At 40.0% G+C, this 60,948-nt stretch overlaps 4 protein-coding genes across 7 annotated transcripts in view; 1 reads left to right on the top strand and 3 right to left on the bottom strand.

The window, feature by feature from the left end:
* Nucleotides 1–8,258: 8,258 nt before the first annotated feature.
* On the bottom strand, nt 8,259–9,993 carry LOC101167532 (interleukin-20-like). 2 transcript variants are annotated; one of them, XM_011475516.3, is made up of 6 exons: nt 9,283–9,993; nt 8,984–9,153; nt 8,811–8,873; nt 8,579–8,731; nt 8,440–8,502; nt 8,259–8,352 (listed from the first exon to the last, which is right to left on the bottom strand). In XM_011475516.3, the coding sequence occupies exons 2-6, from the start codon at nt 9,134–9,136 to the stop codon at nt 8,266–8,268; spliced, it is 519 nt and encodes a 172-aa protein (XP_011473818.1). In that variant the 5' UTR covers nt 9,137–9,153; nt 9,283–9,993; the 3' UTR covers nt 8,259–8,265. The 2 variants fall into 2 exon arrangements, with proteins under 2 accessions (XP_011473818.1, XP_004069311.2); XM_004069263.4 differs by having other exon boundaries at nt 8,984–9,993.
* Nucleotides 9,994–15,176: 5,183 nt separating this feature from the next.
* On the bottom strand, nt 15,177–23,657 carry prelp (proline and arginine rich end leucine rich repeat protein). 3 transcript variants are annotated; one of them, XM_004069143.3, is made up of 7 exons: nt 23,532–23,657; nt 18,169–18,604; nt 17,898–18,083; nt 17,656–17,813; nt 17,339–17,535; nt 16,331–16,406; nt 15,177–16,211 (listed from the first exon to the last, which is right to left on the bottom strand). In XM_004069143.3, the coding sequence occupies exons 2-7, from the start codon at nt 18,598–18,600 to the stop codon at nt 16,121–16,123; spliced, it is 1,140 nt and encodes a 379-aa protein (XP_004069191.1). In that variant the 5' UTR covers nt 18,601–18,604; nt 23,532–23,657; the 3' UTR covers nt 15,177–16,120. The 3 variants fall into 3 exon arrangements, with proteins under 3 accessions (XP_004069191.1, XP_011473817.1, XP_023810989.1); XM_011475515.3 differs by having other exon boundaries at nt 23,523–23,634; XM_023955221.1 differs by lacking the exon at nt 23,532–23,657 and adding an exon at nt 23,282–23,400.
* An 11,812-nt stretch (nt 23,658–35,469) lies between these two features.
* LOC101167033 (lumican-like) lies at nt 35,470–41,153 on the bottom strand. Its single transcript, XM_004069262.4, has 5 exons — nt 41,006–41,153; nt 38,774–39,095; nt 38,329–38,653; nt 36,572–36,889; nt 35,470–35,721 (listed from the first exon to the last, which is right to left on the bottom strand). The coding sequence occupies exons 2-5, from the start codon at nt 39,077–39,079 to the stop codon at nt 35,570–35,572; spliced, it is 1,101 nt and encodes a 366-aa protein (XP_004069310.1). The 5' UTR covers nt 39,080–39,095; nt 41,006–41,153; the 3' UTR covers nt 35,470–35,569.
* A 17,849-nt stretch (nt 41,154–59,002) lies between these two features.
* Nucleotides 59,003–60,948, top strand: part of fmod (fibromodulin) — a 3,186-nt gene continuing 1,240 nt past the window's right edge. The window contains exons 1-5 of the mRNA XM_004069142.3: nt 59,003–59,120; nt 59,823–60,211; nt 60,498–60,620; nt 60,709–60,849; nt 60,923–60,948. The exon at nt 60,923–60,948 is cut by the window's right edge and continues 242 nt beyond it. Coding sequence (XP_004069190.1) covers nt 59,852–60,211; nt 60,498–60,620; nt 60,709–60,849; nt 60,923–60,948 — 650 coding nt within the window. The 5' untranslated portion in view covers nt 59,003–59,120; nt 59,823–59,851. The remainder of the gene's footprint in view (nt 59,121–59,822; nt 60,212–60,497; nt 60,621–60,708; nt 60,850–60,922) is intronic.

Genomic DNA, 60,948 nt, shown 5'->3' with positions numbered 1-60,948 from the left:
GGGCGTGTCATGATTCGGAACACCGAGAGAGACCCAGACGCTGGAACCCGGAAGGATCACAGGAGAATGAGCAGGTAAGTTCAAAGAGATTTATTTTCCTGGGCGTACATCTGATGATGACTTGTGGAGGCAGAGTCCCGTAGAGGCTTGGTATGGCGAGAATCGGAATGCTCGGCTGTGGCGTGAATGGAGGGTCTAAGCAGAGGGTTTGCGTGGAGGACTGGGCGTGGTGAAGGTTCACTGCTGAGCCATGGCAAAGGTGTAGCTCTGGAGGTGGAAACCAGTTGGACACTCATGGAGGATAATTCATGCAGGCGAGGCGTAAACACAACATTAGCGTGAGGCAAACTTTCGTGAGCAAGGTACTAAGACTAAGCACCGTAGAGGAGCAACGAACTGGCGATGAATGCTGGCACTGAATCTCCTTAAGAAGGACTGGATGTTGATGAGCTGAGGGTCCACAGCTGGTGAAAATCAGGATCAGAGCAGAGAGGGGAGGGGGAGAAGAACTGCCAGAGGCACCATGACAGTGTGTTACAGTATATTTGCTCGCCTTGCTTTTTCTATTGCTACTGTTTTGCATATAACTTTATAAGCTTTGGTCACACAGCAAATGTGGTATGTGTGGAACTTGGCATTTCAAATGACTCACTTACGGTAATTAGCTTGACGTCATAAGACATAAAGACACCCTGACACTAAGATGAGCGTCTGAGTTGAAGTCAGAATTCATGATTTCCTAATAAGAAAGACACTGAAAAAATGGTCCAATGGACAAGATGTATTTTGGTTTTGCCAGAGAAAAAAAATCTTGTTGATCCCCAAGACTTTTTGAGTATTATTTTCTTCTCTGTGGACTGAAAAGACAAAAGTTGAACTCTTAAAAAGCCTGTGCCTCACTGTTTGTGAAGGTAAAATAACGCTTTCGATCAAAATGAGAACCAACACTAAACTAATGACCATTTTACCAAAGACACTGTTTTTTCGGCAATCATTCTATTTAATGGATTCAAAGAGTCATGAGTGTGTATGTTATATATATATATATATATATATATATATACATATATATATATATATATATATATACGGTGCTTAGTCTTAGTACCTTGCTCACGAAAGTTTGCCTCTACCATAACAATGGCGAGCAATTAACATCACCCAGTGAGGGTCCTTGGGCAAGACCCTTTACGCTACAGCCTACCTCACAAACATGAGAGACAATGAACCACATGTCATGCCGGCTCAGACGTCGCCCGGCCAAACAAGGTCTGCGTCAGGTGCTGGGGGACCAGAGCACTCTGATGGAAAGTGGGCTACTGGAACAAGACGGAAATGGACTAGATGCGAGAACAAGGTTCTGTTAGAATGCTACTACTCAAGTAATCCCAACCAGCGTGGTTACATGCAGAGAATGTGGAATGAATGGATGCTTCAAAACCCACAATCAAGGCTAACTGCCAAACAACTGGTAGCCCAATGCTCTAACATCCACAAACGGCAACTCCTATCACAACTTGAGATTGAAGCGATACAATACAATGGCAATACCCCGGGAGAGCCAGAACAACAGGTCAGAGAGGAGGCTATACTACACTCCCACCCTGAGATTGGGTACACAGCCCCAACAACCACAGTTACGCTGAGCGAGGCAGCAACTGACCTGAAAGACAAGATCATGTCTAGAATGAACACTTGGCAACCCCGACACCAGCTACAACGGTTAAGTGATGTACCGCCTGAAAGTCTACTGGAAACTGTGAATGAAGCATTGAGGGCAATTCCTACCACAACCATCACAGAAACCAATGAACTGGTTTACACTTCAGCAGCAGTGATCCTTGAGATGCTTGGCTATAAGAGTAACCATGGGAGAAAACAATACCCACCATGGAAGCAACGGTTAGAGGCCAAAATCAAGGCAACTCGGAAGGATGTGAGTAAGCTGACAGAGGCTCAAAGAGGTACAATGAGAAAGCAAGTACCTAAGAGATACAGCCAGATGCCCATACCTGAAGCACTGGAAACTGCCAAACAAAGGCTCCTAGCCTTGAGCAGCCGCCTAAAGAGGTACACAAGAGACAATGAAGCCAGACGGATAAACAGGCTGTTCGCAACTCAACCTGCGAAAGTGTACGCTCAGTGGCAGGGTCAAAACAGCCGAGCAGACCCACCAAGGCTAGAAACTGAACAGTACTGGAAAAGTATATGGGAGAAAGAGACAGCACATAACAGCAATGCCCAGTGGCTGGTCTCTCTGAGAGAAGAACATAGCAACCTCCCTGAACAGAATCCAGTAACCATCACAGTGGCAGACATCCAAGAAAGAGTCTCAGGTATGAAGAACTGGACAGCACCGGGCCCTGACATGATACATGCCTACTGGCTAAAGAAGCTCACTGCACTCCACGAGCGCCTGGCAGCACAAATAAACCAGCTGCTAAGAGATGGAACTCACCCCGAATGGCTAACAGAAGGGCGAACGATCCTGATCCAGAAGGATCCCTCAAAGGGTGCAGTCCCATCCAACTACCGGCCAATAACCTGTCTCTCCACAACATGGAAGCTCATGTCAGGCATCATTGCAACCAAGATAAATAGGCACATGGATCAATTCATGAGTGACACACAGAAGGGCATTGGTAGAGACTCCAGAGGAGCCAAACACCAACTCCTGGTTGACAGAACAGTCGCTCAAGACTGCAAGTCACGACACACCAACCTGTGCACAGCCTGGATTGATTACAAGAAAGCCTATGACTCAATGCCACACACATGGATCACTGAATGCTTGGAGCTGTACAACATCAACAGGACTCTAAGAGCCTTCATAGGAAACTCAATGAAGCTGTGGAAAACCACCCTTGAAGCCAATGGGAAGCCACTTGCACAAGTGTCCATCAAATGTGGGATATACCAAGGTGATGCTCTGTCCCCACTGCTGTTCTGCATAGGTCTGAACCCCCTCAGCCAAATAATCAACAAGACTGGCTATGGATACCGACTCAGAAATGGGGCAAACATCAGTCACCTCCTCTACATGGATGACATCAAGCTATATGCTAAGAGCGAACGTGACATTGACTCCCTGATCCACACCACCAGGATCTACAGTACTGACATTGGGATGTCATTCGGGCTCGAGAAATGCAGTCGGATGGTGACAAAGAGAGGCAAGGTAGTCCACACAGAAGGGGTCTCACTCCCAGAAGGAACAATAGCAGACATTGAGGACAGTTACAAGTACCTCGGAATTCCACAGGCAAATGGCAACCTGGAGCAGGCAACAAGGAAAGCTGCAACAGCTAAATACCTCCAACGGGTAAGGCAAGTCCTGAGAAGCCAGCTCAATGGCAAAAATAAGACCCGGGCAATAAACAGCTACGCACTGCCAGTTATCAGATACCCTGCAGGAATAATAAGATGGCCAAAGGAAGAGGTACAGACCACGGATGTTAAGACACGAAAGCTCCTCACCATGCATGGAGGGTTCCATCCCAAATCCAGCACCCTGAGACTGTATGCTAGCCGCAAGGAAGGAGGCCGAGGACTAGTGAGCGTAGAAGCCACTATCCAGGATGAAACATCCAAGATGCATAAGTACATCAAGCTCAAGGCCCCAAATGACAGTGTGCTCAGTGAATGTCTCAGGCAATGGAGAGCAGAGGATACAGTGCTGGAGGACAGATCCTCATGGGAGGACAAACCCCTGCATGGGATGTACCACCGGACCATAACGGAAGTGGCTGATATCAAGAAATCCTACCAATGGCTAGAAAGGGCTGGCCTACAGGACAGCACTGAGGCACTCATCCTTGCAGCTCAGGAACAAGCCCTGAGCACCAGAGCAATAGAGGCTCAGATCTACCACACCAGACAAGACCCAAGGTGTAGGCTGTGCAAAGAGGCGCCTGAAACAATCCAGCACATAACTGCAGGGTGTAAGATGCTGGCAGGTAAAGCATACATGGAGCGCCACAATCAAGTGGCTGGAATAATATACAGGAACATGTGTGCAGAATATGAACTGGAAACCCCAAGGTCAAAATGGGAAACACCTCCGAAGGTTGTAGAGAATGGGAGGGCAAAGATCCTGTGGGACTTCCAGATCCAGACTGATAGGATGGTAATGGCGAACCAACCAGACATTGTAGTGGTGGATAAAGAACAGAGGAAAGCCGTTGTGGTGGATGTGGCAGTGCCAAGCGATGGGAACATCAGGAAGAAGGAACATGAGAAACTGGAGAAATACCAGGGACTCAGAGAAGAACTGGAGAAAGCCTGGAAAGTGAAGGTGACAGTGGTGCCTGTGGTAATTGGAGCACTCGGGGCAGTAACCCCCAAGCTGGAGGAGTGGCTGCAACAGATACCTGGAAAGATCTCAGACATCTCAATCCAGAAAAGCGCAGTGCTAGGAACAGCTAAGATACTGCGCAGAACCCTCAAGCTCCCAGGCCTCTGGTAGAGGACCCGAGCTTGAGTGAGAAACCACCCACGAAAGGGTGATAGGGGCAAGTTTTTTTTTATATATATATATATATATATATATATATATATATATATATATATATATATATATATATATATATATATATATATAAGTGCAAAATATGTCTAATACTACTGTCAAAAAGATGTGAAAAGATATTTTATTTTCCTTATTTTCTCATTTATGAATTATGATCTGAAATACAGTTGATTTATGTATTTTCTTTTCTTTGTTTTCATTGCTTTCAATCAATGAAGCTGCAGGAACCACAAGTTGAGGACATTTTTTATGAATTCACATATGAATAGCGTTAAAAGTTGTATGATCAATTATGAAAACATGTAAATACTGTACAAATTAAACTGTAATAGTCCTCTTCACTTCAGTCAGTTTGTTTTCAACTCAAAAGCGACAAAGCTGATCTGTCTTGAGGGTGAGTGGATAGAATAGTGAATAAAAAAGTGTCGTATTTTTTTGTATTTAAAAGAATTTTGAAAAACAAGATCTTGTTCAAAAAGTCCCATCAGTTGTCACAAACCTAGATGTGTGAAATTTTTTCTACGCATTTGATCTAAAATAGATAAAAAAGGGGTGTCAGATGTTTTGTTTAATAGATTAAGACTTTTAATTTTCTTGGTGCTAAAGTTATCATGTGCTCTTTCATGTGTTTAAAGGTTGATAAATAAGCTGCGCTGAGCCTGCACTTTCTGATTTTTTTCTTCTGCTTTATGAAATACCTGTATTGAAAATGGCGGTTTAAATAAACAAACAACCACAACAGAAAGTAATGGCCTGAAGCAAGTCCACTTCTGAATGGCACAATTTCATTGTGGAGTCATAGTTTTGACAAAGTGCTGTGGTGTGACCTTAAAAAGGTGGTTTGATATCGAAAATCTTCTAATGTGGTTGAATTATAACATTTCTGCCCAGATGAGTAGAGTAAAACTCCAAAACACAGCAAAGGCTCACTGCCAGTTATTGTAAGCAGCTGAGTGCTGTTGCTGCTGAGAGAGCTCAACAGCTTTTAAGCAATCTTGTTTTCCTCTCAGCATCAATATCATTTGTTTTAACTCTAAAACATCCCTAGGTGTGAATGTGAGTGTGCATGAGTTTTTATGTACTGCACCTTGAGCTGTTCTTTTTACATGAAAGGTGCTTTGGAAATAAAATTACCGTAATTTTTCAATCTGAACTCCACCTTTATTTAGGTGAAATTACGAGTCATTTTATATCTTCTTTCTCAAACAAACAAACTAGTTTTTGGATGTGAATCATGTAGAATCTTGAATTAAACTGTGGTCTTGTGAATTGAAACTGATCATTCCGTGACATCAGTAAAATCCTCTCATGTTTAATATTTGCTATTTTTGTGGCTGACCCCTCAAGAATGTAATCTTTTCAAATACTCATTCAGAAGAATTTCTGGTGACTTGATGAATTTGAATGTTGACACCAGATTTTCTGCTGGCAGTGCAGCGTGTGCAGTTTTCACTCTGAAGGTTTTTTTAAGTGCATCAATGTTGTCTTTTAGAGAAGCTGACGAGGCAAATCAAACTAAATGTCTTCCTGAGTTTCTCTTCGTCTCCTAGAGCTCTCACCTTCCTACATTCAGAACACCACAAATCACCTTGACAAGTGCAGCAACGCCGCTCCACATCACTTCCATCACTTCCATAAGGGATGTCACAGTCGTCTAACGCACAAGTTATCCAAAAAGGTTGTTTAAATAATGTCAAAACAGATTGGAAATGCGTCAAACGGTGCAATTATTTAATTTTAATACGGTCTTTCACTTTCAAATCTGCAAAAACATAAGTACGCCTGCTGTTGTGGTGAACGGGGTGTTAGGTGACACGATGGAAAAGAACTATTCTAAGAGACATGGTTCACTTTCCATGAGATCAAAGAAAGCATTGAATGTAGGAAAAACATCTCGTGCAATTCGAGAAGCCTGGTGTTTGCAATAATTGAACTATTGTTTTTTTCTGCTTGAATTGATCTTTTCTTAATCATTACGTATGTTTTGGGACTTCTGTGAAGCTTGTCATCTACACTGATAATAACATAAAGGTTTTTAATTTAATCGCTTTTGATTTCATTTAATATCCACTGGAAAAAAAGTTTTACTACGGAAGGCCAAAACAGCCGACTCTACTATTTTCTTAACCGTTATCTTGTGATAATGACATCTATCTCATTATCACGAGAGAAAAAAGATTATTTTCTTGTGATTGCGTCCGATCATTGATGAAATTGACAACAACCGCAGGATCTCTGAACTGCAGCCACCTGTGCAGCCGTAACCGCACCAACCTTCTCCTCAAACGATGATGACTGATTTGAACGTTGTTTTAGAATCGACAATATCCGCAAAACCTCTGTCTGAGTTAGACCATGACTAAGATTATTATTTATCAATTGATCAGTTTCGTTGCTGTTCGATACTTTCTCTGACAGACTGCTTTGTTCTGCTGCAGATAGTAGAAAAATGGAGAAAAAAAGGAACGTAGTAGATCAAGTTGGGCTGGGTGGCTGTTTGGGTTCCGCAAATTGTGAATCAGTGAATGCACCCCGCAGACATGTTTATTGGCTTTGGGTTCTGTCATTTAACTGGGAGTTTGGGGTAATAGGGTTCAGTTATTGGCTGAATAGGGGATATAAAGGGGGCGGGGCTGGTGCATGAGACGGAATTAAGACGTTTAAATCAAAAAATCCCTAAGAAAAACAACATTTTGGGAGCTATTCGGTTGTTGAGTTGTTGTAAGCTGCACACCTTCGGTTACAGCCTGCAGCAACCACAGCATGAAAAGACTTAAACCAGAGAAACACCACGAGAAAATGGTCCAAACAAAAAGGTAGGGTGGGCTGGTTTCAGCTTCCGTACTTTTCACAGTAAAATGACTAGAATAACAGTTGGGACAGGCTCCAGCTCCCACTCTGTGCTGCATTGGAAAGTGTATGGGTGGATGTGTTTCTGTGATCCTGTGATACATGGGCTTCAGAGTCAGCCAGTTCCAGGTAATTTTTTTTCTTTGGAGTTCAAACTTCTTTTAAATCTTTCACATCTTTGTCATGCTTCAACGTGCATGTTCTCACTTTTTTTTTAAACAAAAAAAGTGTTTTCGCTTTCTGACTAAGAACAAGCTGATGGAAACTGATTCATGCAAATACAATTAAAAGGAACATGTTGGCCCATACTGTTGTAGTTTCAGGTATACCTTCTCATTTTGGCTACAAAGAAAAATTTGAGAGATGATGGGATTAGATTCCACAACTACTAATGCAGCATTTCTGGTATGTGATCAGCAAATGTAGCTCCTACATGAGTAAATGTCTTAGCATGAATGCTACATGCCATAAGCCTTTCCTCATTTGTTTCTGCAGGTGTTATTCCTCACACGCCAGCAGGCCGGCGCTCTACCACCACACGCTGGACAGACGTGGAGCAGAAGTTAGGCCTGAACTGAGGAAATTGCTCCAAATTCAGCTGCAGTATAGGTTGCTTTCATATCTATTTTCAGCAGCTTTATAGGTTGAGTTGCCAGTTCTGTGCTTATTATTCCTCCTTAAACAAACATTTTAAACAAAAAAAAGAGAATTGCTTCTACATTAGAAATTTTATAAAAATCATAAAACTTAAACTGTACTTCACTAGTAAGTATGTAAACAATCTACAAAAGCTTAAAGGTAATTAATGTTCAATTAAAAACATCTTTAGTGGTTGAACTGAAGAAATGAACACGTCAAAGACCTGAAGGACAGTATCAGGCGACTAATCAGGCTTTGTGTCCCAGTGCCTCCAGCCAATCCAGAACCGTGTCCAGTTCTCCCACTGCCTTTTGTGCCGCCAGCTGGATCTGCAGCTGTTGAAGGGAGAAAAATGATATGACCTGACATATTCCAAAATTTCAATTTTTATTTGAACCCCTGTACATTTCCGTATAGCTCACCTTGTCAAATGCTGTGTGCATAGAGTCAATTTGTCTGTGAGTTTCTTCTGCACAGTGACAGTGCTGTGGAAACACAGATTAGCGCAATCATTAGCTAATGGCTTATTCTGCCCAATGCAGAGCTCATCAATGAGCTTACACATTTTTGCATGTCTCTTCTGATGCTGACGAAGGCATTTGCCACTGCGCTGGAGCAGCGCAGCTGATGCGGCTCAGAGGGGCTGAAGTTATTGAACACTCTCTCCACGTAGAATCGCAGCAGGAGTCGCAAGAAGCAGCACGTCTGATCCTCCTGGAAGAGATGCACAACTTAGATCATCATCAGACGCAGTTTGCGGGAAAAGTTTACACTGCGAAGCTCAAATTCTTACCTGAACATCTTTCATCAGAGATTTATCCAGAATTTTGACTCCAGTCTCAGTGTCTCCAGATATCTGTGCCATAAAATGAATTGATAAAACACCAGAGTGAGCTACAGTCCCCTTCTCTTTGCTTAGGAGTGTTTTTGTTAAAGTGTGTCTGTGTTCATTTTTGACAAACTCACCGCATGATGGCGCATGTCAGCGTAATATTTGCGCAGCTCGTGAGTGTACACGTTGAAAGAGCAGCTGTCTGTATGTAGGGTTCGACTGTCCACAACTCTATTTAGGATGAAGAGCAGAGAGACCAGGCAGCCAAGCAGCATCTTCGTCACCATGCAACCTTGTTGGGAAACTGACAGACACATTTTCAAATAAATCATCTCTTTCAGATTATGATCATTACCCAAACAGGGTTAGAATCCAGACATGACATGAGTGATGAGCTGTCATGACTCAGAAAAGCACCTGTATTCAGACTCACCTGTGTGATGGGATCAGCTGTGAATGAGGCGAAGAGGAGATGTGTCAAGGTGTACCTGTGCTGCCTTCTTATATAGTTGGTGGAGGGGATTTCACCAGGTGTTTAACTACATGCACTTACATATAAATAGATGCATCAACGGGATTTACTGCCCAGGAACGTGTGATGCGGCAAAGAGGAACTGATTGCATCACCTCTTCACCAGAAGAAAGGGAATAAGAATGATAAATATTTTGAATGTTTGTGCTTTTTTTTTTTACAGAAAAAAAAAGAAACCACAGGTCATTGTTGTCATATCCTGTAAATTGTTTTGGAATAAAGTAGTAGACTGATTTGAATTAATAAGTGAATACGTTTTGGTTTCTGCTCGGTCATCGTTTCAGATTTCTCTGCCTTTATAATCACTGGAATGTCTTCCAAAAAAAGACTCGTGAAATTTTAATCTGCAAAACCTGACTTGAACTGTCTCCAAGTCTGTCAGACGTTATTGGAAACACCAGTCAGACCTGCTCTTCTGTTCGGTCCTAAAACAGGAATTACCTGCGTTTGCAGAAAATACAAACAGTCACTGGCGTTTCCCCGCGATGGCAGTGCCAATGCGGTTTACGGAAATGCAAAGTTTCCTCGTTTGTTTTTTTTCATAGAAACACCTGCCATTATTTTTGCCCATAACTCTATAGTTTTTGATGTTCGGAAACTTACTAAAAACTAAAAAAAAAAAAAAACATTTGTTGTAATCAGATTTCTTTAGCCAAACCTGCTAACACATTGTAGTTTTGTTTGTCAACGAACAGTATTGCCTTTTTACATACAGCCTCACAAATATAAACTGTGGTAAGTTCCCATTTTAAAGGCCTTGGCAGAAATAAGGTCTGATTTATTTAATTATTGACGGAAAAAAGTTCAGCGCACTGTCTAGTGGGTCTAGATGACCCAACTCCCAATGTTAAAGTGTGTAGGATAGCACAAGGGTCAAGGCAGCCTAAATTTTGGAAAGGAACACTTTAATCCTAAAAAAGAAAAAGTCACTAGAAAGTAGTAAAATCATCTGTCCAAGCAGCAAGTCAAAACTCTAGAAACAAGGAGTTCCACACAAGCATTCAAAAAGGGAAAAATATGCTAAAAAAAGGCGACATGTTAGATCAAGGGTGCCCAAATCCAGGCCTCGAGGGACCGGCCTCCTGCTGGTTTTCCAGAAACCCAGCTTATCTGTTGCTGGTTACCTGGATCAAGTGTGTTTAACCAATGAGGAGCTTCAATGGCAGCTTGGTTGTAAAACATGTAGGACATTGGCCCTCTAGGCCTGGATTTGGGCACTACTGTGTTAGATACATTTACGTCAAATTAAATGTAAATCATTCAGCCCATAAATAAGTACTTTTTGCAAGTTTTAAGAAAATAATTTGTATTTTTTGAGCTTTTATGGACCTAATTGGCGTTCATTTCGATTACAATGACAAAAAGCTTGTGTAACAAGCGAAAGTGACTCATTCAACTGACAATATAATCTTAGAGCAAGTCGCCAGTGTGTTGCAGGGCCACACACTCACGTGGGGGCAATTTTAGAGACACCATTTAACCAGTGAAGTATGCTATTGGATTGTGGGAATACAATAGAAAAAGCCTGAACCAGGGCATTCAAGCTCTGCACCATCATACAGGCCTTATCAACACTTACAGAACTTTAAAATAACATCCTTAAAATTGACAGTACTTCAGAAAATAAACACAATTTCTTCAAATTGTAAATAAAATGGCATGCAGCTTTCTTGCATTTATTTGTGTCCATCAATTAAAAATAACAATTTTCATAGAAAAATAGTTACTGTAAGTGGCATTTCGAAACCTTCTAGCAGAACACTGATCAAAACTCTGAAGTTAAAAATAAGCAAAGCGATCAATTGTAGCTTCTTCATGTTATGAAGTGATTCTGTTTAGATTAAAATTCTTCATAGATGTCTGAGGAGCCTTTCTTAAATCCGGCAATTCCAGGTATTTGAATCGTAAATCAAAATTTTCCATTCTGAAGTATATGGCGCAAAAGGAATTTCACTAATTTTAATAATAATTTCCTCATTTCTAGATCCTAGCTCTTAATAAGACAAATAATCTCAACTGGTGTCGAGCAAAGAAAGACTAAAACAATTAAAAACCTAATAAAATGTCTTCAATGTCAGAAAAAAAAGGTTGGAATCTTTGCAAGTATCAGTGAAGATCTTTATTTGTCCCTCAGTGGAGAAATTTGTTTTATTAAACAGCAGAATGAGAAAGAAGGGAGAAAATATATATGGCAATAATTCAATTTGCAAACAGTTGAAAATAAACACGGATTTCAGGGATCGTTGCTTCTTGAAACACAACAGATAACTTTAGACCTCCAGAAAAAAACTTCCCTTTTAGTTTACACACTTCTTAAAGTTGGTTGATGCCTGTTATAATCCGAGTGTTAATGCTATTTTTAGAGTTTTAGTCTAAACCAGAGTGACTTGTGTAAGTGTGCAGGACAGCTGGTGGGTATTCCAGCTGTCATATGTCAAAAGGCTGGGCACTCCGTGAGTGGGAGACCAGCCCTTCATGGGAAAGCCCAGAGGCATTGTGTTTAAAACCAAATACTTTACTGGTTCATAAATACATAGACACTTAAGTTTATCTGTTTACGATCGTCACGGAAAAATGCATGAGGACATAAGCTGGAGTCTCCGGAGAAAATTCTCTTTGAGGTGGAAGAGTTAAGTGTCAGAAGAAAAACTTTTTTCCCCTTGTATGACGTCAGGAGTACAGTACTTTGATTTTCAGGTGCGTTCACGTGTCAGCAGGAGTTACAAAATAGCACTGACATGAATGCATGTTTTGATTGATTTCTTCTCATTTTAGGCTAATCTGTGGTTTGGGCTCACAGGGAGAAGACCCCATATTCCCCCAGTCTCAAAATCCAGCACACTTAAAGCAGGTCAAGATATTTTATTTGGTTGAACCCGTAAAAGCTGGAGTATTTATTCAGAGTGGACCAAGACCAAATTAACAAACAAAAATTGGTCTACCTAACAAGAACCCAAATCTTACCTAGCTAAACAAAATAAAATAAAAGACAATAACTTACCTCCCTAACATAACAAAAACAAGAGAAAAACATGTTTCAAAATAAATGGCAGTCCACTTTTACAACTCTAAACTCCATATAGCTGGTTTTTGGGAGAGGTGGGAGATGTCAAATGAGACTCCTCGGGTCTTCTTCCTGGTTCCCTTCATAGCAGGTGTGATTCCAGGTGTGACTTCCAGGAGCCAATCCACTCCTGGTGCTGGAGCACCACACCAATCGCAGCCCAGCAGCAGCACACTGACATTTGCAAGGAGAAAGGAAAAAAGGAAACAACAAACAAAGAAAAAAACGTCCTGGGACGTAACACTGTGCATGCGTTGGCTTTTTCCCGGTACTCAGGCATCTTATCCTATTCAAAAAACATGCTTTGTTGTTTGATTGGCGACCCAAAAACGTTCCTTAGGTCTGTGTGTGACCCTGGAGTGGACTGGCAACAAAACGGGAACTAACCAGCTTCACTGACGCACATATACCTGGGTGCGAAAGGGAATGGACAGATTCAAAAACGCGTTGCCGCCATCTCGCAGGAACTACCGGCCGAGGCCATCCTGTGGAAACGGCACACAGGAGAGTAAGACCGCCATCTTGCCACACAACCTCCTCAAGCTTGAGGCCCGAACTACCAGAGCGGAGGGCAAGAATGTCTGCATCACCAGGCTGCTCAGCGGTCATAGCAGAAAAATCAGTTCCAACAAGCGTGAGAGGCAGTCTGCAACGGTGTTGGACTTTCCGGCAACGTGACGTATGTCAGTCGTAAACTCTGAAATGGCTGCCAGATGGCGCTGTTGGCGCGCAGACCAAGGTTCCCTCACCTGAGCCATGGCAAACATAAGTAGTTTATGATCCACATAGGCAACGAAAGAACGTCCTTCCAGAAAAAAACGGAAATGTCGATTTGCCAAATGGAGAGAAATCAACTTGCGGTCAAAAACACTATACTTGCGTTCCCGAGTCTGCAACTTGCGGCTAAAAAATGCAAGGGGCTACCAAGCGTCCGCCACTCGCTGCTCTACCACAGCACCAACTACTATGTCTGAAGCGTTGGTAGTTGGCGCAATCTCAGCATCTGGGTCTGGGTGCGCGAGGGGAGCGGTCTTTGCTAAGGCTGATTTAGCTCCGTCAAATGCAGCAATGCGGTCTGGTGTTCAATCCACAGGGTCTGTGGCTTTCTTGGAACGCAAGCCGTCATAAAGCGGTTGTAAAAGGGGGCCGGCCCGGGAAATGAACCTGTTCTAAAAGTTCACCGTCCCCAAGAACTCCTGTAGGGACTTAACCACTGCAGGACGGGGACATTTTGCCACGGCCTGGACGTTGGTGGGAAGAGGAACCGCACCCTGTGCCGAAATTCGATTACCCAAAAAAATCAATGGCTGACACACCAAACCAGCTGGGTTAACAATCACGCCGTGGGTTTCCAACCGCTGGAAAACCTCCTTTAGGTGCACGAGATGCTCTTCAGGGGAGGGGCTGGCCACCAAAATGTCATCTAGATAGACCAACACGAACTTGAGACCGCATAGCACCGAGTCCATCAACCTTTGTAAAGTCTGGGCTGCACATTTAAGACCGAAGGGCATGCCCGGGAACTCAAAATGTCCAAAAGGAGTGATCACCGCAGTCTTGGGCACGTCTTCGGCCCGGCCCCGAACCTGATGGTAACCGTTCACCAGGTCCACTTAAGAAAAAATTGAGGTGCCGTACAAACGAACTGAGAAATACTGAATGTGGGGAATGGGATAACGGTCAGGTGTTGTCGCGTCGTTCAGATGGCGAAAGTCTTCGCACGGGCGCCAGGAACCATCTGCCTTGGGCACCATGTGGAAGGGCGACGCCCGGGGGCTGTTAGAGCGCCTCACGATATCCAGACTCTCCATGGTGGAGAACTCCTCCTTAGCGATGATGAGTTTTGCTGCATCGAGGCGCTGTGCTCGTGCAAAAACTGGCAGGCCCTTAGTGGGGATGAAATGCTCCACTCCGTGCTTAGCCACAGTGGAGGATAAAGCGGGAGTGGTCAAGGACGGAAACTCAGCCAATAAACTCTGAAAAACGTCATCGCATGACAAAAAATGCACGTGCATGACAGGCCCAGATTGGGGTTAGCCAAGTCCACTAACAAACTATGTGCATACAAAAAAGTCCGCACCGATAATGGAAACAGAAACCGAGGTGACAACAAATTCCCAACTGAACATACGTCCATGAAAATAGTTGTCCTTATGGTCCCAAAAGTCCCAATAGCAGATCCGTTAGCTGCACACAGCGGCGGTCCACCGGTGGACGTCTCTGAGGCGGAGGGGGGAACCAAACTTTTCTGGTCGCCAGAGTCCACCAAGAAACGACGTCCGGAGCAAGAGTCTGTGACAAACAGCAGCTCTCCGCGTTCGCCAGCACTCACAGCTGCAACTGAGTGGCGGCTGCGGCGTTTCCCGAACTCTAAAACGCACATGGCGGGACACGGCGCTTTGCTTTCCTTCCAAACCACTGATAAACTGATAAACGTAAACATCATAGTTTACGGTACACACGCCCAGAGAGCTGAAAAGAGCTGAAAAGACGGTATAAAGCGCTAATATCACCCAAGTTGCTTCATTTAAGATGAGGCAAAACTTTCTCTGGATTATTGTTGGTAATGTTGTTCATGATCATCTCAGCAGGTTTGAAGAAAATTGACTGGAGAAAATAAGAGAAATTGACATTATAGTCTAATTTAGGCCTCCTCATACATAGTCATAGTATAACGTGAACCATCAAAAAATACCACTTTTGTCAAAGGTGACGCAAAACTTTCACTGGATTAATACGTGAAGATTTATTCAATTATATGCCAACAACTAAAATAAAGGGGGCAAATCATCCTATATATAAACACAGAATCAGACCACGCCCACAGCAACTGCAAAGCCTGTTGGGTGTGAAGCCCAAAGGCAAGGGTAACACCACAACACAATCATAAAGACTTTGGTCCTTTTGATCATAGTCTAGCACACTAAAAAGTTAACTTCCGTCTGTTAAATGATCACATGGAACTTGGAGACTGTAAAAACAGTACTAATGTATTTTCTTGCTTATAGTCCTTTATTCTTCAGTGAGGGTGGGTGTCAGGAACAGATCCTACCTTAAACAAGAAAAAGGGCTTTATGTACAGAATATCAGAGATGAACTAAATTTAAGTTAGAAAACTTTATCTAATGATCAAAGAAACCTTTTACTTTTCATTATTTGTACAGAGCATCTTTATACAGAGTAATAATATACAGAAAGATGTGAAAAAAAGAAGAAAAAGTATTTTTGTCTTTACATGGAGCCCTTTGAAAATCCCAGGAACATTGGGGACAGTTTCAACTACATGGTAGTTATGTTTTATTTGGGATATTTGGACATCATGTGCAGGTCTGTCCTTCTCTGTTCTCTCTGATTAGATCAAACACAACTACCTCTTTCTGTCATTAGCAAGTGTGTCAATGTACCTGTATTTTCAGACCTTTTTTCCTCTCTCAGCACATTATATTTAAAAAAAATGAACAAAACAAAAAAACAAGATGAGCTGCTGGTCTTTAATAAATCTGGAGCTTTGATTTTGTTTTTCAATTTGTGGTCTAATGTTGAAGTTCTAGCAACGACGACACAGCTGTCACGTTTTTTTCTTTGTTCTGCAACATGCATGCTATGGGAATAACATGCTTCTCTAAACACGTGTTGTCATGACTTCAGTTGTACTTGTGGATTCCGTACACGTTTCTAAATGACGATGGAATGAAGATGTCTGAAGCACATGAAGAGATCCATCGGAATGGGAGGACTCAAGTGGTTTCCATCCAGGCGTAGGTACCTGGAGTGACAGAACAGGTCCTCACCATGCTGCACAGTGACTTGGCTCAGTGGCACATTGGATAAATGGCAGGTTCTGTTGTCAGTTTAAAGTTTTATGAGTTAGTGTGCGTGACCTACCTCAGCTTCGGCAGAACATCAGGGTCACTCGGGTCCGAATGCAGGTTGTATGGACAGATCTCAGTGCCATTGATGCCTGTCAAAACAGTCATGAGAGCTGTTTTTACAACTGATTTTTGTAAATTAGCATTTTTGTGTGTGCGTGGGTTGCTTATTATTTTTGATGTTTGGGGGCCAACATGTGGGCCAACAAAAAGACTTTGTTCATGTAAATTGTTGGCAACTTTTTAGCTTGATTTCTACATCAAATAATGGATATTTATGTAAAGAATTAACTATCCTAGGCACTTTAACATTGGGAGTTGGGTCATCTAGACCCACTAGACAGTGCACTGAACCTTTTTTCTTCCATGGATTACATGAAATCTTTCCACCTTTATCCACCTTTTTCATGGTAGGGAAACAGGTCAAAGTAAGGGTGGGGTCATCTAAGACAGTTAAAGTGTTTCTAAAAAGAAACGACTTTTGGTTAAAAAACAAATTATACAACAAAACGATTTAAACAAAGCAACACAATTCTAAATGTGAGAAAATGATTTTTATGAAAATGCAAGTTACTGTATTCAGGTTTCATTGTTAGAATGACTGGTTATAATCTTTTGAAAAATAGATATAAATTACCCAACAACCAGCGGTGGAGCTACTGGGGAGGCAAGGGAGGGCAGCTGCCCCCTCAGCAAAAAGTTTTGCCCCCCAATTTCTAAGTCAATTTTACTATCATCTAAGATTGTGAAACAGGTTTTTTTAAGCATTGCAAAAATAACAAAAGCAATATTTTTTAACAGCACTTCAGCTATATAAACTGCTGTTTTACTAATAATACAAATTATAAAACTGTTTAAAATAGGTATTTTTGATCCTTTCATTTGTAATGGCCTTCAACTCTGCTGTTCTCATTTGCCACCCTTTCCAGAGTTTTCTGCCCCCCCACACAAAATGGTCAGCAACAGAATCAACATGAAAAAATGCAGAGAAAGATGCCGACTGTGTTGAGGAGGGGTTACACACTCTCAATGCTGTTGTGGTTGAGATGAAGGTGCTGCAGGTGACTGTTGAAGTGAGGAACCATGCTGAGCTGGTTGTGGGACAGCTGCAGGTCCATCAGAGAGGACAGGTTGAACACGGACTTGGGGATGCCTTTGTCGCTCAGCTGGTTGTGGTTCAGCCTCACAAACGCCAGGTGAGTGAAACCTTCAAAGTAGTCTCTGCACAACACGACCAGAGAGGAAAGCAGACACTTTCAGGGGTTTCCCTTTATGGTTTTTCTCTGGGAGATGCAGCATGCTTTCAGCGACTGTGTGGCAGCGCATGCACTGTGTACTTGCTTTGGGATGTCATCTATGCGGTTTTTATCCAGGAACAGCTGAACAAGGCCAGCTGGTACACCGGCAGGCATCTTCTTTAGAGCATTGTGAGCCAAGTTTAGCTGCACCAGATTCTTCAGGTCCTTGAATGTGTTTTTTCCCAGGTCGCTGTCACTCAGCTGAAACAGACAACATTGTGTTTGCTGCAAAAACTTGCTCATAATTATATGACTTGGGGTTGAGTTGTGTGTCAGAAGCTTCACCTGGTTGTCGTACAGGTCAAGCAGAGACAGTTTATCTAGGTTTTTGAAGGCACCACCTGGGATCTTGGTGATGCGATTTCTGCTCAGACTAAGCTGCTCCAGAGTTGAGGGGAGACCTACTGGGACTTCTTTCAGCAGGTTTTTCTGTGCGTACAGGAACAGCAGACCTGGGATCTTCTCAAAAACCTGCAGAAGTGACATGTACAGATCTACTATTTCAGGATTCCAGACATCTTCAGATGGATAGAAGTAAAAGACAGAGCTGTCAAACCTGCTTATCTATGCGGACAATGCGGTTGTTGGCCAGATTGATCCAGCTGACTTCAGTAGCGTTACGGAACGGCTCAGAGGTTACCTCTGAAATGTAATTGTTCTGCAAGTAAAGGTAATGAGTTCTCTGTGGGATGACTGGGACCTCACGGATGTTCCGGTTCTCACAGTTGAGAGAATTTGGGTAGCTTGGAGAGCACAAACACTCCTGGGGGCAATCTTGGAAAAAGGAAGGTGGACCGAGAATGACTGGGGGGAACTCTGTGGGCTCCTTGGGCTCTGGCTGGGGTGGTTTGGCAGGCCTGGGGACGGAAGGCTTCTTGGTGGTTGTTGGACGCCTGGTGGGCTTTTTTGGCCGAGGTCTCTGACAGAACGCTGATCCCATCAGGAGGAACAGAGCTAGAGCAGAGAGGAGTCCCACACCCGCCTTCATCGTCCTGAAAAGGGTTTGAAGAGAGGACAATTTATCTTTTGTTGGGAAAAGTATACAGTTATGGTGAAAAAAGGACATTTTTGTTTAAATGAAACAAAATTAGATTATTATTTTTTTGGCTGTGTGGGAGTGATGACCTGAGAGAATAAAACCTTTGTTCTCTACAAGACTGAACCCATTTGTTATATTCGCTGATCTTTTTCTGCCAAAATGAACTTTATTGTTTGAAAAACTATCATAACATTTTTGCTTCATTGTTTGCTAGAGGAGTATTTCCTTTTCAATCTGTAATCAAAGTAAATGTTCTAAAGGCAATTTTTGAGATGAGTTTGAAGAACTCTCAACTCGGTTGCTAAAAACACAGGTTGCCAAGGCGAAGCATTTCAGACACCAAATGTGCTAGAGTGAAACAGATGTTCTTCTGCCTTTTTCATCGAAATGCCTCCACTAACATTCCTCTGAGTCAGTGCAGGTCTGTTTTTCAGTCTGGCAGCATTTCCCATCATTCTCTACCGCTAGCTTTCAACCCCTAATAACCCCAATCTAACATCACAAAAAGGAGGAAGAGTATTGGTGCTATTCAGTCGCACAGTTTTGATCCAGGTTCCAGCTCAGACGAAGAAAACAAAGACATTTGTAAAGGGATATATTTGTCAACAAGTGAATGCATGAGAATGGAGCGGAGCAGCTTGTGGCCTGCCGACTTTAGCACCCATGTCAAATCTACTGGCTTTTTCCAAGTGCACGTTTTCATCCACTCCTGATTCACAGTGGTTTAAAAAAAGAAATACTTAGAAATTAAATTTTAAGCTTCTTCTTTGAACATGTTCTCCATCATGAGAAAAATGCCATAAGAACATGTTAAAAACACAATTTTCATTGGAGTGTTTTTAATAAAAAGAACATTGTATCTACATCAGACATGAAAAAAAGAATTCATATTTTTAATCATCTTTTTACTTGTTTTAAAAAACCATGTTAAATCCTTTGTCTAATTGTCTAACTGAAACCAGTAAACAGACAACTCCTTTGTTGTCTCCTTTAAATTGGCCTTCAGTTAAATTGTGAATTGATTTTAAACTGTTAGATTATGAAGCTTTGCAAAGAAAAACTCCAAGATATTACTGTTACAAAATTTTTTAAATATTCCAAAAATCAACAAAACAAGAGGAGATCTGTCCTTTTGCTCATCGTCTTTGGAGTTTTCTTTTGCGTTACGTCAGACCGACTGCATTGAAAGTTTTAAGAACCCAGATCAAGATGTTTCTATTTAAAAAAGCTTGTAGTCTAATGGTGATTTTTAGTGTTTATCCGTTTAGTGGGTCCTGTTAGTGTTGGATATCTTCATCTGTCTGTGCCAGAGTTTTGGTTTTATTTTTGTAAGGAACTTAGTGATTTTATTCTGTGAAAAATGTTATTTAAATAAAAATTTCTTCTGACTTACTTATGTTTTGCAATAACTGAATGATGCCTTCAGTGAGAAGACACAATGATTACACAGATTTGGTTCCTCTCACACCTGCAATCGGTTTTGATGCTGTCTTCGTTCTGGACTCATCGATGCTGGTCTCTCCTTCAGAACACCAGCTGTTTATATTTATCCTTTTTTTCTCTCTCAGTCTTTACAATGTATTTTTTCCTTCTCTGTTTTCCTACCACATGTAATTCTTCTCGTTCTCCTTTTGCTCCTGCTGGACCTATTGAAGCAAACCAGCCTCATCTTCTACTCCATTCTCATCTCATTGGTTGTCCTGTGACACACCTGCTTTGGAGAGGCTTGCGTTCCAGCGAGCATCTGGAAACCTGCTTCCTTCTTTTCCTCCTGCTCCACTCTGATTTACCCTTTTTCCACAGCTCTGCCCCTTACACACCCTCAGCTCTGCTGTAATCTGCAGCATTTTTGGCTCCTCCATCCTTATGCTTAAACACCTTTGCACATAAGACTCTTAAACTCTGCTTGGAATTTGGTCCTCTGTGCCAAAAGCATGACAGATTTAGCACACTTTTTGGAAACTGTGGCGAGAACCTGCAGGTTTGGATGTGATGAAAATATCATGTAAAAGACGCTGATCTGCTGCTTTGTAAAAACAAAAAAAGTTGTGTCTTTGAGAGGGAAAATCGAGAGAAATTGAACTAAACTAAAGAGGAGGGCGGGTCCAGGAAATCAATGCTGACGGGGGGAAAAAAGACGAAGGCTCTTTTTATCAGTTTGGTTCAAGATGTCAACTCCGTGAGAAAAATAGGGCTTCATGTGAGAGAGATTAACGCACTTTGATCTGTGCTCAAGCAAACTTCCGATTTTCCAAGACTATAATCTACTGTAGACCATCTGTTTACAAAGTGATATGCTAGATTTTATTCTGATTTGTAAATGGCATTTATTGAAAAGCGCTCCGTTTTGCTTGGAAGGTGAGTTTTGGCGTGCACTCCTGCTGTTGAAGTGGATTCAACAGATGTGAAGGAAAAGTACTCAACCTCCATGCAGAAACTAAAGAAAAAGAACAAGAAAGCTTTCATCCACTGTTTGTTTTTGAACTCCAGAATTTTTTTTCTGTAATTCTCTCTTAATTCTACAGTATTGATCAATTTAAAGAGCTCTACTGTTTCTGTTTAAGCTTTCATTAGTGGGAAAAGAGAATCATTGTGTTTAAATGTAAGAAAGCATTTTGCTTGGGGACTAAAGTTTGTATCTCTGAGAAATGGGCCGTCCCATATAAAGGATGATTAAGATAAAAGAAATGTGACCTGAGCAAAAAAAGACACTCCAAGATGAAACAGCTTATGTTTAAAGAATGTCAAATTTGAACAAAACATTGAAAATGCCCCTGTTTTAGTCTGTGCCTGTTGATTTATTAATCATCTGCAAAGTCCCTGATCTCTTTGCTCTGTACTGCACAGTCCTAGCCCAAAAAAACCAGGTCCCAGGATGCAAATGGGGCTCAGGTCCAGAATCTGTGCCTGAAAAAACAGATCTGAACTCTTTTCTGTTAACTGTCCTTCCTTTTCCCTCTCAGAGCCTCATAGCTCTTTAAAAAAAAAAAAAAAACAATTCTTCCCTTTGTTATGACCAAAAGTCTGGAGAGCTATTGAGAAGTGTCAAAGTTCGATGAAAAATGATGTTTTTCTCTTTTTATTGCTTTCAACAAGGAAATCTGACCTGAAAATGGGAACTAGACTAATGGAAGTGAGTTGAACGTGGATCACTCTGACAAAGCAGCACGCCCTTTGCTGAGTGGAAGAAAAAATCCACATATTGAGAATGGGTTTAAATGATTTATTGACTATTTTTTGTAGCTCTCTGTCGGCTAATTTGATGTTTTTCGTTTTGCAAATAAAGTTGAAGTAGGAAATTACCGACAAAGCAATAAACATTTTCAAATGTGTACTTATGGTTGTTTAATAATGTCATTTTTTTTGTTTACAAAACTGAAACTGAAAAAAATCTCGGTATCACCGCATTTGTGTAAATATAGGAACTTTCTGTTTTCTTTTTCAGTTTTTTTTCAGCCTATCCTCCACTACTTTTAATCTGAGCTGTACTTGAGCAAAGACTGATCTGTCAGCAAAGAATCTTTGAGGATTCATTTAAAACTAGCCTGCAGTTAATTAATTTTCTTCCCACCCTTTTCTTCACTTTGTTGTTCAGTGTTTTTCTTGTTGGGTGTATCCTAAAATATTTTAAAATTCCCGCCTTAAACCTATCTTTTCAAATGTGTTTTTGTTAATGTAAGGCTATAGTGTTGATTATTTCAGCCTGGCTTTAAAACATCCTCACAAAAAGTTCTAGCTGTATGTTAAAGGTTAAATAAGGTTGTAGGCACCACTTGGTGTTGTTTTTTAGGTCATTAGTAATTCCTTAGGACAACCTTTTGTTTCCCAAACTTACTTTGCCATAATTTACCTTTCTTATGTCACCTAAAGGCTTTTTTTCATTATTTGAATCAATTCAAGTCCATTTGTAATCATTCTTTAGACATACTTTCTTTGATTTGTGTGATGTGGAAGAGGGATGGGCTGTTCTCAATAATATTATCACGTATTATTTTCCACTCCGTACTTTCTTTCCCAGCAGCCTCTGTCACAGCGGTCCCTTTAATGATCTGTTTCCTGTTCTTTGTATTTTGCCGTCACTATTCTAATGTCTTGAGAACAGCTACATAAACATAAAAGTTCACCATTTCCTGCGTTAGATGTCTAAAGTTTGCCAAATGATGTGTTTGGAGATTATTCTGAAAGAACAACCAAGAAAAGTTAGTAATATAAACGATTTTTAACATCAAATTTACACATACATCAAATTTCTCCAGGCAGTTCTCCTGTGAGAACCGTCCACGGTTTATTTATGTTTATAATTTCACTGGATTTTGTAATGCCTGATCACCAGCCAACTTTTCCAAGAGCAGAATTTTCCATCTTTTTTTCGTTCTTTTTGAGTAAACAAGTTTTTTTCTGAAACAGATTCAGAGCAATATGAGTGTTTTTTGAAGAAGAAAATCGTCCAATCTGTGTGTGTAATGTCAGAAAAATTTCCTACACTTGATTGTCATCCATCTGATTTTACTGCGGGGAAATAGAAACTAAATCACACAGTTCTGCTTATGAACCATCAGCAGAAACACACACTGGACTCCACCAGTCAAAGCAGAAAATTCTGCAAACGTTTAACTCCAAATTCACAGACCTGCACTTGCACACACTGACATCGCTCCTCCCTGACTGATGGACAAAGTTTGAATCAAGGTGAGCGTGTCGGAGGGAAAAGCAGAGCTCTCCAGAGAAACACCTTGTTACAGTCTGACCATTTCATTAAGTTCTGGTGAGTCCAGCTCAGTCCTCATTTTCTGCCTCCATCCTTGAAAATCTTCTGCCTGCTCTATTGACCCCCCTCCATCAAAAACAGTCAAACTGGAAGCAACACATACGTTTCTTACCTGCCTCTGGTAACTGCCCTCTTTTGTCAAGTCACAGGTTTGTGCTTTTCCTTCTTGCTGCCTTTCCCCCTCTTTTCCTACACATCCCTCCTTCTCTCCCTCTCTTCCTCAGGGCTGGAGCCCTCCCCTCATTGGTGGACAAGCCTTCCTGCTGGGTTTGTTCCCTGGCTTCATTTCCCTCAGAAGGTCACAGTGGTTCTTTCTCCCCCTGGTTTTCGGCTCATTTCCAGGGACATTTAATCATGATTTCTTCCGGAGAGCTGCAGGCTCTTTCATGTGTCTAACTGTGTCACAGATGATGTTTTGTTTTGCCACAACAAACGTTCAAAGCATCAGTCTCAGAGACGACACCGAATCTTTGGATGTGTATGTCTTTGCACAAGCTTGGATCCAACGTCTGTGGACACTGGAGCTCTGTTTTGGAAACCTCTCGCCTCAGTCGCCCACCCACTTCCTCACTGTTTAGATGACTGTCGACTGATCCAGCCATGTGCTTTTCATTAGCAGCATCTTTCGACCAACTCTAATCTTTTCTGTGCCCATCAAGTCACCAGGGAACCCTCCCCATCTGGCCAAAGTAAACCTGAACTGTTTAACTTTGGAGGTCCAACCAAAACGGCGGAGAGTGCGTTGGTGGAGCTCTCAGGAAGTGAGGCTGAGTGGCACTCAGATTAGGAGAGTGAAGCTTAAATCTGTGAAGGCTTATTTGTCACCAGGGGCTTGGAGGTGGACATGCATATGCAGGACTACATTCCTGCAGCATGAGCTGCAGCTAAGCAATAATGAAGTTAGCATATGCGAGGATGGGTCCCTAAAACACACGCACATTTCTGCCTCTGCTCAAGCCGTTACTGTGACTGTTCCCGCCGTTGCCAACACAGTCAGTCGTCAGGTCTGGGAGGCTGATCTCCACTGGGATGAGAACCTGGACCAGACTGATCCCAATTTACAATAGAACAATGGGATTAAAGAGAAAAGTGCTACATTTATTCAGTGTGACATTTTGGGTGGGAGCTTTTTCTCTTTTATGATGTCAGCAAATATTTAAAAGAAAGCAGGAACACATTTTCACGGATCACTCACCGCAGTTAGCTGCATAAACCTTTATCTTGCACTTTGTTCTGTAATTGACTTTTTGTTTTATTTTCCTGTAAAAGCTCAAAAACATGAGATGAATCTAAAAGAAGACTTTAAATGCACTTAAATACGGACCCCCCCCCCCCCTTAAATAAACGATAATCAACAAAAAAATTGTTGGCAGTGAGACAAGAAGCAGACAGACTAAACACTATCAAAAGATTAAACAGGAATTTAAAGCCATCATTTTTGACAATGTGCACAGACACAAATAACAAACAAAAATAGTCAATGTAATCAATAATGAACTCACTGTGGGAAAATGACACAAAGTCATTCACACAGAAACTACATCGAATATCTTCTCTACTCATTAAAACAGGAAACTAAAAACATCACCAAACAAAAGCAGGACATTTGTTTTGAATTTATAAAATATGACCATGAAAAAAAAACAGATTTCATCATTTTCATCAGATTTAATTCAAACAACAACCAACAGATCAGAAATGTACTTTTAATCTGCATAAATCTATTTAGGATGAAGTGAAAAAACAATTATTATTTAATGAGAATATTAAGATGTTTTGAGTTATGATTGAAATGAAAATGTTACAAATGTGTTCATCTTGAAAGCTAAATCTACTCTGGCAAAAAGTAGTGTACTTTATGTTTATTCTATTAAGCACTGTTGTGTATAAGTATAGGTATAGCAAGTATAATATGGACTTTGTACATGTAGTGTTGGAAGTATTTTAACTGAATGCTACTTTAGACAAATAGGAACATTTTAGGTTTCAAATTTTTGGATAGCATATAAAAAGTAAACTTTAAGTATTCTGCCTCACTTTTAGTATAGACTACTTGGAGTACACTTAAATAGAGTGCTTTTTGCTAAGGGATGCTTTGGAGTTTAAGGTTTAGAACATCGATATAGGATTATAAAGAGTTAATTCTCACTAAATGTGAAATTTAATATTTATTTTGGCTTGAGATTGTGGAAATAACTTTGGCGATTAAGCATTATTGACAAAAAATACCGTATTTTCCGGACTATAAGTCGCCCTTTTTTTCATAGTTTGGCAAGGGGTGCGACTTATACTCCACAGCGACTTATATTAGAAATAAATTAAAATAAATACATTGTTAACCCTCCTGTTATTTTCAATTGTGAGGAACAGAGATGATGCTCCTGGGTCAATTTGATGTATGAGGTATGTTAAGTGTTAAGAGTATGTTAAGTGACTCAGAGAATCAGCAAACCTTTTTTTTTACAGTAAGATCTTGAAGGCTAAAAACATAATATTCTATTTTCCAATGATTTCATAGATTCAGAAATGCAATAAAAATGACCACTGTTTCTACAAATACAGGATGAAAACAGAGTATTAGTTGGCCAAAGATGCTTCATGAAAGGAATAAATAAATAAGTATGAGAAAGAATTACTGGGAAATTATGAGGTAAACAGTCTGCTATGATTGTGTCATATGAGGTTGTGCAAGTAATTAGCTCTTGGTCTTAGATTTTGTCAAATAAATTTCCCGTCAAAATGCGACTTATAGTCCAGTGCGACTTATCTGTGTTTTTTTCTACTTTATAATGCATTTTTGGGCTGGTGCGACTTATACTCCGGTGCGACTTACAGTCCGGAAAATACGGTAGAAGGAAAAAATAGCAGTTCACAGTCAGACAAATTTAGATTTATGAACCACAGTTTAGCAGGTTAACTTACAAAAACAAAGAGTTGATTAAAAAATGCACCTTATCAGGCAATGAGTAACCGTTTAGTCTTTAATATAAGAAAATTTCCAACAGTCCAGTAATAGTCTTTACAGTGAGGCGTCAGGGCAGCATTGCATATTTATTTCACATCATGTGCAAACAGGTTGAAAGAAAGGATCAGATAAAGGTTAATTTTGTGTTCAAGATTCACCTACTGATTGAAAAAAATCATACATATTTATAGTCTGGAACTTGCTCTCACTGCAGAAATTCTTTAGGCAGCTGCCCCTGATACTGTTACTTACTGACGCTGCTGATTTCCAAGCAGATGGAGCTAAACAGCCACAGGCACGGGCCCAAAACGACTTATGATAAGCTGGGAACCTTCCAGGAACGGTCTGTTCTGTCATCAGAGTGATTTGAATTAAAAAGCTGTTTGCTCCAAAGAAACTGCTCACTTCTTTGGGGCAGGAATGTTCCCATGGTTGGAGGAATGGTTGGAGTATCCACATTTATTTGACTTTTTTGCCCCAGTTTGTTGTAAAGTAGCAACAGATTCCTACACACATGTTAGTCAGTGTAATATTATGCAATTTGTATGCACAGAATCAGTGGTTTCATCACAAGTGAATCTGCTGTAATTCAATCAATGCCTTCCATGCAGAGCCTTATCAGTGTGTGGCTTCTCCAGTCCTGGAGCATGGCTCACTGAACACCACCGGTCATTGTGGCTCCCAGAGTGAAGCCGATGAGACTGACATCACTTCATCTGGAGTCATGGTCCATATGCAATCAACTGACAAATACTTTTCAAGTGAGTTAAGTGAGTCGCTGGAAAAAAACCATCTGTTAGGGAGTCTCATCCAAATTCTTGCCCTGACAGACTCACAGCTTACAGCATGCTTCAGTCACACATGGAATGACTTTCTCAATCATTATTCTCTAAAAGGCAATAATGTAAAAATATGACAAAACAACTTTTGAACGCAAAAGTGCTTTAGTAATCCTCTCTGGAAGAGTCAGATGTTTTCATTTTTGATCTGCCAGTAGCTGCGTTTCTATTGACTATGAAATTATGCAAACTGAATTTGCGGTAATAAATTTGCCTATTGGAAACAAGACAAAAAAACTTTTTGTGCTTGGAGGAGGTGATTTTTGAAGCGTATTGAAATTATATTTCACAAAACTGCAATGGAAACACTTTTTATCTAATTAGATCAGTCACATGACCAACAACTGGATGGCAATGCACTTCTTGGTAGGAACTGGCTGCACAGCAAGTGCCACAGGAGGTCCCACAGCATCACAGCTCATCAAAAGATGAGCGTGTCATGCGGAATAGTTGGATCCACAGCTCCTCTGTAAAATCACCAACCACCATTTCCCAAAATGGCTTCATCTAGAGCTGCTCCCACATGGGAGGAGCTCGCCGCTCTGTGGCCTGAATAAGACGCCGACGTCTCCTTTGATGGATGGTTATGAGCACTAGTGCCGTAGTGCCGGAAATGAATCTGCTCTACATCAAAGTATTGTTCAATCTATCTATCTATCTATCTATCTATCTATCTATCTATCTATCTATCTATCTATCTATCTATCTATCTATCTATCTATCTATCTATCTATCTATCTATTTCTTTATCTATCTATCTATCTATCTATCTATCTATCTATCTATCTATCTATCTATCTATCTATCTATCTATCTATCTATCTATCTATCTATCTATCTATCTATCTATCTATCTATCTATCTATCTATCTATCTATCTATCTATCTATCTATCTATCTATCTATCTATCTATCTATCTATCTATCTATCTATCTATCTATCTATCTATCTATCTATCTATCTATCTATCTATCTATCTATCTATCTATCTATCTATCTATCTATCTATCTAATCTATCTATCTATCTATCTATCTATCTATCTATCTATCTATCTATCTATCTATCTATCTATCTATCTATCTATCTATCTATCTATCTATCTATCTATCTATCTATCTATCTATCTATCTATCTATCTATCTATCTAATCTATCTATCTATCTATCTATCTATCTATCTATCTATCTATCTATCTATCTATCTATCTATCTATCTATCTATCTATCTATCTATCTATCTATCTATCTATCTATCTATCTATCTATCTATCTATCTATCTATCTATCTATCTATCTATCTATCTATCTATCTATCTATCTATCTATCTATCTATCTATCTATCTATCTATCTATCTATCTATCTAATCTATCTATCTATCTATCTATCTATCTATCTATCTATCTATCTATCTATCTATCTATCTATCTATCTATCTATCTATCTATCTATCTATCTATCTATCTATCTATCTATCTATCTATCTATCTATCTATCTATCTATCTATCTATCTATCTATCTATCTCTGTTTACAGACAGACTTTAGTGTCAATTTAGTGATAAATATTGTTGGCGCTGAGGTAAAGGGAAACAAAAATGTTTTCTGCGTCTCAAACAAATCTTTTCCACATGCTGGAAATCCATTTTTTTCTCTTCGGGATCAGCTCATCAACCAACAGTTTGTTTCACTGAATATGGAGGAAAGGAATGTCTGCAAAGACTGTTATTTTTTTTTAAACTCATGTTTAAAAGACCGATATGCACAGTAAAGTGAGGAGTAAAAGGTGTTTGTGAAGTGTGTGTGTCTGTCTGCATGTGTTGTTCTGTGTTAAAAACGCTGCATCTGCCTCACATATGAGTTTCTTAGTGTTCTTTGTTGGTAAAAAAATAAATAAAACGTTCTGACCGATTCCATTGGAGGTGGAACCTTCTTCTCTCATTGAGCTAATATAGTTGACATGTGGGAAACTAAAGTCCATCTCAAACCAGTCTGCTGCCTATTTTACCTTTGAGGCCAGATATGATCAGACAAAACAAAATAGTGACATTTGGATCAATAAATTACATTTATTTAAGAGTAAAATACAAAACTGTGTAATACCTTTGTGATTTGCACCCATACAGGGATTGACCCAAATAGGTGCTGTTGGTTTTTGGATTGTCCGAACCCATAGAATGTTGTAGAGATGAGCGGTTGCATCTTAGGAGGAGCGCAGGTATGTCTTGCAGTAAAAATGGAAACTACCATTGTCGTGCATAAGTATCTGTAATGACAATGTAAGTTGCGTATGCACTTGTGACCTACAGGTAGTACTGTCGTACGGTGTGTCCTTATGCCACATTCAAGCCAATGGTGAGGTGAGAGTACTGACCCCTTACTAACCTGGCGCATATGCTGCTCACACAAGGGTAATACCTAAGTACCTGTAGGATGTCCGTATTATGCCTAAACAGACTACACTGTCTAATTTCCTAATTTCTAACAGTCAGGCTGCACGCAAAGAGTGTGCACTCATCATTTGAACAGCACTAATGGACTCCTTGCGCAGAAAAATAGAAAAATCTGTTTGACGTACCTCCATTTTACTTACTTCAACCCGTACTCACCCTTTTGTGTTGTTCAAGTGTTCAATTGAACACAATGTAACACTCTCCTCTGAGCCTCCCTTAGTGTTAGTGCTGTTGCATTAAATTATGTGCTGAAAGGCAAGTGAAAGGAGTGAAACAGAAACCATCGTTAACTTTCTAGTTCATGACAATTTCCACAGAATATGTTGAACGGCGTACACTTGTCTTGTTTAACCCATATCCCCTACCGCAGCCTGTAAATAAAATTAAGACCAAAGTTTGTTAAAGGATTTATTTTTCTTTTTTAGGAAGTTTGTGGTTTTATGCAATTCCGCAAATCAAGATCTCCTTTGATTTAAGGATTTGTTTCATTTGAAAAATCTGTAGCATACAGTGAAATTTGTTTGTGCTCAGACCCGACAGAAGAGAAAAGAACCTCCAAAAACCATTGTGCATTTGAGCAGAATGTGTTTCTTAAGAAAGAGCTGGATGTTGTAGCCCTGCTCATAAACAGGACTGTAAAGCTAACTAGCAGCTTCCGCTGTCATCGAGCCAAAACCACAAATACCATGAGAGTCTGAATATGATGTAAAGCTGCTGTCCAACAGCAAACAAACTTTTTATTGTAATCTTACAACTTCTTTTGTGTATTGTTTTGGATTCACATTTGCTTTTTGTCTGACTGTATGGTGGTGTAGTGGTGTCTGATTTCAAGAAGTCTCTGGTTCAAATCCAAGCTGGGACTCTTTTCTCAAGTTTGCATGTTCTCCCCATCCATGCGTGGGTTTTGTCGGGGCACTTCGGTTTCCTCCCACAGTCCATGAACCTACTTCATAGGTTAACCCTTGTGCTATCCTAGGCATTTTAACATTGGGAGTTGGGTCATCTAGACCCACTAGACAGTGTGCTGAACCTTTTTTCTTCAATGATTTGTGAAACTCACTGGTGTCCATGGATTACATGAAATCTTTCCACCTTTATCTACCTTTGTCATGGTAGGAAGAACACGTCAATGTAAGGGTGGGGTCATCTAAGATAGCACAAGGGTTAATTGGTGACTATAAATTGTCCCTAGGTGTGTCTGTAAAGTTTCGTGGCACTACAATGGACTGGCAACCAGTCCAGGGTGTGCCCCAGCTTTTCCCCAACAGTAGCTCGGATAGGCTCCAGCATCCTGGTGACCCCACAAGAGAACAAACAAATGGATAAATGGTTTTTTTGCCTAGAAGACAAAGAGAGCTTAGGCTTTCAGAGTTTACCGTCTTTTGCCCCTTCATGCTGATTTTATTTGCAAATAAAATTTTGTTTAATGTTTTTTGTACAACATGATGCTAAATGAAATGTATTTAATGGTATGTTGCAAATTAGTGAGATGGCAATCAGAACTTGTTGTAAAAATAGTACTTTACAATAAAGAAAGCAAGAAATCAATCTACCGTTTTTTTTAATGTAAACTGCTTTTCTATTTAAGCATAGTCCCAGGGTCAACCTTGTAGATCAGTGGGAGATGACTCTAGTTTGTTCTATAAGGAGCACCTTCAAAGGAGGATAGTGACTTTTACCAAAATCAGACCAAATCTTGTTTCGTTGTGTCTTTTTTGTGCCTCTCTGTTCATCTGCTTTTGTTTGTTGAATTGAGATTTCCTTTTTTTATTTCAAAGTCCACAAAAATCCATCTTTTAAAATGTTTACACAGGGATTAAGTTAAGACAAGTACAACCCGTGTCTGGGTCTTTTGTTTGCAGAGTTTATGAAACAAAACAATATTTTCTGTGAGTTCCCAAACTCAGCCAGACTATGGTCAAATGTGAGAGTAGAGAACAAAAGTCACATGCACATAGAAGAAATGTGCAAATAAAAAAAGGAAAACAATCAAATCTGACAAAAAGAATACACACAAAACAATGCAAACAATCCAGTGAAGTTTGCCTTGTCGAGTCTGCTTTTCAGTTTGGAAAATCCAACTTTTCTAAATGACAGGCATTTTTTTAAAATCCAATTATGGTTTCTGTGAAGATGAACAGGATTACAGAGTTTTCTTCAGAGGTTTTTGTCCACATCAGATGAAAAAAAACATAAAATCAAAACATCTTTTGAATTAGGAACAGAAATTTTAAATACCCTTTTTGTTTTAATTGATTTAAGATAGTATTGAGAGATTTAGTCTCAAACTTAAGGTGGCTCTGACTAAAACAACTGTTTCAATTGATTAGTTTTTTGAAATATGTATTATTGTTTCTGTCATAAAATTCTGTTTCTTTATTCATGAGTGTGTAAACAGAACCGAGCCTCAGTCTTAAGCAGGAGCCTTCAAACTGCATTCTGCTGCACCAGGGCAATTTAAAGGGCACTTACATGTGCACACAGAGAACCAGCAACTCTTTTTGTGCGTGTCTAACACACCATCAGGCAGCCCTCCAATAATAACACATTACATTTTTTTTTTCTGTCAGCTCAGGGCGGCATAATTCTTGCAGCAGGAAGTGAAGCCGTGGAAAAGCAACCTCCTTAGCAGTCGGTGTTAACTGTTTGTTGATCTTTAACTCCGGAAAAAAAAAAGTCTGTCTATGGTTTGCACACAGTCAACAACGGTCAGATGAACTGCAACTTTCACAGCTAGACTTCATCAGACTCTCCAGTTGGAAAAGGGTCAGTTCCCCACAGATTAGATCTCAACTCAACAGTCCTTCCCTCTGCTCTCACTCTGAGCTCACAGGAAACAGCTGCTTGCTTCATTAAATACCAAAAAAGTCACTTCTTTAAAATATGTGTATCTATCCAATGCAAATGAACAGTCATTCAAAATATGGATGTGGGAAGCAAGAATAAATTATGTAGAATATGGAAATGGGCGGGTGATTGTCAACTCAACAACAAAAACAAAAAGTCATCAGTATTAGTCATTTATTTATTTAGCTGTGTATTGGGCTTCTTGGTTGATCAGTGATTTGTATTGTGTCTCGTTTTTTTAGCATGAACGTTTTTTTCCTTTGCCATGACTGTTGAATTTCTCCTCTATGAGATCAATTCTTTTGAATGTTGCACGTGAACCTAAAAATGTTCTCAAATTTTTAGGTTTGATTATCTTGTTGTCTATTTTATTTTGATATTTTGTCGATTGGAAAGAAACTGTCTGGGAGAGGAAAGTCTGTTCATCATCTCTCAGGCTGCTGCCCCCGCAACCCTGTCCCGGTTAAGTGGAAAAAAAGGGACGGATAGTATTTTGAAATTTTACTTGTTTAGTCTTTTCCTTTGGTGTCCCTTTGCAGTTTTTGCTTTGCTGTCCTCTGTCTGATCATTGTGTCATCTCTCCTTGAGTTTCAGTCATTTCTTCCACCAAGTCAGCTCTGTTGTGTTTTTGGAGTTTACTTTGTGGTGTTTCTGCCCTGCAGTATTTTACTTTGGTTCATTCTGAAGCTCTTGAAAGTTTCTTTTGGTGCTCTGTCACCATATGCGGTTTCTTTCTTACGTACATGCAGTTGGAACAGTCCTCCACTTTTACTCTGACTACCTTTTCTTTTGTTTTCACAAGATTTTGCACGGAAATGATTGTAATGCTGTTTTTCATAATAAAAATCTGGAACAGTTACAGGCAGATTTTAAATTCTGTCATTTTCTTTAAGACTGCAAAGTTAACCGAAAATCATTTTCTCAATTTATGGCATTGAACTTATTCAGAAATAAAAACACCTTTCAAATTATTCAATCATAGTTTTTTTTATTTGCTTAATACAAATTCAAGGTATAATTCTGCAAAGACAAAATATGTAATTCATGGACTTGGGTTGCTGTTACAAAACCACAGGGAGCTCGCAGTAGATTGTTTTCACTGTTGAGCTCTGAAGACGGGTTTGGAGGAAAGAATGATCAGAACTTTAGGAATTTGTTGAAGGAAAGGTCAGTCCTCGTGGACTTTCTGAGCTGCTGTGAAGCATTCACTAATCAAGTCCTACTGAGCATCAGTAGGACTTGATTTTGCCTTTCAGGTATTTTGGAGCGTGTGGGCCTATGCTAAAGACGTTTCATAACTCTGAAATAATGTCAGTGGTATTCTGAAGTCCATCCAGACTAAAGAGAACTTAACAGACGATGAGTCAGGCCAGTTCTGTCCCGGGCTGCCAGCTGGACCCAGCGAAAGGGTTTTTTGAAAGGATGGGATCCATGAACTCTGGAATAAACTGTGGAGAATCCAGCAGTCCCGTCAGTAGCACACCCCTACACCCTCATTATTAGGAGTAAAGTGATTATCATTGTGAGTTTTTTATTATTCTCTATGGCTGCAGAGTTGTGTTCAGCACAATTTCCTCATTGCAAGAAGGCATTGGTTCAAATCCTGGTGGGGTTATTTCCGTGTGGAGTTTGGATTCTTTCCCTGTTTTTCTCCAGGCATTCCAGCTTTGCCCCACAGTCCAAAAACATGCTTCATACGTTGATTGCTGGCTCTAAAATCCTCCCTTAGGTGTGAATGGTGTTTGGCCCTGTGATAGACTCCGCCTTTACCCCTAAAGTAGCTGGGGTAAAGCTGTAGCAACCAAGCACAGGACTCAACAGAAGACGAATGTCATTCATTTATTATTTATTTCAACTTTTGCCCTTTTAATTGTACTTTACACTCTTTTCTTTGTACATCACATACAATTGATATTTCATTAGTTAAAAATGGGGAACATCAAGAACCAACGTTTCATATGTGACTAACATGGTGACTAACGATTGTGTCATTATAAGCTGCAGAGGTTTACTTTTTACTTTTTGTCATGTGAACATTTTTGTCATTTTTTGTCAGATGCACATTATATTGTGTGTTTTGGACAAATGTTGGAATTATGTTTTTTAAAAAGTATTACATTTAAATTATTGCAGTCTATATTTTTTAGCTCCTTTCATACTTTTTCTCAAAAACTTATGGATGGAAAGAAGTTTAAAGTTTTATCAGATTTTGGGAGGTTTTGCTAAACATTTAAATCCACACGTCTGCTTTTCTCATCAACATTTGCTGCCTATTTTTTTTGCTTCTGACAGGAAAACTTCACAGAAAATAAAATGACTAAAAAACATGATTCGTATTTTTGAAATTTAAGTTACAAATAATCATTTTAGGCCAGGAAAGATTCTGGTCAGGAAGTAATTTAGAGGCATTCATGCAAAGATTTTGTAAAAAATGAAGATAAAATTTCTTTTTTTGGTTCCTTCAAAGTGTCTAGAGCACGCTTTCTCAAAGTTTTTTCCAAATGTGACATTTTTCCAAAAGGGTTATGGGAAACTACTGGAGAAAGATAAAAAAAACATTTTTTTAATTTGTTAGTTATTTATAAGGCTGGTGTATACCCCGCTATTGCCGAACAGTAGCTAGAACAGGCTCCGGCATCCCCATGACCCCGAAAGGGATATAGCAGGTTAAGAATATGGATTGATGGATGGATGGATGGATGGATAGTTATTTAAATCTGTGAAAATTAATTCTTATTGTCTTATTGTGTTTAACTCCTTTGGTGGAGTCAGTTTGACTTGAAAAATATTTTTTTGTCATTTTTGGTTATCTTTTATCTAGTTATTTGTTTAGATTTTCAGGGGGAATTTTGTGGAATTTGCTCTTAAGCTGCACCCGTTTTCTTATTTTCACAAAAAAAAAGCTTACTTTATGTGTACATTCCATAAAAAGCAAAATCAGAGTCATCATTTGTAGTTTCAACCTTTATTCTAAAGTAGAGCTGCAGAGCAGAGTAACAAAACACCTCTTTCTTGCACCAGATGAACATTTAGTGGTACACTGGAGTCATATGTAAATGCTCTGAATCACACGCAGGCAGTAGACCCAGTCTTGGGGCAGCTGGTTGTAAGTCAGTTTATTCCCGTCCAGTCTGAGGAACTTCAACCTGGAGTACGACAGAGGTCCCGTCTCTCTGCAGAAACTTGTCAGATTGAACTCTGGAGAAAAATAAAAAACAGAGAGGAGCGTTTCAACTTTTGAAAACGTATCAGATTTTCTTGAAACTCTGGGTCCCGCTGCGAGCATGATCTGTTTTAGTAAAGCTTCTTCTCAGAGAAGAATGCAGTGGTGAAAACAGGAGCAGAGAGAGCCACAGCTCTTCTTTTTTTTGTATCTGGCAGTTCAGCAGCAGAGTCTGGGTGAGCTCACTCTGCTGGCGGCAACCAGCAGGAACTGCTGCAGCCCTAGCTAGACGATGATGTGTGTTTATTGGTGTTTGTCTGTCTGGATCTTAAAAACAACTCTCTGTCTGCTGCTCAGACGGACAAACTGGAAAACAGTTCACATTTCTAGATCTAAAGCTGCACCTTAGATTGTCAATGTTCGGTTCTAACGTGAGCCACGGTTTGGTTGAAACTAGTGATACTAGTTAAAGGGCGGAAAGTCAAACAGCCAGAAGGATGGGGAGACCGCAGAGGGGAACAGCATGTGCTTCCTGCTCATCTGGCGCTCTTACCTCTGAATCTGTCACAGATGTTCCCTCACTCTTCCCTGCTCCCTTTTCCAACCCCACCTTCCTCTCATTCATCCATCCAACCAGAATTACCCCATTTTCTCTGCTGCTCCACCCTTAACTTTCAATGTTCCATGTCTTTTTGTAATCTTTTTGCTGCCTTACTGCCCAACCCATGAGGACAACTGTGTTCAGACTGTGCAATGTTTTGTCACCTTTTCCACATCTCATCCTTTCCACCACTGTTTGATGTTTCTGAACAACCATAAGGTATTTTAGGACTTTTAAAGATGAAACCGGAATGCATTTGTTCTCCCAGTCAAAGTACACATCACCTTGAATTTGATTAGCCTCCAGGTAGAGGTGCTGCAGGGTGCTGGGGACACTGGGTATCCTGGTCAGTTTGTTGTAAGAGAGGTCCAGCTCCACCAGACTGGAGGAGTTAAAGACCTGGGGGGGAACACCACGGCTTTCCAGGCCACAGCGACTGAGACGAAGATATTTAAGGTTGTCAAAGTCCGCAAAGCTGTCCTCCCCCAGATCAGAGAAAGAGTTGTTTGACAGGTAGAGCTGCTGGACAGATGGAGGCAAGTGCCGGGGGACAGTTGAAAACAAATTTCCACTCAGATCCAGCAGGTTTAGATGGATGAGGCCTACGGGAAGACAAGAAGGCACATTTAGATTGATCCAAAACGTATTTCTAATGAACAGTTTTTTGCTTTGAAGACCCACTCCAATGAAAATCATGTTTTTGGTGTTTTTTGACATCAACAATCCCAGATACATCACACTAAAATGCAGCAAAATGTATTAAGTTTGCATCTGCCTCCCAAATGATCAGATGACATTTAAGACCAGAATTTTACTGTCAAAACTTTTTTAAATCCACCAAAAACTACAATTACCAGAGCCCACTCCTTCCAATTTGTTAATATTGTAAAGATCCAACTGTTCTCTGTAGATATCAAAAGGAGATCATTGAGTGGTTGGGAGACATTCCGGTTTAGAAATGTCTTCTACAAAGGGACAGATTTGCATTGCTGGTACCCAGGAGGATATTTAAACTGATGTAAATAGTAATAAAACCCAACACAGTTCAGAGCCAAGAGAAATCTACATTTACATCATTGAATGTATCTGAGACCTGGAGCGACTGTGATGTCATCCATAGAAAATGGCTTATTTGTGGCTCCAATGAAATAGAGTCAACTCAGTCTGCATTTGTTTGTTTTTTTTGCGATACGGACATCGCTGTGCTGGAGCCAGATGACGCCAGTAGGCAACGGAATGAGTCATTGTTTCTGTGGCAACCATTCAACATTACTTGAAAGTGAAAGGGGTGTGGAGAATCTGCCAATCAAACACTTTGAATGATGGATGTGGGGCCAGCTGGCAACTGAAAGCTTGCACTGCAGAAAAAATATCATGAAAACAATTTAGGCTTGGAAACAACATGTTAAAGAAAAGGTATCAGAGCAAGAATGGTTATTCTGACATTAGAACGACTGAGTGACAGCTGTTTATTTCTCTATAGAAGTTTAAAATGTCACAGAATCAAAATTATTTATATAAACATCTAATGAAGTCTTATTAAGATTTTGATACACTTAAGTTTTTCATTTGAAAATAGTTGATATGGCCCATATCATATTAAAATTCAAACCGTTATTGCTGTTTTGAACATGTTGATGGATGGTGAAACAGCTCAAGAGAGAAGATTTGAAGTCCAGATACAATGACTTAACTTCAAGATGTAGATAGATTAAATAGATTTATAAGGAACCTTAACCGGCATACTCTTTGCTGTTTTTTTTCCATCATTTTTTCAATTCCTGTGTTTTGCTTTTGTGTCAAATTGACAAAGTCTTTGGAAAGTTTAACCTAATATTAAATCCAACAAAACCACCTGAACTGATTGGACTTTGATAAGTAATTTCCTGCATTTCTTTCTGTAATAGTCTGTATTTTACCTAATTTACCGGTAGATTGAAATCTTTCAAAAGGAAACAGTAAAAGATTTTTTTAGCCTTACAGTTTGGTCTCCTCCTTTACCATGGCACATTCACAATTGAGAAATGACACCTTACACAACCTTTGAGGTCTCCCTCTGCGATGATCTGCAGCCTGTTCCCCTGCAGCAGCAGCAGCGTTAAGTTCTTCAGGTTCTGGAAAGTTCCTGGACGGATGCTGCTGATGCGGTTGTGAGCAAGTCTCAGCTGCTTGAGTCCAGCTGGTAGCGAACTAGGTACTGAGCTCAAGTGATTGTGATTGGCAAAGAGATTGTGCAAATGGGTCTGGTTGTGTAAAAAAGTCTCCTCCAGCTCCTCGCTTTCCAGCTGGTTGTTGTCCAGGATGAGCCAGCGCAGCCCAGTGAGGTTGGCCAGGACAGAGGAGGACAGGGAGGAGATGTTGTTACCCTGTGAACAGCAGAATTTGTCTCGTTTATATTTTTAGAAGAACTAAAATAAAATAAAAAGGGCAAAGGAGTTGTCTTGGATTTGGAGATTTGACAGACAACATCGTTTGGATGTTCATACCTGTAAAAAGAGGTACTGAGTGGTCTCTGGCAGGATTTCAGGAACCTGTTTGAGACCTCTGTGGTCACAGTACAGAGATGTGGGCCACTGGATGGGGCAGTCACACTGCTCCGGACAAGCCTGGGGGTTGCTAGCTTGGAACCAGCCCCGGTCCATCCGCCCCTGCAGACTCAGCACGCTCGGCTCACCCAGCAGGCGGTTAATCCACAGAGGGACGCCCCCATAGTCTGATTCGCCGATTAAAGTGGCCTCCAATGTTCCAGGGCAACACAACAGCACCAACACGAGGCAGGACAGGAAAGCCATTGTTGGTGAGGAACTCCTGAAATTTAAACAAAATTGTTGCAAATTTTTGACAAAACTCCTGCAAAAGTTGTAAGTTTTAAACTTTTTTTTATTTGCATACATTTTTTGATGTGAGATTCAACTAGGCTGGAAAAGCTTTTGTGTCATCCTGGGTCTATGGATGGCTAAAGGCCAAATGCTAAAATAATGTTTACAATAAGATGATCCCAGTGGCTTTGATTAATCTCTAATCACTTTAGGAGGATTCAAACACAGCTCAACGCGAGTAATCAAGCTCTAAACTTTGGTCTGTGATGTTGCAGTAGTCTGAACATGATGATGTAAGGCTGACGAGTTCTTAAAACAAGGTTCCTTCAAAGAAAAATGTGTGTAACCTTTGACCGGGCAATATAGAAACAAAAAAGAAAATCTCAAAACAATATCTCCCTGTTTTATCATGTAACAGTTTGTTATAATATACCAGGGGAGCCCAGTGCATCAAGCACGACCCAATGAAAGTGTGGATAGATCACAGGCCATGAAAAAAAAATTATATAAATACAGTATATATATATATATATATATATATATATATATATATATATATATATATATATATATATATATATATATATATATATATATAAGTAACCCCCAAGCTGGAGGAGTGGCTACAACAGATACCTGGAAAGACCTCACACCTCTCAGTCCAGAAAAGCGCAGTGCTGGGAACAGCTAAGATACTGCGCAGGACCCTCAAGCTCCCAGGCCTCTGGTAGAGGACCCGAGCTTGGAGAAGAAACCACCCGCGGAGGGCGAGAGGGGCGTTTTTTTTTTTATGTATATATGTACATATATACAACATGTATATACATATATACATGTGTTGTATATGTTGTATATATGTATACATATATATATATATATATATATATATATATATATATATATATATACTGAACTGAGCATTTGATTGACAGATTCTCTCGAGCCCGCTTTTAGTTCAGTGAAGGGGTGTGGCCTTCTAACAAGCTCACTCCTGATTGGAAAGAGTGGTTGCCACAGAAATATAGACTCAAACTGACTCGAACCAATCACTGCTTTCTGACGATTTCTCAATCCAATTAGGCAGCATCCGTATTGCGTTTGATGCGTTCCCATACGCAGTCAATGGTCCCTATTAAACTGAGCACCACAGCAAATATGGCGTTTTTCTTCCTCCTAAACTCCGGATAGATATGAGTGTTCAGTGTCAGACTCCTAACTGTGGTTGTAGCTGCTAATGGGATTTATTTTTTCTCGACTGGTCCAAGGTCACCAACTAAGAGCCTCAATCCAAACTCACATGGAACGTTTCTGTTGTCAGCACACCATGGACTGTGGTGTTGTTCCCATGACAACCACAAAACCGGGTCCAATTCAATAAGCTATCGAAGAAGAAAAGTCTTTGCCCAATAGTAGCCGGGACAGGCTCCGGCAACCCTGTGACCCTGAAAAGGGTTATAGTGGGTTGAGAAAATGGATGGATGGATGATTTTATTCCATATGCGGTTTACATGTAGATATTTTGGAGCTTTTTGTTTTAAAAGTAGCTTACATGCCAAGAAAGGAAATACACATTACTATTAGCACGTTTGCTCTGCTATTCTCACTATATAAACACAAGCTTCTTTTAACTCAGACTTTTTAACATTCCAGTCAACTACATGCATAAATGACACACATCACAAAACGTTTCTGCCTTTGGCTTTAAGTACGGCATCCATTAGCATTTGAATCATCAGGAAGTTGACACTGTTCAACGTTTGGCTGCTTTGACGAGCTCTAACAAACCACATACATGCATTTTCTTGTCTTGTCCAGGAAAGGACAAGAAAATGAGCCAACACTAATTATTTCCAGTTAGAATACCTTCAGAACAGAAACAATCCGCAGGCAGACACTTACCTGTTTGGTGAGCAGGTATCAAACAGGCACAGTTTTGTCCTACACTCCCAGTGAAACCCTCCTTACCTGTGTGGGTGTGTGTTTCTGTGTACAAGTGTGTGTTTATGTGGGACGAGCTACCAGGGATGTTTGCCCACCGTCTAAGAGATTCCTCCTCCTCAAACACTGGCCACAACCCAGACAGCAGACCTCCTCCATAATCTTTTCTCACTTACGTCCCCTCTTTCCCCCCTCTCTGAGCCCGCAGTAACGAGCCCACTCAACCCACAACCTATGGTGGAGAGGCTTGCAGACATATGACAGTATACATGTGAGAAGAGGACATAAATCAGGATCTGAAGCTTTAGTGAGAGTAAAAATCAAGAGATCACAAATTAAATTGTGTGTGTAATTGTGGGCCTGTGTGTAACTGTCAGTACTGTGGGTCTGTAAGTGTTTGGATCGGATATCTTTTAGCCAAAAAGTACCTGGGGAGCCAAGGAGACCATTCTTTATACGAGTGTACATAAGTTTGTGATGTGTGTGCGTGTGTCTGTCTGTGTGTGTGCTAAAGGAATGAATGCCTTGCAAGCATCTGTGCAAGAGGGTGCAAAATGTTTCCAGACTGTTTTTGCCCCAAATCCTGGAGGAGAGAGACGAGAGGAAATTTGGAGAACGAAAAAGAGCTCCCTCTAGGAAAATGATGCAGTAAAACATCCATATTTATTTTTATTTAAATTAGGACAGTGCACATTCATAAATGTTTTAGCATAGCAATACATAAATATGTCATAATTAGCACGTGCCAAATTACATGTCCTGAGGCAGGTGAAAAAGAAGAAACATACAAACATGGAACATTTAACATGTAAGGTACAGAACTGTTAAAACATCTTCCTTTCATGAGTGTTACATTTGTTTTGTTGTTATTGCACTGGCATAAACTGCAATAAAATACAGAACTTTATGGGGGGGGAGGGGGGGGGGCTTTTTTATGATTAACGTTTGTCAAATGTTGATGGGTTAAAATATATCTGTAACTTTCTTTTATTTGGGTCCTAAATTACCCTTTTTGAAACAAAAACAAAAAAAAACAGCACATTTCTGTGAAATTCATGCTTTAGTCACAGTTGCCCTTGTGGAGAGATGCGGGCTGCGCATGGGTGAAAAATGGGCTATTCTGTTCAAGTCAAATAGGTGGGCCACACAAAATTTTAAGATTGTTGAGAACCCCATAAGCCCTTGAGCTATCTTAGATGACCCCACCCGTACACTGACGTGTTCTCCCTACCATGACAAAGGTGGATAAAGGTGGAAAGATTTCATGTTATATATGGACACCAGTGAGGTTCACAAATCATTGAAGAAAAAGGGTTCAGAGCACTGTCTAGTGGGTCTAGATGACCCAACTCCCATTGTTAAAGTGCCTAAAATAGATACCACAAGGGTTACAGCCAAAAAATGCAAAAGATAACTAAATTCCATGGGTGTTCAGGCATCAGGTTATAGTGAACACTTAAACAACTGAAGGGTATGTCAGGATGAAGTAATAGTGGTTGTAGTGAGATGCAGGCACGTCGTATGACATTTTTTAGTTTTATTCAATCCCTGAGCCCTGTGCACTTCACAAAAAGCCTGTTAGTATGAAGTGATATTTATACCACCACATTGCAAACAAAACTTTTAAAGTAGCAAATGAAAATATTAAATATTTGCTTTCAAACACTTTTTTTATGCTTTCAAAAAATAAGTGTTTGCGTTTGCAGCACTTTTTGTGTCTTAGAAAGTTTTGTTTGCAATTTGTATGCTTAACCCTTGTGCTATTTCAGATGACCCACCCTCACATTGACGTGTTCTCCCTACCATGACAAAGGTGGATAAAGGTGGAAAGATTTCATGTAATCCATGGACACCAGTGAGGTTCACAAATCATTGAAGAAAAAAGGTTCAGAGCACTGTCTAGTGGGTCTAGATGACCCAACTCCCAATGTTAAAGTGCCTACGATAGCATAAGGGTTACATATCACTTTATACATTAGTGATCTTCAAGTGAAAGGCGTGCACTTCCCTGGGTGTCCCGTGTGTGGAGCCTGACTGTTGGGCAATCAGAGTGTAGTTGGTGTGGGTATTCTACGGGCACCTAACCTGCACACTCACTGCATGCAGCATTTGCGTGCCATCAGTCAGAAGCCAGTACTCGCACCCATGGCCGGCCCTCCCTATACGCCAAATACGCAGCCGCGTAGGGCCCCCGCCACCACCAGGGCCCCGAAGTGGCAAAACCAATGTGCGCTCTGAATGTTGTGCAAAAGAAAGTTGGCTGCACTTTAATGATCGCCCCCTTCAACACACCTGAACCAATCTGGCAACCCAAATGATGACGTTACGCCACTCTTAGCAACGATTGGTCAACATCATTTCATCTGAGCCTGGCACAGTGTACATTTACGAGCGCATTTTGTTTCAATAAAGTCTGGAAAAAGAAAAAAAACGAGCGCATTTTGTCACTCTGATCAACGCAACAACAAGAGAACTTTATGCCAAAGAGACTTTATCCATCAGGAGCTTAAAAAAGATGAAGAATTTAAACATCAGTCACAAGGTAAGTTTGGAGGATGTTGGGGCCGTATTCTTCTCCTGCCTTTCTGTGCAGCTGCGCGATTTACGTAAAATACTAATCAATCCGAGGTGAAGATTGCACAAAACTATCCCGTTTGTCGTAATTTCCAATGGAAAACTAGAAAATAATTCTGATACCCAAGTTTCCAAGATGAGGTCAGACATGACCTTTCAAAACGGCGGAGAGCAGAGAAAAGTAAATAATGACAACGGTGGCTGATAAATGATTTAACTCACGTTATCGTATTGGCTAATTATTTTGCTGATAACACATATTTAGTCAATTAGTGCGATCTGCATTTTCCGGTTTATGTCAGTATAAAAACTGCTGTTTATCTGTTATAGACAGTCAGGTAGTCTGACTTTTACAACAATGAGTGTGTCTTAAATCTTGCATTAGCATGAAATATGGAGAATCAAAACTGCCAAATACAAACAGGAAATACATTTTCTCATTTATAAATGATGAACAAAATAAATGTACTAATTTTAAAATTATGAACATACAAAATAATAATAAAGAAGTGTATAAATTATAATATTTCCATTTCTACTCAAATTAGTGTTCACATTTATTATTTATAAATGGGTACATTTATTTCTTATTTGTATTTTGCAGTTTTGGTTTTACATAATGAGGATGTTTTGCACAGTTTCTTCCCAGCCAACAGTTTCTTCTGCTCTCAAAAAGTATTGGAGGTGGTGCAGCATCCACATCCCAAGATGTTCCTGACATCACTGAAGATGTCATCTCAGGTAACTTTAATAGCATGTAAAGTATTTTAAAAAACAGTGTTTGTATAACCCCTTTTTTCATAAACAACAGCTGAAGAGAATGAAGTCCCAAATTGTTCATATTTAAATAAACAAATATGACCTCATGCAAAAATACAATCAAACAACCAATCTTTCATAAATATATAAAAAGATCATGAAATTGTGAAAAACCTGCACACAGATTTTAAATGAGCCAGTAAACTATTATTAGTATTCTTATTTTATTAGCTTTATCATTGATAATTGTATAATAATAATGCTTGTTTTTTAACTGCAGAAGAAACTCCTGTCACCACATCTTCTGTTGAAAGGGAAAACGCTGATGCTGCTGCTGGTAAGTTTGGTCCAGCTGAACGGCCAACCACACTCTCTGATCCAGTAACAATGGATTTGGTGCAAAGAGGTCCTTTTCAGATGGATAAAGACTCTGACTTTCCAAAATCCCCATCATTGAGCTGTTGTGTTCTTTATTTTGGATTGTTTTATCGTTATTTGATTTTCTATTAAGTTGCTGTTTTTAATGAGTTGGAGTTTTGTGAATTTCATTTGTTGAGGGCCTAATGTTACATTAAAAAATATACATCTATATACATTTTTCATTCATATTTTTTTCTTTTCACTTTTAAATTTTTTTGGCACCACTAAATGTGCATCCAACATGCAAGCAATAAACTGTATTCAATTCTTCAGCAGCAACAATAATACATTCACAAAATATAGGTATAGAGACATCTCATTTATATTACAATAACAGTTGCATTTTGTTGGTGCTGCTCATCAGTTAGAGGGCCCACAAATTAAATTTGCCTCTGCTGTCAATCAGACAGACCTCCGCATCCCCACGACGCTCCGCCACCCCTTTACACTTTGTGCCGTCAGCCAGACCACGCCACACAGTGTGGTCCAGCCTGGAAGTTCTCATCAAAACGTCTGAACTTCCTGTGATCAGTGATGATATGTGAAGTTGCTCCACAGTCGACCATCTAATATCTGCTCCCTCGCTCACTCGGAAAGCGAACTCCTTCTCCTGGTTTATCGTCTCGCTGCAGGCTTTGTGTGCGTCGTCTCGTCATCTGCGCTGTCTGCGTCTGCAGGTGCTGTCTGCGTCTGCAGGTGCTGTCCCGGTGCGTGCTGCTTTTGCACAAGCTGCACCACAGTTTGCGCTGGCAGGTTCTGGCCAGGTGTCCCTACAGGCCGCATCAGAAGCATACAAAGTCCTTTGTCACCTTCTCTGCTCCTCGCTCACCTGGGCTGGCAGGTCTCCCTCTGGTGCATGCGGGCATTCATCACGTTGTCACCTGCTGCGGTTGCGCGCATCTTTTCAGTGTCCTCACAGCTCCGTAGCTTTGTTTTAAACTTTGCAAATGACACGGTCTCGTCCTGTTGTGTCACATGGATTGCAAATGGTTGTAATGACTCAGGTAGCCCATTCAGGACCATGGCAACCAGCAGACCATTGCTCAGGGTTTCACCTGCGTTTCTCAAGGCCGTGATCGCGGTCTCAGCGCCGATTATATATTCTGTGACGCTGTCATTGTCCGGCTTTTTTAGTGAAGTCAGTTCAGTTTTAAACTGACTGATGATGCGAGGCTTTCCTTTATTTTGGTAGGTGTCTCTCAGAATCTGTAGCGCCTTGCGGCCGTCATCTGCTGCCTCATGCATCACCAGCGACAGGCTCTTGTCATCCAGAAACTGGATCAGTTCAGCACATGCCTCCGCATTTTTAGCTGGATCCTCATCGTCATCATCAGGGTCAGGCGCATTCAGAATGGCGTCTTTCAACCCTTTTAGTCGAAGGTGACCCAAGAACTTGGTTTCCCATAGGTCATAGTTCTTCTCATCTCCGTCGAACAGAAGCCGGGACCAGCGGCTTGTATCAGCTGTTCGTCTGCTCACGGTGTCAACTTCCTCACAAAAGTGGAAAACACACTTTATAGTCTCAGGCGTCTCCTGGGCCCATAACCTGTTAGCAGGTTGGTAACGGTGCGGTGCTGCTGTAACTGGGTGGAGTTTTCTGCTCTGCGTTGTGTTCCAGTGAATAAAAGACCACGCTTGGATGCTGAGTCAATCACTTTTAATCTTGGTTAACAGAAAACAAAAATTCACGATGCTGTCCAGAGTTTCTTCTGTTTTTATCTCCCTCGGCCAGAGCTCGCAGCAGTCTCAGTGCGCATTCTCATTAGCACCTTCCCCCCACAGCATGTAAAGTAACACAAAAAGAACATGATAAAATGAGAAAACTGCACCGTACCTGGTTAACAGAAAAAAATAATGTAATTAAATAGAGAGCGCCATACTTTAGTGAGACGGAGTCGCAGATTTTAATGACGGCGTATGAAGATTATACTCCCATCAAAAAAGTAATATGGCTGCATCATCAGCAAAAGAAAGAGTTCCTGCTTGGAGAAAAAGAACAAAGTAAACACATGAGTTTCTATCACACGCTTCACCAAAGCCTCCATCCACCCGTGATCCACTTTCAGGATGTGAACCAACGCTCTTTTAAGGAAAAAAACACACAAAACACTTCCGGTGAAGCAGCAGCAACTGGTGATGTGAGGTCGTCAACTGTCAATCAAACTTCAGCTTCAAGGTTCCACTGATGGAGATGAAAGGAGACAGTAGAGCAAGAAGGTGCAGGTTCAAATCCCAGAAAGCACCAGATGGAGGAAAAATGGTGATCGACCAAATCCTGACTGATGTACAGAATAGTGCGATGGAACTGACTTGATCCCCAAAGCAGAGAAGCGCTGGTTCAATTCCCCGTCTCAATTTTTGTTGTTTTCGTTTTTTTCCGCTCCTTGACAGTCATCAGCTCAAAGTTCAAAGGAACAAAGCAACACAGTTCTGCTGTAGACAGATTAGCACAGTGGGAGTGTTTCTGTCCTTGAAGCGGGAGAGTGCAGGTTCAAGTCCCAGTCAGGGACATCAAGGTGTTCAGTCGCCTCACAATTCAAGCTGCGGCTAGGAGGAGTCAGGACGGCAGGAAAGGGGGCTTCAGCTTCTGCAGCTTCAGCTGCAGAAGCTTCAGCTTCTGCCCCCTTCTGTGGCAGCAAAACGACATTCAGAAAATAATCTATATAATATAACATCAAAAAAGGACATCACAAATGACATTCATATTAAATAATTAAAAATATTACTAAAATTATTATGAAAAATGATTATCAAAAATGAGATTCTTATTAAATAAAGAAATAAATATTAAATATTAAATAAATACAGCTGCAAAAGTGTAAAAAACATGTGGTCTGCAAAATATGTAAACTGAAAAAAACATTTTTTTTCTTTTTTTTTTCCGAAAACATTTTGAAAAAACATAAAAAATATTTTAGTATCCAGTTCTCAAATAAAACACTTAAACTTTACTTCAGTTCAAAGTTTGTTTTTTTACTTGCTGTCATTTGCATTAAATGACATTCCAAACAACTCCTTTTTTTCCAATTTTATTTGAGATGTATGTACATAATATGCAAAGTTTGCTGAACAATAGGTAAAAAGAAAAACAGAAGAATTTATAAGGATATGAAAATTACAGGCAAAAACATTTTTATTAAAAGAGAAACAATTTTTAGTTTCCTCACAAACCAACAAGGATTTTGTTTAATTCACACAAAGAATAGAGGATTAACTCCTGAGGACCAGACTGACCAGACCAGACAACCTAGCAGCCCCTCCCTGAAGCTCTTAAATTTTAGTTCAAGTTGGAGACTTGTGTCATAAATAACCGGAAGACAAAAACGATTTTTAGAATGTTCTCTAAAAATTGTGTTCAGAGAAAATGGCCGTCCCTGGTACACATGATGCGCTGTCCCCTAATGGGTTAGTACGGGGGTTAGTATGCAGCTCTTTAGTGCTGCCATAGTGGCTCCCTGGAGCATTTTCAAAAATGTTCGAAAATGTAAAAAGATGGGGCAGAGTAATATATTTTTTGTTTTAATATGGTTTTTGTAGGAGGAAAAACAAGACACAAACATTCTTAACGTTTTCCAATGCTGTAAGAATGTGTAGAATAAATATTAAATTTCAACATTCATAGCCTGCAACACACGTTTCTACCAGCAGGGCAGCGTTCTAGGCAGGTGGCTGATGGAAATGAACCACGTCAGTTACGTGCATTGCTTTGTAACAATTCACCCTCCACTCAGCGAGGGGAACGTCACAACGCCGTTCTACGGCTCGGGCATTAAATATCAAGACTATCTGCTCTCTAACATTACCAAGAAAAAAACTCATTACAGTTTGTTGGTGCTGCTGATCAGTTAGAGGGCCCACAAATTAAATTTCGCTTAGGGCCCCCGGAAGACCAGGGCCAGCCCTGCTCGCACCTCACTACAAGAGTGTGGACCAACGACGGGCAACTCCAGGCTTTGAGGGCCGCTGTGTCTGCATCATTTCAAGACATCACCCTTACATTGACGTGTTCTTCCTACCATGACAAAGGTGGATAAAGGTGTAAAGATTCCATGTAATCCATGGACACCAGTGAAGATCACAAATCATTGAAGAAAAAAGGTTCAGAGCACTGTCTAGTGGGTCTAGATGACCCAACTCCCAATGTTAAAGTGCCTAGGATAGCACAAGGGTTACTCCACCTTTGTCATGGTAGGGAGAACACGTCAATGTCAGGGTGGGGTCATCTAAGATAGCACAAGGGTTCTTTTTCTCAGGGGGGCCTTGCAAAAAATAATTGAGAAGCACTGCTTTAAGGTGTGGCCGCTCCTGTCTACGGCCCACCACAGATCCAGACAAATAAAAAAAAACTCTCTCATTCCTGTGAGTAAGGCGTAATGTGATGAACTTAACAAAGATGACTTCATTTTTTCGATAGTTAATGAACCAAAAAGAAACTTCAAAATAATTAGACTGCTTCCAGAATGAGTCTAATTCAAAGCACTTCTATTTTTGTTTCTTCATGATCTTCTAAAAAAGAAAGGAATCATGTACTAATTGCACTTTCTAATTAACCAAAGCTTTCTTCAAACTTGTTCTTTGTGATCGAACTCTTCTGCGCTGCAGGTTTTGTTCCCTTAACAAATTCTCACAAGGCTTTACAGGAACACATTCCCATCATGCAAGTTCTTGGAAAGATCTTTGTAACAAGGAAAGAAATTTATTTGTTATATATATTTTTTTTAGATCTCCTGCCTCTCTGTTCTAGCCCTGGCAGTTTACTGAAGCTTTCTCAGAAGTAAATCTGTCTTTCCTTTTAATTTCAAACCTGTTTTGTAAGCAGATCTTTGAGCAGCTCATTCGGAAAACTCATGAAGAGTTTCCTTCCTCACCCAACTATATATGTCTAGTTTTATGGTTCAGGTCAAACCTTATAAACACAACATTGATCATTCTTTCATTTATTAAAATAATTAGAATGAGGTCAAAAATACCCAATCATCTAATGCGTTTGGTTAAAACAGCTATGAAAGTATGTATTTACTCAATAAAGGTTTTTCCACATTTCAACAATATAGCTTTGCTTTCTGTTTCCAGGAGACAGTTACTGTTTGACTGACATATAGTATAACTAAATATCTAGCGAAACGTTAAAAAATGTCTTTCCACACCCAGGTTCTAGAATCATGTCAGCTGACACTGACATGCTGTTAAAATTAAATTAATAAAATACTTTGTTATGCCATAATAATAGTACTATGAAAAGCTATAACACATGCAGTACTGCAGAACATTTTTAGACAGATGTAAAAAATTCTGTAAAGAAAGAACACTTTTAGAAATGTTAATTATCATAAAAATTTAAATTGCAACATAAATGTCTTCATAAAAGAGTTGCTGTCAAAAACAAAACCTCTAACATGGAAACAAGACCAAGAGACTAACATATGAAAGAAGCTGGGCTGCAGGAAATCGAGACAGCCGTTTTTCAGGACCGATGAGTAGAATATTTTAAATCTTTTGCTGAAGCAGAAGCAGTTTGCAGTCTGCAGGAATCAGAGAAGCATGACAGAAGTTCCTTGAATGTTTGGGGCTGCATTTCTGAAACAAATCTGTTCTCATTGCTGAGACACACAGGAAGATCCTTATCCATCATGCAATAAGTATGATTGGCCCCAAATTTATTCTACAGCAGGACAAAGAGCCTCAAAGATGCAGGCAAAGTCATTATAGGAACTGACAGCAGCTTAAAGAGGAACAAGTAGTACTGGAAGGGATGGCATGGCAGACACATCAAGTGTGTCAAGGATTTCTGTGACAGAAGGACGTGAGAAACATTCATAGGTGATCTGTGCTTTGCTCTCCCAGATGTTTGAAACAGCTGAGTTCCTTCAAAAATGGTGTTAACATGTAAAATAAAATTTGAGGTTCTTTGGAAGGCAAATATAAATTTGATTTTGCTTTTTATTTTGTTAACATAATAATTCTTTATTGGAAAAAAAATTGGCATATGTCAAGCTTTAAAAAACTCTAAAGAAGAAAAACATTTATATAAATGTCTACACATAGATATATTGAACTAAGATAATTTGTCACTACTGGATTAGAAAATGAAAGAAAAAAGTAAAAGACTTTAAAGAACTACACACATATAAATACTTTGACACATACATGCATGTAAACATGCGCATAGACATATCCATATATCCACATCCAAATGTTAATGAGGCCATTACATTTACTCTTAATCACAAATACATATTTGCACATACATGTGCAATACATGACTCATTGAATCCTTTGTTTAAATCATTTTTATACCCAACTACAGCTGCATGGCTCGGTAATGGTAAAAAAAAACCTATTTTTATTCTTAATTTACCTTTAACATTTTTACTTTTTCTAAATCACTTGTTAATGAATTCTATAATTTAATACAACCAGGAAACTGTCTTGGAAATAATGAACGTAACTCACTGACGTAAAACACCCTCAATTTACACTGACCAAAGATATAAACGCAACACTTTTGTTATTGCTCCCATTTTTTATGGTATGAACTCAAAGATGTGAAACATTTTCCACATACACAAAATAACCAGTTCTCTGAAATATTGTTCACAAATCTGTGATAGTGATCACTTTTCCTTTGCCAAGACAATCCATCCCACCTCACAGGTGTGCCATATCAAGATGCTGATTAGACAGCATGATTATTGCACAGGTGTGCCTTAGACTGGCCACAAGAAAAGGCCACTCTGAAATTTTCAGTTTTGTTTTATTGACGGGGTCAGGGGAGTCAGACAACCAGTCAGTACCTGGTGTGACCACCATTTGCCTCATGAAGTGCGACACATCTCCTTTGCATAGAGTTGATCAGGTTGTCTATTTTGGCCTGTGGAACGTTGGTCCACTCTTCTTCAATGGCTGTGCGAAGTTGCTGGATATTGGCAGGAACTGGAACACACTGTTGTATACGCCGATCCAGAGCATCCCAAACATGCTCAATGGGTAACATGTCCGGTGAGTATGCTGGCCATGCAAGAACTGGGATGCTTTCAGCTTTCAAGAATTGTGTCCTTGCAGATCCTTGCAACATGGGGCCGTGCATTATCCTGCTGCAACATGAGGTGATGTTGTTGGATGTACGGCACAACAATGGGCCCCAGGATCTCGTCACGGTATCTCTGTGCATTCAAAATGCCATCAATGAAATGCACCTGTGTTCTTTGCCCATATTATATGCCGGCCCATACCATAACCCCACCACCACCATCGGCTACTCAATCCACAACATTGACATCAGAAAACCACTCATCCACACGACGCCACACACGCTGTCTGCCATCTGCCCTGAACAGTGTAAACCGGGATTCATCCGTGAAGAGAACACCTCTCCAATGTGCCAGACGCCATCGCATGTGAGCATTTGCCCACTCAAGTCGGTTACGACGACGAACTGGAAGGAGGTCGAGACCTCGATGAGGACGACGAGCATGCAGATGAGCTTCCCTGAGACGGTTTCTGACAGTTTGTGCAGAAATTCTGTGGTTATGCAAACCGATTGTTTCAGCAGCTGTCCGAGTGGCTGGTCTCAGACGATCTTGGAGCTGGACATGCTGGATGTTGAGGTCTTGGGCTGGTGTGGTTACACGTGGTCTGCGGTTGTGAGGCCGGTTGGATGTGGTGCCAAATTCCGGGAAACGCCTTTGGAGACGGCTTATGGTGGAGAAATGGACATTCAATTCCCTAGCAACAGCTCTGGTGGACATTCCTGCTATCAGCATGCCAATTGCACGCTCCTTCAAAACTTGCGACATCTGTGGCATTGTGCTGTGTGATACAACTGAAGATTTCAGAGTGGCCTTTTCTTGTGGCCAGTCTAAGGCACACCTGTGCAATAATCATGCTGTCTTATCAGCATCTTGATATGGCACACCTGTGAGGTGGGATGGATTGTCTTGGCAAAGGAAAAGTGCTCACTATCACAGATTTACACTGATTTGTGAACAATATTTCAGAGAACTGGTTATTTTGTGTATGTGGAAAATGTTTCACATCTTTGAGTTCATACCATAAAAAATGGGAGCAATAACAAAAGTGTTGCGTTTATATTTTTGGTCAGTGTAGTATGAAGATGCCAACTGCAAAAACTCCTGCAGACACTAGTGACCTCTCTGACCCATAACAAAAAGACAAGAAGAACAAAAACCTAGACATAAATTCAGAAAATTTTGTGTGCAGCAAATTATAGTTTTTAATGGGGACAAGTAAAAAGAAATTTTTTTTAGTCATTTTTCTGTTTGCAGACCTCCTGGGGGACACATCAAGACAATACAAAAAGCATTGTCTCTACAACAGTGTTTTTCAACCAGTGTGCCGCGGCACACTAGTGTGCCGTGGGAGATGGTCAAGTGTGCCGTGGGAAATTGCCCTCATTAACTGATCAAAAACATTTCCCATCCCCAGGATTCAGCTCTGTGTTCATCCAAACAGGCCCTGATAAAACACTGAGGAGTTAGGAATATAAAAGATCGTAAAATACTTTTTCTTTGAGTTTATTTTATTTTATTAAAGACATTTTAATAAGAATGACGGTACCGCGATTCAGCTGCACCTTCGGCTGTATTTGGGAAAAGTCCCTCCCCTTTGACTGTCTCCACCAATCATTCTTGAGGGGCTTAATCACATGTCATCGGTCTGACCAATCAGAATTGCTTAAAGTCTTCACTTCCTTGTCCCGATTTAGCTCGTAAAGTCGCTCAGTTCTAACAAAAATACCAGCTAAAGCTCGTCTTTAGCGGTGTAGCTTTCCACAGAATCCGGTGTCAGACTGTGGAACAAGTGAACAAAACAATGAAGCTCCGAAAAGCGATCTTCGGCCGTTTTATGCACTACATCTCCCATGATGCATTGGGTTGTGAGAGTGACAGCGCATAAGGAGATCTGTTGTTAAACGTCTTGAAACCAACGAACACACATCAAACTGTTTTTAAATCTTCTAACTTAACTTTTATTGCATCTTTTATAAAAAAAACAGCTGCAGTTTCCAGCTTTTTCTGTAACAATTATCTCAAAAATGCATGTAAGATTGTGGAGGGGCTGTAGATCAATACAGACTATGAGTTTCTCCTTTTTTTTTTAATTTTTGGATGCTGGTGTGCCGCGGTATTTTTTTAAGGTTAAAGTGTGCCGTGGCTCAAAAAAGGTTGAAAAACGCTGCTCTACAACATTACATTAAATCCAGAAACAAATCAACCAAGTCCTGGTGTTAAAAGTATGACTTGACAAAAATAAATCAACAGATTTATAGCCACTATTTACAGCCTAATAAATATAATCAGGTTGTAAAATGAGGCTGTAATTTTCAGTCTGGAAGCACGACAACAGTGTGCAGAGTTGCACATGGATAGTAAACTGCAATCTAAGCCTGTCTTTCTTTTGCAGCTTTGCTTTTTCGTCCGGAGAGCATATCCGTGTTTATGAATGACTTATGACGTGAACAATTATTGCGTTCACACAAATTAATTATTTTAAGGATATTATCTTATGGGAACGAAATACTATTTTGTGGGAACGTAATATTATCTTGTGAGAACGTAATATTATTTAGTGGGAACAAGATATTAATTTGTGGGAACGAGATATTAATTTGTGGGAATGAGATATGTTTCATTTTTTCCATGTCAGGACACGGGCTCAGTAGGATAGAGTGCTGTAACTTACACAATTAAAAGAATGTGTGCATGCTTTGCCTTTTCTCACAGATCAGGATTTTTTTTATGTTGCAGCAACATTTTGTCTTAGATGAAGGTGTATGCAAAACTGCAGATTTAAATTATCCATCAAGGTACTGATATTTGAATTTTTAAAAAGCTTTTAAAATCAACCGTTAGATAGAAAGCTACTTGTCATTGTAAACATTTTAATCTAAATTGTTTTGCCCCTAAAAACAATAAAAACTGAGTTTTAACTTTTTTTATTTCGATTTTTTTTTAGTTACCGTATTTATTTATTTATTTTGCCGTCACGTGCAGTTCCTCACATGTACACTGGAGGGAACCGTTTCTTTTGTATTTAACCGTTCTTTCTGCCTGGAGACAGAAATACCAGCAATTTAAACAAATACGAATGGATAATAACAGCTTTTATATATAATATAATATATATAATATATAATATATATAATAATATATACACACACACACACACAATGATATGGGTTTTATAAATCATGTTTTTAAGAATAACTGACATATTTAATTAAATGTTGTGTCTTTTTTTTATGTTTTTGCCATCAACAACCTGGTCCTCGATTTCAGCCTCAATAATCAGGACAAACTCATGCAAAAAAAAAAAGACTGTTTTGTCAACACAAAAAAGATGAGACGAGGCCCTGAATGTGACCCAATCTTGACATCTGTAAACGATTGATGTGCACAGACACATCTGGTTTCTATTGCACGGTTCTGCTGCCCCTGTGCTCTGAAGTGCCACGGTTCATATTACTTGAAGGAGCCACAGTGTCCGAGAACTACAAGCATTCCTCACAATCCTAAGAAGGCTGTAACAATAAAGTGTGAATTTTCCTAAACGGTGTACACAAACACAAAACATGTAAAAATGAAGCAGTAAATCTGTCTTTTTTGCTGTGTGGTGAAAGAGAGTGGTTCCAAAAGCAATGTTAATGCTTTTGTTTGTGTGTGTGTGTGTGTGTGTGTGTGTGTGTGTGTGTGTGTGTGTGTGTGTGTGTGTGGGTGTGTGTGTGTCTGTGTATGTGCCGTTGACTTTGTAAAGATGGTTAACTGTTGACTCTCGGTAAACTATTTTTAAGGAACGCGAAGGTCAAGGTTCGTGTTAAAAGAGCTTATAGACTTTAGAATGGACAAACAAAGGTTTATTTATGGCTTCCCTGCAGGTGATAAGTTGCGGTAAAAATATAAATAGGGTTAAGAATTTTCTTGTGCAATATTTTTCCAAATTCTTTTTGTGACAACATAGCATTTTTCTGAATTTTGCATTTACTTTTTATACTTGAATCAGCAGAAAATCACCTGACTGCCATGCATTCATGAACAAAATTAATGGAATTAATCTCACTTCAAGTAACGGTAATGTTTTTATGTAAAAACACACTTTTTTAACTTTGCTGTTCTTGCTTCGCTTTCAACATAATTTCTGTCTTTTGCTTTAACATTTTGGAAAAAAAATGCTGAGCTGAATGGTTTAGATTAGGGGTCCCCAAACCAAGGCCTCGAGGGCCGGTGTCCTGCTGGTTTTCCAGAAACCCTGCATTATTTGCTACTGATTACCTGGATCAGGTGTGTTTAGCCAATAAGGAGCTTCAATTGCAGGTTGGTTGGAAAACATGTAGGACACTGGCCCTCGAGGCCTGGGTTTAGGGACCCTTGGTTTAGATAAACATCATCCCTCCAGTCCATCACATGACCCACTTAAGAGATGGAGGATGGGGGAAAGTCCGGTTCCCCCAGTCTTGATTACATCACACTCTGTTGCACCATTAGTTTTTCTTTTATTTTCCACCAATGAGGTACCATATATTTCTGTGCTACTCCTGTAAATAATTGTTTGAAACTGGGCTGCAAGACTCTTTGAAGTTTGAGTTTTGTGAAACCTGACTGATTGAGAAAACGGGGTCACAATTCCCCATGCTAAATTTCACAGATCCAAAAGCTATTTATTATGAAAAATGATCAAAAAAACACTCAAAATGTTATTTAAAACAGCTCAATTATGGTGTTTTAAACAGTTTAAAAAAAAAAAAAAGACAGGTTTGCATAGATATCTGCTGAAAGAGCTAGCCAGAGCTGATGAAAAACAGGTTCAAAAATACCTAAAAACATCCAAAGATACCTAAAAACATTTTTAATTTAAACATTTGAATAAAAAAATCCTGTTTCCATATGCCAACTTATTCAAATTAACTCAAGATGCCTTGGCCTCGCATTTGATTAATTATTGATCCACATCTGCATTTTAGTGGTTACAGATTTTAATAACAAACAAATTTCACTTTAGCAGCTGATGAAAGATTGAAATGCAGATCTTACAACCAGGCAAATTTGGATTTAGGATGTTTCTGCCACATCATCAGATATTTTAGTTTTTTTTAAGGAAATCCTCAGTTTTGAAAAGTTGAATTTAATCTTTTAATGGGATCAGGAGCTGGAACCCTCTGCAGAAAACCCAGCCTTGCTGGATTCCGGCTTATCAATGATCTCTATTTAGACTCGGGTGTCCTGAATGACTAATAAGCACTTTTCATGAATCATGCTTGTAGATTGCTTCATAAGAAATCCCATTTTACCATAAAGATTCTGAATGACCGTGTTCATCTTTCCTCTTTGAATGCTTTCCGGTCAGTATTCGGCTGTTTTGCTGAGAAGTGCTTCTTCACGGCACTCCTGCTGTTCACTGATGGAAACGCCAAGAGATTTTTATTCATCACCTCCAGTATTTGGAGTATCTCACATCAAATGTGTCATATTACAGTGACAACTCACTTCTTGCAGTAACAAAGTAGTGTAAGCAGTACTGATGAAGTTTAGGTCATATTTTACTCACTACTCCTTGAGCCACTCTAAGAGTAATAATAAATAAGAATAATAAACTTTATTTGTATAGCACCTTTCATGATAAAAAATCACAAAGTGCTTCACAGTAAAACACAGTAAACACTGCTGCAAATAAAAATAAATGATGTCACAAGTAAAAAAAAAACACAAAAAATTAAAAGATAACAGTGCTGCAAAAAAATTGTCAAATAAAAAAGCAAACTTCATATTTATCCAAATAGTTGTTGTTACTCACGCCTTAGATTACTGATAAAAACAACAACAACCGCTAACATTTTACTTACCTTATTGTTTGTTTTCCAATTCGTACAATTGTTCCTGTTTTTTCTCCTTCTCGTCACAGCAGTGTGTGGGGAAGAAACCAAACCATTGTTGCTTTTTTATACGCCACATTTCTTTTTATTTGTAGTTTTTATTTTATTTGCAACATAATTTCTTTTACTCTACAGAATTTATTTTTTTGTTTGCACGGTCACAGTTTTTTGGCTGTGATGGCGGTTCTCAGCCAACATAGAAAACATTGAATCCTGGACTAAATTCTAATAACAGCTTTTGGTCTGGTTTTTTCTGTCTTTCCACCTGTTCCCATTCATCGTTTTGCCAGTCTTTGCAATAAGTTGCAAACAACACATCCTTTTTTTCTCTTTAAATATTAAAGTCTCTTTAAAAAAAACATTTATGAAAGACTTCCTTTAAAAACAAAAAAATTGAACGGTAAAAGCGAGTGTAGAGAGAATGATCCAGATGGGGCTGCAGTCGAAGAGGAGATTCAGGGGCAGGAAGAGGCTCTCATGAAGAGCAGACAGACAATATGAGAGGACTGTCACACGTGTTTTTGCTCAAGTCGGTACAAGAAGAAGGAGAAAAAAAGAATGGAGACAGCTGGATCCACCACCACGAAATGTTAAAAGTTACAGCCTGTCCTTTTATGAGTTAGCCACTTGCTAAGGTTTTCCCACAGGTAAAAAATGACTGATGCTGCATAGAACTGAGAACGAGACTGAACTTTGCTCACTCGTTTAAATAGTTATCCTTAGGACTTAACTGCAGTCCCACATGCCTTTTTTTAATGCAAACGTCTGGAACTCTCCAATTTCATCTTGCTAAAGAAAACAAAATGCATTTATTCTTTAGCAAAAACATATCTGGATCATCAACAGCATGGTGAAAATTAAAAGTCAGAAAAAGATAATCAAACTTTAAAGATTATTTTTCTTATTATTGCATCTGAAACTCTGTTTAGAGTGAGATCTTCCCTTGCAGAGCGTGCTTGTGTCCTAAAACTTAATTTCCTTTGTGCACAACATTTTTTTCAGTCTTAAATCTTCAAACCTTCCAATTTGTTTACTTTTCTTCCCCATCCGAGTGTGCAATTGTTGAGCAACACCCTTGCACGTAAACACAAACAAATACAAAAAAAATGATTGAAATCTCAATCCAAAGGCCCATAAAGGGGGAAAATGCTTTTGCAGAAAGTGAGGAACAGATGGGAACAATCTCTCAGCCTCTTTGCATCCCCACAAATGGGGTCTTTGGGCCCTTCCTGAAGGAGCACAATGGGGCTCAGGCGATTGGTTAAGGGAGTCAAAGTAACCAACAGCAGCCGAACACACAGAGGGGTGGAGTGAGGGCTGGCATAAAGAATCAGAGATCAAAGGAAGAAGAAGAGGTTTTCACCAAGGGTTTCTGAGTCTTATTTAGTCCCGAGCACAACGAGCGGGACGGGACAGGGAGGGCCGAACTCGGAGCAGGTCAGTGTGCCAGTCTGTTTGTTCATGCATGAATGTGAGAGTCTGTTTTTGCAGATGAACCAGAAAGGTGGGTGCTTATTTTTTCATACAACCCTGTCATATAATATATAATAATCAAAACCACCCAGTAAATGCTCTAAATGTCAGTGCTGCAGCAGGGAAAAAGCTATAAAACATCACAAAAAGCATAGCTATACAGGACATGAATGGCAAACAAACCCTGCAGCAGGATTTTTATTAAGGTTTTGATGAAAGTCTTGAACACTGAGCCCATCTTGGTCATGCTGCTGGAAAAATCTATGATTTCTTACAAAAGTCTTTCAGATGGTTTCCAACAAAAAGTGTGAAATTTTTACAAATCCATTCTTCAGTTCATGTTTTCCCTCACTGTCTGGGTCAAGGCTTTAAAAGAAATGTGCCTGCAGCAAAACACCCCCCCCCCACCCCCCCAATGCTCATTTACTCCTGTCAGGATTCCGACTAAAGTCCAGTTTGGGGAACATTTGATAAAAAATAAGTATTTGTGCTCAAAGTGGTTCATTGTCTGATGATGTGGTAATGATTTGGTGATGTGATGTTTTTTTTAAATATTAGAAAATTTGAAAAATTCTTCACATGAGAAGCAATCTCTACATGCTAAAAAGAGTTGTAGCTAATTTCACGTCACTTGGCCTTCCTCTCCTGCTGTGTTCTCTCCATCAGACAGCAGAGAAGAACCGTGAGTGAAGACCATGAAGATCGTCCTCCTCTTGTCCTCCCTTCTTCCAGTCTGCCTGTCACATGGATACGACCCCTTCAGCTGGCTGTTTCGCCGCCACTGGCAGGAACAGCACTACGGCTCCCTTCAGGCAGACACTACCGGAGGGCCCTGTCCCGAGGAGTGTGACTGCCCCCCCTCCTACCCTGTTGCCATGTACTGTGACGGGCGGGGTCTGACGGCCATCCCCTTCATCCCCTCCCGAATCAAGTTTCTCTACCTCCAAAACAACGCCATCACATCTGTGCCCGAGTCGGCTTTTGCCAACGCAACCGATCTGGTGTGGCTCCTGATGCATTACAACCAGCTGACCTCGGAAGGGATTGATGAGAAGGTAGCATGCGTGGATGATCCTGAGGAACAGCTGAGCAGATGGCAGGCAGATGGCTGACAGACTGTCATTTTAGTTTTATTGCTACACATGTTAAGTTCTTTTAATGCCATCAGTCATCCAACAAGATTTTTACATCGGGTCTGAATTTAATGTTAAGAAAAAGAAAATTTAAACAGTTACAGGAACATTTACATCACTTATTCAAACAATTATTTGACTTAACTCTATGATGTATTTTAACAAAACTGTTGATTCATTATGAGAACATTTTCTGCCTTCATTTTAGGTTTTTTTGAGGCTGAAGGGACTGGAGCGTTTATATCTCCACCACAATAATTTAACCAGCATACCTTCAAACCTTCCTCGCACCCTGAGAGACCTACGGATAGATCACAACGCAATTGAAAAGGTGATGTTTCACAAAGACTTAAATTCATGAGTTATTTCTCCTCTGCGCTGAGAGACTAGGATCAGATTTTCAATCCTTATTATTTTAGATTTCAGCTGCTGACCTTGAGGGAATGGACAATCTAACCATCCTGTATCTCCATAACAACGCGGTCAGAGATCTGGGCTCTTCCTTGACGTCTTTAAAATCCCTTGCATTGCTTGACATCAGTGGCAACAAGCTTACAAAGGTAATTTCAAATCCCTAAGCGAGTTGAACAAACAAGCATGAATGAATTGATTCCTTTTGACCAACACTTGCAGGTCCCAGATGTTCTCCCTGCATCTCT

This window comes from Oryzias latipes, chromosome 5 (assembly GCF_002234675.1).
Source record: "Oryzias latipes chromosome 5, ASM223467v1".
NCBI lineage: Eukaryota > Metazoa > Chordata > Actinopteri > Beloniformes > Adrianichthyidae > Oryzias > Oryzias latipes.
Note: the sequence above shows the minus strand (reverse complement) of the source record. Positions and strands in the feature narration are given on the sequence as shown.

Excerpts from the sequence above, each read along its gene's own strand:
- LOC101167033 (XM_004069262.4), bottom strand. The coding sequence starts at position 39,079 with ATGGCTTTCCTGTCCTGCCTCGTGTTGGTGCTGTTGTGTTGCCCTGGA. Across the intron at positions 36,890-38,328 it reads CGCAGAGGGAGACCTCAAAG|GCCTCATCCATCTAAACCTG; the intron begins GTTGTGTAAGGT and ends GTCTTCCCGTAG. Across the intron at positions 35,722-36,571 it reads GGAGGCTAATCAAATTCAAG|AGTTCAATCTGACAAGTTTC; the intron begins GTGATGTGTACT and ends ATTTTTCTCCAG.
- prelp (XM_004069143.3), bottom strand. The coding sequence starts at position 18,600 with ATGAAGGCGGGTGTGGGACTCCTCTCTGCTCTAGCTCTGTTCCTCCTG. Across the intron at positions 17,814-17,897 it reads TTGACCTGTACGACAACCAG|CTGAGTGACAGCGACCTGGG; the intron begins GTGAAGCTTCTG and ends TGTCTGTTTCAG. Across the intron at positions 16,407-17,338 it reads CAACCACAACAGCATTGAGA|GCATCAATGGCACTGAGATC; the intron begins GTGTGTAACCCC and ends CTGTTTTGACAG.
- LOC101167532 (XM_004069263.4), bottom strand. The coding sequence starts at position 9,181 with ATGATTTATTTGAAAATGTGTCTGTCAGTTTCCCAACAAGGTTGCATG. Across the intron at positions 8,503-8,578 it reads GAAGAGACATGCAAAAATGT|CACTGTCACTGTGCAGAAGA; the intron begins GTAAGCTCATTG and ends GTGTTTCCACAG. Across the intron at positions 8,353-8,439 it reads TGCACACAGCATTTGACAAG|CTGCAGATCCAGCTGGCGGC; the intron begins GTGAGCTATACG and ends TCCCTTCAACAG.